We start from the raw sequence: 68,299 nt of genomic DNA on the forward strand, positions 1-68,299 counted from the left end.
TTACAGCACGTTGATTTCCAGCTGATTGGTGACCTGCCTCAGTGCGGCGCAGTCCAGACATCCTACCAGGACCTTCTTCCCAGGAGTCGTAGGGGTGATTATTTCAGTCATTTGCACTGAGCCACCAGGTACAATCTGCCTGCAAGTGGAAATGGATATGGTGTTAATGCATGCAAAAAAACACCCTCTCTCTCTCTCTCTCTCTCTCTCTCTCTCTCTCTCTCTCTCTCTCTCTCTCTCTCTCTCTCTCTCTCTCTCTCTCTCTCTCTCTCTCACTCACTCACTCACTCACTCACTCACTCACTCACTCACTCACTCACTCACTCACACACACACACACACACACACACACACACACACACACATTGGGTTTTCATGTTTTATAGGGAATTTTCATTGGCATAATATTGTTTTATATTGTCCAAACTGTATATTTTCCCCCTTTACACTAACCTTACCCATCACACTAATTTTTCTGCCTTTTTACTTTCTCAAAAAACATTACTTGGTATGAAGTATAAGCTGTTTTCCTCATGGGGACCAAAAAAAACCTTACGGGGACCTTTTGGATACTGACATCTTTGTAAGGACGATATTTTGTCCCCAAAATGTTGGGTTTACAAGGACACACAGACACACATACACACACTCATTGTTTGTACATCTCTCTATAGGTCTATAGACACCTGGAAAAAATAAATGTGCCATGTTATTCCATCTTACTCGTATGTTTTAATTCTGGTCGGGATCAGGCCAAGGGCATCAAGGCGGAGCTGGACGTTTTCCAGGACGAAATAATAGGGATTCTGGAAGGACACGATGACCATCAGTTCCTTGCCAACCCGAGGAATTCCATTCACCTGTAAATGAATTATAATGACAACTGTTAACCAGGACCGTAACCACCATAGACGATATTTGAGGAGTCTCTCAAATAATTAGAAATGGTCAGATACAATAAACACAAAATATTCGAAATTATGTGGCCCTCTGTATGTTGTTAGGATGAATGAATGTAGGCGGGGTTACACTGAAGCGAAATATAAATTCCAGTGCTAATTATTTTAACGTTTAAAGAGAGAGGTAAAAAGCAAAAAAAATTATTACTTTTTTCTCAAATATTTTTTTCAACTCCCCCTCAAATGTATAAGACATGGTTACGGCCTTGCTTTATAACTAACATAAAGGATGAAATGTTTCACATTTGTTCCTCTTCAACTGGTTATGGAGGATGCATACCCTTATTGTGAGTTCAGGAGGACGGAGAGTGATAACTCTCATTGCCGAAAGAGCCGTGCCCGTTTCCACAATGCCCCCGTTCACCACAAAGAGCAAATTGGCCTGCTCCACCAGGAAGGGCATGTAGTCCACAGATTGAACATCGATCATCAGTTTTGTGGCTGTGAAATTATTTTCAGATGTTACACGGAGAAATGTAATTTCTGTGCCCTAAATCTACACAAATCTTGAAAAGTCAGACTCACTGTTCTGAGGAGTCACAGTTGCAGATTTGTTTACAAGCATAAAGTTCATGCTGACGACGCCCGTGTAATACGACACGCTGCCAGCGATGGTGGCACTGAAGGTGCAGGTTTGGTTGCTCTGGTTGTTAATGTTAAGCGTCAACTTGAAGTTGTCGCCAATTTTGACGGTGTCGGCCTGGAGGCTGATGGTCACACCTGCTCCAGTGACTGGCACGTAATTCCTGGAAGGAATGCCACGATTCTCTGCATTCTGCATGGCCTGCTTATCCTTGTCACTGCCTGGAGTCAGTAAGAAGGTTAAACGATTTCATAGGGAATGTGTGACCAGTGTAACCCATATAAGGTGTTTTTGGATCAAATGAAACTTACCTTCTGGATATTTATAGTTAGAAGTGACATCCTCATAGGTGTTAGAATTCACCCTTTTAGTCACAAGGAGCTTTCCCACATACGCAGTGTCCACGCTGAGGACAGTCATGTTTCCATACCTGTCAGATTGACGGTAAATCACGTCACTGTTCAGCTGGAAACAGAAGAAAGAATTTTGTAAGCACAATGATTTTAAGACCTTGGAAACTAAAGAAGTGGTTGGAAAACATCTAAGAGAATTGACATGTTTCTCACCTCTGCAAAGACGAACTTTGCATCGAACGGATAGCTGAGCTCTCCCTCTTTGACGGCATGGACAGACGTTGGGCCACATCGATAAAGACCTCAATGAGAGAAGGGAAATAACATTTTATTTGGTCCATACAGGATACAGGAAGGAAATAACATATATCATTACCACAACACTATGAATGAATGTGTGTGAATGAGAGGGACCCAAGTGGAACAGTGAGGTTACTGGGAGAAGAGGTAAAGAAGGTGCAGGGTCAACAGTCCAGAGCAATGGGGAGTGTGGAAAAGAGGTGAAGAAGCGTGTGCAGGCAGGTTGGAATGGGTGGAGAAAAGTGTCAGATCTGTTGTGTGATAAAAGAGTACCAGCAAGAATGAAAGGAAAGGTGTACAGGACTGTAGTGAGACCAGTGATGTTGTATGGTTTGAGGAAAAGACAGGAGGAAGAGCTAGAGGGAGCAGAGCTGAAGATGTTGAGGTTCTCTTTGGGAATGACGAGGATGGATAGGATCAGGAATGAGTACATCAGAGGGACCGCACATGTGAGATGTTTTGGAGACAAAGTTAGAGAGGCCAGGTTGAGATGGTTTGGACACGTTCAGAGGAGGGAGAGTGAATATATCAGCAAAAGGATGCTGAGGTTAGAGCTGCCAGGCAGGAGGTCAAGAGGAAGACCAAAGAGGAGGTTTATGGATGTAGTGAAGGAGGACATGAAGGTAGTCGGTCTGAGAGAAGAGAATAGAAATAGATGGAGGCAGATGATTCACTGTGGCGACCCCTGAAAGGATCAGCCGAAAGAAGAAGAAGATTACCACAACACTACCATAGCTGCGTCTCAATTTGCATACTAACTGTGCTAAATAGTCTCTGAAATTAGAATTAGTGTGTCGCAAATTGTTTCATATTGAAATTATTATTCCAAACATACTATGATCTACCTTTTCCGAAGTGCAGATCCGTACACACTCTAAAATTATTGCCCAGAACCCACTGTGCATGAGAATTCAGTTAGAACTACAAACACTAAGGAAATTTGTTTAAAAAAAAAACTACAAACCTGGTGGATGTGCATGTCTGACAGTTACGTAGAGAGGTTTATATAAAGGGGTTTGAGTGATTAATAATCATTATCTACTGGATGCAAGTAACTAAGAAACATTGCTGTCTAGCGTTTTCTTCACAAAAACTTACTTTTAGCGCATATTATTACACGGCTCTGTGAAATACTTAATTCTGATTGGTCAATCGCGCATTCCAGCGGTACGTTATTTCCAGATAAGGTACTACGAGTTATTTTGACCGGCACTACTTCTAGGCTTAACGCTGGCGCCATCTTGTGGCTTAAACAGGCGTGGGTTACAATGGAAGACTTCAAGGGAGTTTTCCTTTATAATGTTTTTAATATAGATATATTTCTTACACAAACGCATCAATTCGAATCAGAAGGCTCTATTAACCCATCGGAGTCGTGTGGAGCGCGTTATTTGACAGACAGCTGCATTTTTTATGGACTTCAAACACAACTACAACTACTGCTGGGATTAACGTTAGCCTGGACTTTTTAAATATAACTCTGATTGCATTTGTCTGAAAGAAGAATGTCATATACACCTACGATAACTTGAGGGTGAGTAAATCATAGGCTTGGTTTCATTTTTGGGTGAACTAACCCTTTCAGCGTTCATTTTCAACATTTAGCAAATGTGGTTAAATCTTCAGCATTTAGTGGCAAATCTTCAGCAATAGATAAAGGCTTAAAGCAGGTTGGAACTGTTTTTCTTCGCGGAAAGCTTTGCATAAGAGCTAATAAAATATTTAATCTCAAGACAATATTTTGAGTCTAATAATTATTTATTTGAGACTAGTAGCCATGTAATAAGCAGGATAATGTACACCCAGCCGGTTGTTATCGCAGAATAAACCCCTTCAGAGTGATGCATGGACCTCCAGACCCTCCGCTTTGCGTCAGGGTCCTGATCACTCTGTCGGGGTTTATTCTGCGATAACAACCGGCTGGGTGTACATTATCCCTTGCGTATAAGTAGGCTAATTGGGATGCAGCACATGACATACCACCATGGTATTTTTAGTGGTATGGCATTACCATCTGATTACATCACTGCAATGGTACCACCAGAACACTTCCATAATGTTCCACGTAGAAAATTACAAAAGATACACATGTATAGGTTAAACTGTGTTTCAAAAGCATACGGTCAGAGCAGATACATATAGAACAGAGAACCTCAGGAATCCCTTAAATCTCCCAGCAGATGGAGGGGTCTATATGTAGTCCTTTAGAAGACTAGCGGGCTTTTTCAAGCTCTTGGCACTTTCAATGTAGCACTACAAAATAGGGCTTGAAAACACTTTTTAAAGAAGTATCAGTGAAAGGACAGTGCACTGTTGCTAGTTCAAGTCCCATCTGTGTCCTTTCTGTGTGGAGTTTGCATGTTCTCCCTGTGTCTGTATGGGTTTCCAAACATGCCATACTGGTAGGTCCGTGGGTGTGAATGTGTGTGTGTGTGTCTGTGTCCCAAGCCATGTAATAGGGGAGATTGGCAAAATCATGGACTATCTGGGCAAGAGATGGACATATAATTAATAGTTCTAGCAGTAAAAGGTAGTCTCACATAGCCAGATCTTTAGACTTCTGCCTTAATGGGACAATAAAATCCCTCTCTACACCTACCCCTAACTCAGCCCCATAAATACCTTTATTATTATTAAACATTATCTCAATTTTTGTTGAAAGTAATTGCCTTTCCGATGTGATATGAGAAGTAAAAAGGGAAAAGGAGAAGAGCGAACTCTGCAAAAGCGGATTCAAATCTGTTTCAATCGCGTCAAAACCTTGATCCTTATGCTTTACTGACTTCTCCCCTGAAGGCGTTGCACACACATGTTTATCTCGTTTGTCCCCAACAGGCATTGTTAGGCAGAGCTAGTGCAAATAGCACCTGCCAATAAAGCGTGCTATTTGTACTTGGTTTAAATAGACACTCAAATATGTTCCTTAACAGTTTGTTGGATCTCTTCACCACCGCGTCTCCTCACTTTTGCCTGGTTACTATACTAGTCAGGGATACAGAGGGAGTTCTCTAGGTTTGAGGCAAATTCTAATTTCTGAGCCCTTCCTTCCGACAGCACACCTAATATGCATACTCTTTACTCTCTCTGATTATTTGTATGTTATCTCGTGAGCAATAACTTCATTTCTGCCTTTATTGCCTAATGTAAGAAATAATGGGAACCCAATTTTCTAAACTATCTGTGGATAGTGTCTTCTAACTTTATCGGTTTAGTTCAGAGGAAAGCCTGTGTGTGGAGGACGATCATACCATCGCTGGTCTCCTGAGGGGTGGAGTCAATCACCTGCCAGCCAGAGAATCTTTCAGGCAGATCAGGCCTTTTCATGTACACCTCATTCCAGCAGTGATAGTTCCTGTGAAAAACAGTGAACTAATCCTTTAAGCATCCTTTTTAGCATCCCCGCCTTCCACCCTGGAGACTCCGATTTGAATCCCGCTCAGAGCGGGTTGAGTAGGATTACTTAATGTATCTTACCAGACTGAATCTCTGGTTCGGCTTCGGTCCACTCTCCCGTCTTCATCCAGCACAATGTCTGTCTTCAGGTTGCCCGTGTTGTCGTGAGCAGAGCAGTAATTGGTGATGATCCGAGTAGAAATCCCGAGACAGCGCATAACTAGGTGGGACCATCACAATGTCTTGGTTACACCTCAGTCTTTTTTGCAAGGCTCTAAATAACCGGCATTTCAGAACCAACAAAATACCCACAAAGAATACTCACAAGTGTTCAGCACGCCAGCAAACACCCAGCACTGAGCAAAGCACACAGGAACACCACCATCTTTGGCATATTTGAGCAGGATTTCAGCACTTCCTGTCCAGGCAGTGGGGGCTGTGCCAACGGAGTAATCGCCACTCCAGTTGCCGACCAGGACACCATCATCGTCCTGGGCATTCATCTGAAAATATACCAGCAAAAAGCCTTAATATACACACCATGGGCATTCATATTACATCAGAATGAATCATACCAGAGCTGATCCTCGCCGAACAACTTCAGTGGCATTTCCACGGTACGGTAGTGGTACTTTTCCAGAATCCATAACCAAAAGACAGGCATCCAGAACCCCCTCTTCAAACTACAGGAAACCACATAAACTGTTCAATAAAGGTGTCATTTTTAACAGTCCCCAGTAAGTGGAAGACAAACATCTCAAGAAAATTGGCAACCTGTCCAAAGTTCCATGAACGGGTTGTTATGTTGTTGAATTCTCCATTGTAGATGATCCCCACATCATTCAGCACATACTCCTGTCTGTCGGCTTCATTGGGCGTGTACACTTGATCCGCTGTGTTGCAACGCACACAAGTCATCATCAAAAACATTGCTGTTTGTTCTCATCTATAAAGTTGACATCAGAGCACAGTATAAAAGTGTTGTACTCACCGGGGGCCCAAGGATTGAAGAGCACATAGAAATCGGTATCGGGGTTTCTCGGAGTACGCTGTTTTCCAAAATCATTCACAACTACAACAAATGTTCGGAACCGGCCAATGATGCAGCTGGCGTCTGTCGTTACGCCCACGGACACATAATTTCCTTGTTTTTCCACCACACGACTGCTCCAGAGGCTATTAAGTTTCTCTTTTCCGATGGACAAAATGATGTAGGTGCCCTTGTTTTCATCAGGGGAACTGCCTGTAAGGACAGAAATATGCTAAAATCAAAGATGACCTTTAGTGTGTAATGTTGCTGTTCGAGCGAAGTCTGCAAATTTCCTCCAAACAGAGTTTCTGAATTCCCTGAAACACCTCGAATGTAGTTTTGAGTTTTCCTTTGTAAACGAACACGTGACAATATTCCTCATTTAAAGGTGCACTTTGTACATTTAAGCAGTATCTAGTGGTGAGGTTGCAAACTGCAACCGTCCAGCGTTCACCCCTCCCGTTCAAAGCACAAACAGAAGCTACAGTGGCCAACACAGGACAAAAATGCTGTCGTTGTAGAGAGCAGAGTGTAGCAAGCTCTCGGATGAGAGAAGTTTTTCCGTTTAGGGCTACTGTAGATACATGATGGCGCAAAATGGTGATTTCACTGTAAGGGAATGGCTCATTCTAAGTTAATAATAACATACTTGTTCATTATTTAAGGTCTTTATACACCACTTAAAAATAGTTATGTGTATTAAATTGCATTTCTGTCAATAGACCCTAATAACTATTATGGGGCAAGACGTTTTTTAAACTCAAACCACTTGACCAATCACAACACACTGCTCCAGCCAACCAATCAGAGCACATTGTGCTTTTCCGAAGGAGGGGCTTCATAGAGACAGGAACTAAACTGAGCGTTACTGAAAGACTGAGAAAAGAGGAGCTGCAGCAATGGAGAATTTTGAACATTCAAGCATTAAAACCTATTCAAGAGCAAACTATTAATTTATAAAATGACTTCTTTATAAGATAGTTCCCCAAACAGATGTTTAAAGCAGTTTATGAACTGTTTTGCTCATACTATAAAAAATCAGCAGGGTTTAAAACACTGCTTGTATGAACAAAAACAGATACCAGTTAAAATTTGGCTTGGGCCATTTTAAAATGAAAAAAAAAAACGAAACAATGGTGCTCTCAGGATCGCCTCCAGTATCAAGGACCCAAATCTCATGAGGGCGTCTTCCCACAGGACAGCAGCTGAGCCGGCAATAATGAACTCAAAGCTGACACTGAGACTGAATTAAATGGTGCGGCGACAGCCGAGGGAACATCACTTCAATTATTTAGCTGACCTAACTGCACTCGCTCTGGTTGATGTACGTGTACACGGTGTGCAAGTCTCTAATGAAGACAGGCAGATGTTTTCTCAGTTCTCATTATTTGTCTGAGAGTTATGTTTTGTCCATTAATGGCTATGTTCTTGTTCACGGTCCTCTCAAGCATTAAAAACAGCACAGATGTAATTCCATCTCAGTATGTCTATTTCTGATTCACGATTTCTAGCCAAGTCATTCAGACATATCCATTTCTTGTTGTCATTATTTTCCTCCTCCTCTGCTGTGTGGGCACATCCACAGCTTTTGTCAAGTTCAATACTATACAATGGGTCACCGCACTCTCTTAAAGGGATAGTCCACTCCAAAATAAAAATTGTCATAATTTACTCAGCCTTTGTATAGTTCCAAACCAGTGGCATAGGCACAAAGTGGATGATGGGTGGGCCGCTAATAGTTTGGGTGGGCCGCCAGCAGTGTTGGGTGTAACTAGTTACTAAGTAATTAGTTACTGTAATTGAATTACATTTCCCTTGAAAAAGTAAAGTAAGGGATTACTCTTATTTTTTCTGTAATTTAATTACAGTTACTTCTGATGTAATTGAATTAAATACTAAATAATACATAATTCAATAGTGGACTTAACATCAACATTTAAAGTCTAACTTTAAAATGCATGTTTTTATGTATCCTTCTTACATTTGTAATACTTTGGTCAGTTAATAAGACTAATTTTTTGTAGTTTTATATTATGTATTTGAATGAATTAAGAGCCGTTTCATGTCTAACCTAGCCTAGAAATCTAGACGCACCCAAATTTAATTTGCCAAATTTAATTTGCCCGCAAGTGTGGTCTAGCTACTCTCAATTCCTATCTGAGCTGTATTCCTCAGAATCTGGACGGCCCAATCACATCGTGTATAGAGTCGGCGTGCGGGGCCATAATGACGACGGCCGAGTTGCGTTTGCGTGCTTCTAGTAACACAGAAACTGGCGAACGGCGGCGGTCTTTCGAATCAGCTCTGCCCGCGCCTCCGGAAGACTTGGAGTTAAGCTTTCCTCTGAGAAAAGAACAAAGAGCGGCACTAAAGTCATTCTTAAAAAGGGAAGATGTGTTCGGAGTTTAGCCGACCGGATACGGCGAATGTTTAATCAGTCAGCGAGCTCCCCTTCACCGTCGTTGCTCCGGTTGGTGTACCGCTATCCTATCGCGTGCAGAGGGAGTTTGAAAGACAACCGTTTATCCCGCCCCTCAGATTGAGCCCTGCCTATGGTGAGTTTCCAGACCAAACATCTTGATGTGGGTCTGGCTTGTCAGGCTATGTCTAACCTTGAATTGCTTAACTCGAGGGTTGATTTAGAAAGTAATTAAAAGTAATTAGTAATAAGTAATTAAATACTTTTTGGAGAGAGTCATTTGTACAGTAATCTAATTACACTATTGAAGATGTAATTAGTAACTAGTAATTAATTACTTTTTAGAGTAACTTACCCAACACTGGCCGCCGGAATAATTCGCTTAATTTGGGGGGAAACAATCCCAAAATCCCATTGAAACGTACAGCAAAACGGCTAAAATGGGGCAATTCGTCATAAGTTTGATCTTTTATTGTCTAATTGACTTTTAATATAGTCTACTTCAATGTCTGAGTCCTGTATCAACAACCTGCCATTGCTAATACAGTACAGGTGGCTTATGTACATTTAAGGAAACCCCTTGCTCAGAAATATTACATGCAAGTTGGCTGAAGATGTTGATAATATTCTGTTGTTCACTTTCAAACGAAAAAAGTGTTATAGCGTCCTGTCATCTTTGTCAAGATGTTTCCTTCTTAAATGTGCCATAAATGGCAGTTTAGCCATGTTTTAATAACAATAAAAGGCGCTGCTAGTTGGAATTGAATCTGGATATTGCCGCAAAGAAAACCATAACATTACTACTGGCGTGACGTAATTGACGAATTAGCCTATTGTTATTATTATTATTAGAATAGACTTCTAATCCATGATAAAATAAATCACAGTTAAAGTAATTATTGAAGAATTGTTAAACGTAAGAAAATAGTTTTATTTAAAAAAAAAAAATTCCCTGGATCTGATGGGATGGACAAGCTGTAGCTACGTGGGTGTTCCAAACCTTTATGTGTTTCCGTGGAAAAAAATAAGTTGTTTTTAGTCAATCCAAAGGTCAGCAAAATTCAATCGTTTATAAAAAAAAAAATTCTTAAATATAATCTTTTGTGCTCCGCTGAAGAAATAAAGTCATTCAAGTTTGGTTAATAATCTGTCATTTTTGGGTAAACTATCCCTTTAAGAAGCACAGCTGCTCTCTGCCATCCTTTTATCCTACCATTGAACAACAGTGAAGAAAATAATATTTTTCCGTAAGAAGCACATTGTACAAATTCATACAAAATTGCCACCAACACAGTAGCTTTCACATAAGAGTTGAAATTATGGTTTAAAATATCAACTCACCAATCAGAAACTCAATCTGCACATTGTCCTGCTGTTGATTGAAGGGTTGGTCAAACATGATGGTGAATATGAATTCCTTATTCCTGCGCACAATCAGGTTGGAGTTCCTGTATTTGCTGGTGTTGTGGATTTTGTTGTTGTCTGCTGCGTACATATTAACACCCAAAACCGAGAGTCCTCGTGTTGCTGGAAAAAAAAGACAAAACATGTACATTGTCTTACAAACAATGTACAAACTTATATAAAATGTTTAGGTGTTTTTGTGGTATTATTGGTTAATAGATGAGCGTCTACCCAGCTAGCAAAAACATTTAAGGATTTTGGATACCGCTACGTTCCCATTAATTGAGTTATTTGTGCGTGTTCTCTGAATGTTCAAAACGTCCAGTTTATTTGGTTATGCAAATGTTTAAAATGGCGCCCTCACATATGTTTAAAATTTAAATCTAACTGATATTAAAAAAACATTCTATGAACAAATTATAAATAATGTTTTTATGCTAAAATTTACGGTAACACTTTACAATAAGATCTTATTTATTAACATTAGTAACTAATGTTAGCTAATGAAACCTTATTGTTAAGTGTTACCAACATAACTTTAAATGGATGCTCTATTAATGCTAATGGAAGAACGTCTGTTCATAACTTTGAGAGAACCTTGTCAAAACATTAGCAGAGTTTCTTGGAACGTTCCTTTTTAGCTTTGCACACTTTGACATCTGTCCCTGACGGTTTGTGTAAAAACATGAGCAAGGACAAATGACATGCTTCCAGAGTGTCACAACAGCAAATGCAAAGTCTTGCACACACTTCAGTTCACGTAAGGTTCACGCTTGTAAATATTGTAGACAATATTCTATAGTCTAGATCGTCTCGTCATTCAAATTTCCATTTTATCATCGAACCTAAAGGCATAGGGATACGTTCATAATCTGATTGGTGGGCTGTTATGACGTATTGCCTATTTTGAGATGGAACTGACCGAACATCCAAATCAAGGCTGTGTCCGGGGTTAAATGCGCTCACTGTATGTGTAACGGAGGCCAGCTAGTAGAAGTTGCTGAGCGAGTAAACCTCACTCCTCTGACCTCAAGAGACGGTCTAGCGACCGACGCTAGAAGTTGCAGCCTTTAGCCTCCTTGTTAGAGCGTCCGACTCTCATGCTGGGGGACCTGAGTTCGAGTCCCGGTCCGAACAGAAGGGGTTACATGTGCTAAGCCTACAAATAAAGATGTTTTGACCGGGATATCATTTAATATTGCTTGTTGTGTATTGTAGAGGAGCGATATAACAACACTCACTGTAGCATGTCATGATATTATTATATTCTAAAGCTTTCTTCTTTTACTTGCACCTCCAGTGTGCATTTTTGCGACAAAGAATTGTTAAAAGCTCACTTTGTTTTATAATTGTCCCATATAAAACTTTAACTTTAAAATTTGATAATTCACAACATGAAATACATCCTTTATTAAACTACTTTGTCAAATTTAACGCATCTTTACGGCTGGTGTCTAATGCTTAATGCAAGCAGTGTCGTACATTGGGCTTAGCCTCATGTTATTTAAAGCGGAAGTTTTTGCCTTATGAGTAACAATAAATCAATATTTATTCTTCCTACTTTCATGTGACTGATCAAGCTTTTATATGTAGTTTGAAGTAAATTTGGAAACATATCCAAATCGTATTTATATATATATAGAGATGTATTTATATATATATAGAGATGTATTTATATATATATAGAGATGTATTTATATATATATATATATATATATATATATATATATATATATATATATATATATATATATATATATATATATATATATATATATATATATATATATGTTAATAAGGATTAAAATTAATACCAGTTGCTTTTTTAAGATTTGGCTGGGGGTGCCAATAAGGATTTCACCTAGGGCGTCAAAATGGCTAGAAATGGCCTGGGGTTAGACACATCTATTACATGTTCACTGACAGCCCAAATTTGGCCTTGTTTTAGCCTAGATGTCAGCTATTAGACGTCTCTTTAACAAAAATTGCTTGCTGGGATTTTAAGGGTGTAGGGTGATTTAAGGAAAGAAATTACACCTTGACCCTTAAATGTGGTAGCATCCGAACTCTTGATTCACATAGCAAACATTTCAACTGAACATGAATGAATAAGAATACAAATGTAACTTTACTGGGTGCTCTTGGTGTCGCACTATCAAAAGCTTCATACGCCGGTGGATTATATTCATCGGTGTTTGATGTGGCAATGGAAATACGGCCGTGTCCCCAGGGCCGAACACTGTTGTCATTGATTGACATGATGTACACAAGATGTCTTGATGTTTGCCTAGAGGAAAGATTAATGTTATATTTTAAAACAGAGCATTTTTAAATATACAGAGATTGTGCACATCTGAGATAAACATCTGGTGATTCTTGCCAGTTGCAGAGGATGGGACAGATATGAGGTGTGAGCATGCGTCTATGTGTGTTGAATGAACAAGACTTTATCTATTTCTTTCTGTCTTCCCCTGAAGATAGTGATGCAATATGGTGTTAAGCTATTTTAGGAAAAGCAAACTCTCAGTGAAACTGTGAGAATCACTGATGAAATATCATTCTCAACTGAGCAATGCGGCAGCAGCAGCAGCAGCGAGGGCCTTCCTGTCACATACCCATCACCAAAACAATTACTCATGTCTAAAGCATTGCCTATCGTTCAAAAGTTTGGGGTCGGCTTTAAAAAGTGTTTTTGAAAGCTGAGGCATTTATTAACTAAAATATAGTTAAAAAAATGCACTGTGTAATATTATTAGAGTCTAAAATATATTAGTTTTCTATGTGAACATATAGTAAAGTGTCATCTATTCCTCAAAGCTGTATTTTCAGTATCATTACTCCAGTCTTCAGTGTCACGTGATCCTTTAGAAATCACTCTCATATGAGGATTTGATGCTCAGGAAACATTTATGATTATTATCAATGGAAACATTTGTGCTGCTACTTTGATAAAAGGATACTTTGATTAATTGAAAGTTTTGTAATGTTCCGTCATTAATGAATAACTTCACAGAAAGAAATGAATAATGCATTTTTAACACCCTTCAGTAACTACTATCAACTAAAAAAAGAAACTCTGATTAACAAATTAGTAACCCATAGTGTGTATAGGTGAAGGTGGTAGTTCACTATTAGCTGATCAAGAAATACTATTGTTCATACTGCCCAGAAGATCACTGAGAACTACTGTATGCTGGGTTATAATTACCATAAATAATGCATACTGTATAAATAAATCTAAAGTACAAATCAAAACCCTCAAACCGTCAAAAAAAAAGTATTTAATTTTTTATTTTACTTTATAACCCTCTTGTTAGTCAACTGAAGTCATTGTTAGTTTTTTGTAAGATTTTGGGTATAATAATGACTCAAGTGTTACTCATAGGTAAAGTTTTTTTTCTGGGGGGGGGGGGGGTAAAAAATAACTATATAATAGAAAAAAATAACTATATAATAAAAAATAACTATAAAATAAAAAATAACTATATATAGTAAAAAATAACTATATAATTTGTATATTCTCATTTTACTTGTCTTATAGTTTTAGTTTAATTGTAAAAGAAATCGGGTTGTTTGAATGGGTCCATTGACTAGGGATCATACAACCCAATTTCTGGGTTTGTCCATATCCAACCCAGCTTGGGTTGTTTTTAACCCAGTATTTTTTAGAGCGTATAGATATACACTCTTTTATATATATATATTTATTTATATGTTATGAATGCAAGCCACGTTTCCACTTCTAACAGTATTTAAATTGAGATTACCTGATAATTTTAAGTTAAATATTTCAAATTAAGAGCAATTAAAATGTACAAGTACAAAATAAAAACCTGACAGTTCTTCCTACTTAAACTTTGAATTTCTGACCTTAACATTTTTTATGTAAATGATTACCTTAAAAAAAAAAAACTGAGTTTTGCCAACTTGGATTTATTGTGGGCCTGAGGCTTATTCATTTCACTTCTGGTGTGAAAGGGCCTATTTAAGCCTGTATTTATCTCTTTTATTCAAAAACAAGCAAGCCAGCCCAGCTAACAAAACATAATACAAAAGTAATGTAGTGCATTACATTCCACTTACTAATATGCATTAATTAATGCACAGATAATCATGTGTTAATGTGTGACTTATGAAGAACTAAACCATTTATTAATGATTACAACAATCTCAGCTAATAAAGATTCTATTTGATTAATAGATTAAATAATATAGTAATTGCTATTAATTAAATATAACATAATGTATTAATTTCCTAATAACATATTATGTTCGCTAATCATGTAAATGAATGTGTTAATTACCAAAGCCATGCATTTCGCTTCCAGTTGTCCGCTTTAATTAATCATTAGCTAATGATTTATAGGGCTGGGCAAAAAATCGATTTTTCGATTAATCGTTTTTTTAAATCTGGTCAATTCAGAATCGATTCTCAAAGGCCACGAATCGATTTTTTTCAATATTTATTTCCACTAACATTGAACATAAGATTAACGTAAATCGAATTACTAGTCTTCTCCACTAGAAGTTGCCTTGCGTGATCTTACAAAGGAGCAAGAGGCGCACATCATTTATCCATTCAGTGTTTAAAAATCAGCTTCCGGTGCGTTGTCGCCTTTATAATACCGTAGTGAAATGCTGTAGTAATACTAAAAATCAGCGGAAACATTTGATGTGACAACACACACACACACACACACACACACACACACACACACACTCACACAGCCGAGCACACAACTGCTAAAAATAATCACATACACGCTAATGCTTGCCTTGCATTAAGATTAAACTTGAGCAGTCACTTAAGCACGTAGCTATTTTAGCCATTATAGACATATTCAAATTATAGTCCATATACAGCGCAGGATCAATAATTCAAACCCTAATAGCTTATATTATAAACAGATTTCCTCTAATAATAGTTAGTCCACAGTCAACTTAAGTCAGCAAGTTAAGGTATTGTTGTCTGTTACCACGACAGCTACTCAACCATAGACTAAAAAAATAATGAACGCATTTCTCATGTATGAAAAGTAAATGCACACGAGCGGCAAAATCGCAAGAAAAGCTTGTCGTGTACTGAAAATTGCTATTAAAAAAATCATCCAATATCCTAGCTTTTTATGTTTTAGAATAAATATATCAAAACATCCATAAAATACTTCTCAGATAAAAAAAATTAAAATAAAGTTGCATCAAAATTGTATTTAACAATTGTATGGATTTGAAATATAGAGATGCGTTCTGTTTTAATGTACTGAGGTGTACCTAAAATAAAAAGTTTAACATACATGATTGTGGCTCTTCATTTCTTTGTAATTACCCATTTATGTTCACTGTTCTATTATAAATACCTTTAGTATTTGTATTAAATCTATATTCATTTGAGTTGAATCGAGAATCGAAAATCGAATCGAAAATCAAAAATCGAATCGATAATCGAAATCGATTTGAGGATTTTGTGAATCGAAATCGAATCGAATTGGAACATCTGAATCGATACCCAGCCCTAATGATTTATAAAGGTATCATTAAGTTATGACTTTACTTGTTGAGGCACATGACTATTAACTAATTGTTAAGTAGTATGTCATTGTGGTTATGGGTTTTGAATTAATTTTTGAATTAGTTAATAGTCATGTGCCCCAACAAGTAAAGTCATAACATGATACCTTTATAGATCATTAGCTAATGATTAATTAAAGCAGACAACTGGAAGTTGAAATGCATGGCTTTGATCCATATAATTAACACATTAATTTACACTATTAGTTAACATAATATGTTATTAGGAAATTAATACATGGTTATATTTAATTAATAGCAATTAATATATTATTTAATCTATTAATCATATAGAATCTTTATTAGTTGCTGATGCAGTAATCATTAATAAATGGGTTAGTTCTTCATGAGTCACACATTAACACATGATTATCTGTGCATTAGTTTAGCATGAATGAATGCATATTAGTGCATCCGTATTGTAAAGTTTTACCAAAATAACTAACACAATTAGTTACTTTTTAGTAATGCAATATTGTAACACATTACTCAAAATAAAATAAATAACACTGGTAAAATAATTTGATTAATAGCAGTTACTTTTGCTCAGATCTCAAGTGTGTGTCTGTAAAGTGGGAACAATAAGAGGAGGAAAGTCTTAAAAGTCTCTGCTTGTGTTATTTCAACCCAAATTTGGGGCAAATATAGACAAACCCAGACATTGGGTCCAATTTTTTTAATACATTTTTTATTGTTTATTTGTTTACCCAATTTGAGTGGAAGCTGAATAACTGAAATAAATCGCAAATGAGTTTAATGAACATTACAAAATGTGTATTTTAAAATGGATGTGCTACATAAAACCCTGAAGCTTTAACGCTGTGCAAATCAAGCACAACTAAACATTTCTTTGTTTAACAGAATTTCGACAAAGAAATGTTTAGTTAATCATTTGTATTTTAAATATGCTCTTGTTTGGCATTTGGCGATGACAGAGAAAAATGCAGAAAGCAACAGAGTTCAAAAACTGAAAGCAAAGTTTGGAAAGAGTCACTGAAAGCGTTGAACTTACGGTGTAGACGAGTAGATGGGTCTTCTGAGGAGGCTCCAGACAGATGTGCTCATGAAGAGCTCCATGCTGATTAATAAAGGCTCAGGACTTCCTCTTCCACTGGAGAAACATACAGCGTCCAAAGTCAAGATGATCCCAAGATCAGGTCCGTCTGACATTCAGCTGACTCTGTGACCTTGCTTCTGATTCTTGATGACAACTGCATATTCCAGACTGTCCATAACATATGACAGACAATTCAAATGCTCAAAATAAAATAGTTATAGTCAGGGTGCGAACTACGGGGGAGCTAGGGGGAGCTCGGCTCCCCTAAATAAGACATGGGCTCCCCTGAAAATGTGATTTGAGAAATTTTGGGGGTTTCTCAAAAAAATATTGACACCGTGCTTTTTTGAGGTGCAATGTCAGTTTTGTGTAATGTGTCATCGTGGATTATTATGTGTAAAATTGCTCAAAAAATATAATTAATTCATGGATGATGGCGATTTAAATCTAATTCACTTCAATAACAATAACTATATGCTATTCTAGTCCTGACCATCAAGGTGGGGTGGCACTGCGGTGCAAAGTCCACTCGTTTAGTACATTTAGGGCGCGTTCACACTTGTAGTTCGGTTCGTTTGGTTCGTTTGGTCCGGACCAAAAAACAAAAACAAACATAATAGTCCTGGTCTGCTTAGCGTTCACACGGGCATTTTTAACAGTGAACCTAAAGTTACCGAACCAAAGGCACAGGGAGACGCTCACAACCTGATTGGTCGGTTTATATGACGTAGGAGCTCGTTTACCGAACATGCAAAACAATGCTGTGTGCGGATTACACGCGCGGGCATTTTATGCGTGTACATTTGGCATTATTTTTACCAGAGAACTCATGAAGAGCTCATGAAATGTTCACAACATTCAAAACAACGCTGTGTGCTGGATTAAACGCGATCATTTTATGCGTGTAACACATATGGCATTATTTTTTACCAGAGAACTCATGAAGAGCTCATGAAATGTTCAAAACAACGCCGTGTGCTGGATTAAACGCGATCACTTTATGCGTGTACATGTGGCATTATTTTTACCCGCTGAGAACTCATGAAGAGCTCATAAAATGTTCAAAACATCAGCAGCAGGATTTCCTCTGTTGTACAAAAGAGACGGCCGCTGTCGTCTGTACCTGCTAATAATGGGCAACACAGGAACTTTGATGAGAAGAGCCAGGTATGCTTTTTGTGTGTTTTTTCTAGCATTTTCGAAACATGCTCGTCTGACCAAATATTGATGAGGCTCTTCCTCGTTGCTCTACGTTTGCCCTCTAATGTTAAAGTTACTCATTTTGGATACACCGATCTTTCCGCGTCGTCAAATCAGCTGCATTATGCATGGTATCTTGTGACATTATACGTCCGGTTTTTGGTCCGTTTACATGTCTTTGGTCCGTGTTGCGTTCATATATGAATCGAACCGCACCAGAGTTCGTTTGGAAGCGGACCGAGACCCATCTTTTTAGCGGTCTCGGTCCGCTTGTTTGGTGCGCACCAGGGTTTGGATGGCAGCGTTCACATATGTTCAAATGAACCGCACTAACCGAGCAACCGCACCAGGGCTCGTTTTAATCGAACCAAACATGACAAGTGTGAACGCACCCTAAGTAACAGCAAAGGAAGAGTACCCAAGGCCTTTGTGGTCGATTAGTGTTAAGTTAAGGCATGATATTCCTAATTATGTGTTGTAGCCTAGTTGAATGGAGGAATTATGGTATTCTTTTGTAGCCTGACGAGTAACTTTAACCGTTGTTCATGTGAACTCAAAGACAGCCGGATGCTTGGTTTATAGGCTATTTGAGGGTGGCTTTTTGACTTATCAATTTGTGTTTTTTTTTTTTTTTTCGTCTTCATTAAAATCAAAGATGTTCATCAATGATTGTATATTAAGAGTCTCCGGAATGGCATTAAGCGATTGTCATGCTCATCTGTGTGACGACTGTGTGCACGAGCCAAAAGAGAACGCACGCAAACCCCGCCTACTTTGATTTGATTGGCCATCTTAATAATTTTTAAATTGACAAGCGCCGTTAGATCTGAGGCAAACCAGACTAAAATGTAACTTTTAAGCCTTTTTGGCATCCTAACATACAGATCTCTGTGTACTGAAGTGAATGCAAGAATATCAAAAATATAGATCAATGACTATGGTTTCAACCCAACTTGTTTTTTTTTTTTAACCTAGCATTTTTTTAGAGTGTATTTTTATTTTATATGTAAAAAGAATACGATAATTAATAAACAATTTACCAAATTCACTGGTTCATTTGACTGGTTGAGATATTATGCTATTTCTAGTTGGCTTACCTTTGAGGCCTGAGAGTAAAATAAAAGGTCCCATGAGCTAACATGGAGAAAATATTTGGACACACTTTATTTTAAGGTGTCATTCTTACAGTGTAAATGTATATTTAAATACTGAGCAATATTAATGAATAGCATGTACCACAAAAGGGCTTGGTTTAGGGTTAGTCGCATGTAAGTATGCATCATTTACTGTTATTACAATGGTAAGTACATGTAACATAAATAAGACTAAAATAAAGTGTGACAACATTTTTACAGCATTTATTAACCTAATTGTTACTTAATCAATGTGTGCATGCTCATGTTAGTTCACAGTGGTAATGTTACCAGATGCAACTTTTGATCTTAAATACACTATATTGGCAAAAGTATTGGGACACCCCTCCAAATCATTGAATTCAGGTGTTCCTATCACTTCCATGGCCACAGGTGTATAAATCAAGCACTAGGCCTGCAGACGCTTCTACACACATTAGTGAAAGAATGGGTCGCTCTCAGGAGCTCAGTGAACTCAAGCGTGATACCGTGATAGGTTGCCACCTGTGCAATAAGTCCATTCCTGACATTTCCTCACTACTAAATATTCCACGCTCAACTGTTAGTGGGATTATAACAAAGTGAAAGCGATTGGGAACAACAGCAACTCAGCCACGAAGTGATAGTAAAATCACAGAGTGGGGTCAGCGCATGCTGAGGGTCACAGTGCGCATAAGTCACTAACTTTCTCCAGAGTCAATCGCTACAGACCTCCAAACTTCTGTGGCCTTCAGATGAACTCAAGAACAGCATAGAGAGCTTCATGGAATGGGTTTCCATGACCGAGCATCTCATCCAAGCCTTACATCACCAAGAGCAATGCAAAGCGTGGGATGCAGTGGAGTAAAGCAGCCGCCACTGGACTCTAGAGCAGTGAGACGTGTTCTCTGGCGTGATCAATCACGCTTCAGTCTGACAATCTCATGGAAGAGTCTGGGGTTGTTTTTCAGGGGTTGGTCTTGGCCTCTTAGTTCCAGTGAAAGGAACTCTTAATGCTTCAGCATACCCAGATATTTTGGACAATTTCATGCTGCCAACTTTATGGCAACAGTTTGGGGATGGCCCCTTCCTGTCCCAACATGACTGCGCTCCAGTGCACAAAGCGTCGGTCCATAAAGACATGGATGAGGAGTTTGGTGTGGAGGAACTTGACTGGCCTGGACAGAGTCCTGAGCTCAACCCGATAGAACAGCTTTGGGATGAATTAGAGCGGAGACTGAGAGCCAGGCCTTCTCATCCAACATCAGTGCCTGACCTCACAAATGAGCTTCTAGAAGAATGGGCAAATATTCCCATAAACACACTCCTAAACCTTGAGGAAAGCCTTCCCAGAAGAGTTGAAGCTGTTAGAGCTGTAAAGGGTGGGCCGACTCCATATTAAACCCTACAGATTAAGAATGGGACGTCATTAAAGTTCATGTGCATATAAAGGCAGGTGTCCCATTTGTAATATAGTGTATGTATTAGTAAATGTTGAGATAAACATTATGAATTTCTAAATGCTGTATTGCAATGTTAGTTCATGTTATGTAGTTAAGTAATGTTAACAAATTCATTTATTGTGCAGTTCTCAAATACCATTTGTATAAAATTATATGACCAATAATTTAAAATGACAACATGTTTTTACATTGTTTTAACTCATCTATAAATAAGTTAAGCAATTAAAAAAAATCAAGTTATACAATATTCAGCTCATTACTTTAAGTTAGTTTAATGCAATTTAAGTTGCAATGACTCAAACATCCAAGTTGATTGTACTTACAAATGTAAGCCAGCATTTTTCACAGTTAATACAACTTTTAAGAGTTGTTTTGCTAGTAATTTGTCAAAAAAATATTCTACAATGTGATTAAGAATGGCCCTCGTGAATTTTGATAAATGCATGCTTTTTTCTGATCTTAGTGGGGAAGTTGTTAACAAGTTGATAAAGTACTTCAGATAAAAGATTGATGATGATGTTGTGATAATGGAAAAATAGCAAATAATATACTAAAGATGATACAAAACCTATCATATTATATTAGTTATGTCCATATCAATCCATCTATGTCAAATGTGGTCAGAAAGCCATCAAACTTGTCAGAGGCATGATAAGAGAATAAAACATGGAGCGGTTGAGATTACTTTGGGTGCAATGTGACTTGATTTTTAAAAAAGGTACTCAAAATAATAAAAAATTATAGCTCATTATTACCAGTTAATTGCATAAATAGACGATGTCCTTTTGGATATCAGGAAGTGTCTCTGAGGGCATGTCAAAAACACATTGTTTGAAAATACAGGGAAATGAAACTTGTGACATGATCTGAGGTGTCTGACCCGAATGGGAAGTTAAGTTGCCTTGTTCCATGTTTTGGATATTAATTGGTTCCAAAGAATCCAAAAGACATTTGTTCCTCTTCCACCTAATCAATGTTTTCACCAGAGATGAATCCATTAACTCTTCTCATCGTCCCAATGCTCGAGTCGTATTTAACATTTTAATGTAAAAAAAGATACCAAAAGGAATTTCTAAGATAGTAGCAAACTGCATCTTATGATCGACACCTCTTTTTTTTTTGCTGCAATAAACCAGCAAAAAGTAAATCTGTTTTCACCAAAGTTTGGACATCAGATTGAAAATTCACCATCTAGAGTAGAAGCTGCAGTCAGTTAGGTTTGTATATGTTAAATGGTTATGAAAACCATTAATGATAACTAGCACTTTTAGCACTTTGAGATTTTGTTTAATATAAAGTGCATTATAAATAAAATTTATTATTATTATTATTATTATTATTATTAATGATAATGGCCTTACAATAATTACTATGTGTTTTCTTGACTATGTGTGTTGCAAGCTTTAAAAAAAATCGCACATTATATTCATTGTACCTGAATGTATATCGAAATACTGTATTGTGTGTTTATTCATATATATATATATATGAATTATGTGTATATGAAGCCTATTTAAATGATGTTTGGACTCTTACAGTTACCTAAAAATATCCATTTTTACATTTTAGTATAATAGTCATCAAAACTATGAATCAACACAACTGGAAGTACATAAATGCTATTTTACAAATATATTATGTTGTTCTTAAAAATATACAACCCCAAATCAAGAAAAGGTGGGACATTTTCTAATAAAAATAAAAAAATAAAAATACAAGTTTTCCAAAATTGCTTAACTGACAAAAATACAAAGAAAATATTTCCAGTGTTTTCACTGATCACAGTATTTAGTAAATAAAACACATTTAGATTTTAATGGCTGCAACACACTCCAGAAACAGAAGCAAAATAAAAGTTAAAAGAAGAGGTTGAAAGGCTTGTAGAATATCCATTTGAAACTCTTTTGTCCACATGAGCAGGTGAATTTGAATTGAGTGTAAAAGAAGCATCTCAGTCACATTTTTGAATGCATGATTGCAAAGAAATCATCCAGCATTGTGAAAAAGATTTAGGGAATCCAGAAAAATCTCAGTACCACATGTAGGGTAAGGCAGGAAACCTCTGTTAAATGTGCATGACCTTAGAGCTCTCAGAATTTCGGGCTATCACCAGACCAAGCTCAATTTAAGATTGAACATTGGTCTGGCAACATGACATCATGACTTTGCGTAAACATACACGCCACTTTCTAAAGGCAAGTGGCGTGTTATCTATACGCATTTTGAGCTATCCGCGTGTATGTGTACGCCGTGTGATTCCGCGTCTATGTCTACGCCTAAACGAACCATCATCTCTGCGTGTATGTGTACGCCTAAACGAACCATCATCTCTGCGTGTATGTGTACGCCTAAACGAACCATCATCTCTGCGTGTATGTCTACGCCTAAACGAACCATCATCTCTGCGTGTATGTGTACGCCTAAACGAACCATCATCTCTGCGTGTATGTGTACGCCTAAACGAACCATCATCTCTGCGTGTATGTGTACGCCTAAACGAACCATCATCTCTGCGTGTATGTCTACGCCTAAACGAACCATCATCTCTGCGTGTATGTCTACGCCTAAACGAACCATCATCTCTGCGTGTATGTCTACGCCTAAACGAACCATCATCTCTGCGTGTATGTGTACGCCTAAACGAACCATCATCTCTGCGTGTATGTGTACGCCTAAACGAACCATCATCTCTGCGTGTATGTGTACGCCTAAACGAACCATCATCTCTGCGTGTATGTCTACGCCTAAACGAACCATCATCTCTGCGTGTATGTCTACGCCTAAACGAACCATCATCTCTGCGTGTATGTGTACGCCTAAACGAACCATCATCTCTGCGTGTATGTGTACGCCTAAACGAACCATCATCTCTGCGTGTATGTCTACGCCTAAACGAACCATCATCTCTGCGTGTATGTCTACGCCTAAACGAACCATCATCTCTGCGTGTATGTCTACGCCTAAACGAACCATCATCTCTGCGTGTATGTGTACGCCTAAACGAACCATCATCTCTGCGTGTATGTGTACGCCTAAACGAACCATCATCTCTGCGTGTATGTGTACGCCTAAACGAACCATCATCTCTGCGTGTATGTCTACGCCTAAACGAACCATCATCTCTGCGTGTATGTCTACGCCTAAACGAACCATCATCTCTGCGTGTATGTCTACGCCTAAACGAACCATCATCTCTGCGTGTATGTGTACGCCTAAACGAACCATCATCTCTGCGTGTATGTCTACGCCTAAACGAACCATCATCTCTGCGTGTATGTGTACGCCTAAACGAACCATCATCTCTGCGTGTATGTGTACGCCTAAACGAACCATCATCTCTGCGTGTATGTGTACGCCTAAACGAACCATCATCTCTGCGTGTATGTCTACGCCTAAACGAACCATCATCTCTGCGTGTATGTCTACGCCTAAACGAACCATCATCTCTGCGTGTATGTCTACGCCTAAACGAACCATCATCTCTGCGTGTATGTGTACGCCTAAACGAACCATCATCTCTGCGTGTATGTGTACGCCTAAACGAACCATCATCTCTGCGTGTATGTGTACGCCTAAACGAACCATCATCTCTGCGTGTATGTCTACGCCTAAACGAACCATCATCTCTGCGTGTATGTCTACGCCTAAACGAACCATCATCTCTGCGTGTATGTCTACGCCTAAACGAACCATCATCTCTGCGTGTATGTCTACGCCTAAACGAACCATCATCTCTGCGTGTATGTGTACGCCTAAACGAACCATCATCTCTGCGTGTATGTGTACGCCTAAACGAACCATCATCTCTGCGTGTATGTGTACGCCTAAACGAACCATCATCTCTGCATGTATGTCTACGCCTAAACGAACCATCATCTCTGCGTGTATGTCTACGCCTAAACGAACCATCATCTCTGCATGTATGTCTACGCCTAAACGAACCATCATCTCTGCGTGTATGTGTACGCCTAAACGAACCATCATCTCTGCGTGTATGTGTACGCCTAAACGAACCATCATCTCTGCGTGTATGTGTACGCCTAAACGAACCATCATCTCTGCATGTATGTCTACGCCTAAACGAACCATCATCTCTGCGTGTATGTGTACGCCTAAACGAACCATCATCTCTGCGTGTATGTCTACGCCTAAACGAACCATCATCTCTGCGTGTATGTCTACGCCTAAACGAACCATCATCTCTGCGTGTATGTGTACGCCTAAACGAACCATCATCTCTGCGTGTATGTCTACGCCTAAACGAACCATCATCTCTGCGTGTATGTCTACGCCTAAACGAACCATCATCTCTGAGTGTATGTCTACGCCTAAACGAACCATCATCTCTGCGTGTATGTGTACGCCTAAACGAACCATCATCTCTGCGTGTATGTGTACGCCTAAACGAACCATCATCTCTGCGTGTATGTCTACGCCTAAACGAACCATCATCTCTGCGTGTATGTGTACGCCTAAACGAACCATCATCTCTGCGTGTATGTCTACGCCTAAACGAACCATCATCTCTGCGTGTATGTCTACGCCTAAACGAACCATCATCTCTGCGTGTATGTGTACGCCTAAACGAACCATCATCTCTGCGTGTATGTCTACGCCTAAACGAACCATCATATCCGCGTGTATGTCTACGCCGTGTGATTCTGCCAACCTCATCTGACAGAATTAATATTTATAACCTAATTTTATATTTTGGAGCAACTAACTCTACTCCTACCCTAAACCTACCCACTCTCAACAATATAAAACGCATAACAGGCAAATAAATGTACAGTCACAGGTATTTATTGCAAAAACGGACCAAAAACAGTATAAAAGTATTAACTCATGTTGCATTCCAAGTCTTCTGAAGTCATACGATATCTCCATGTGAAGAACAGAGTTGATCTTAATGTTTTAGTCGTTGAAATGATGATCGCACCCCTTCTTGAACCGAACACACACACACACACACACACACGTTAATATTTCTGATTCAAATGATACACACGACGACAATGATGAGAATGATGCGATTGGTCACGAGACACACGAGAGCCAATGGCATTTTACCATCAAAGCTGACGTAATGACGCAATTGGTCACAAGACACACAACAGCCAATGCTGTCAAAGCTGACGTGACATTTCTTCCGGCGGCAATATTTGAAATGTATTAATCTTTGGCGGATGGACTCGACGTTACTGATCGCTATTGGGGATTTTCTTCACACAAATCAATTGTTTGGCCTCGGAACACTTGGGATATTTGTACTTTCTGAATAAATTGTGCCTGCAGTCATATCTGCCTGTTATCCTGTTTTTTATAAGACACAAATGGGTTTAGGTTTAGGGAAGCGTTTGAGTTACGCGTTCAAAATGTGTCTGAATATGTGTGTCCACAAGGTAAATGGATTTATAAACATACTAAATTATGTTTTTTTGAAAATGTAAAAATGCATAATGTTTCTTGTGATGGGTAGGTTTAGGGGCAGTGTGTGTGTGTGATGGGTAGGTTTAGGGGCTGTGTGTGTGTGTGTGATGGGTAGGTTTAGGGCCTGTGTGTGTGTGTGATGGGTAGGTTTAGGGGCTGTGTGTGTGTGTGATGGGTAGGTTTAGGGCCTGTGTGTGTGTGTGATGGGTAGGTTTAGGGCCTGTGTGTGTGTGTGATGGGTAGGTTTAGGGGCTGTGTGTGTGTGTGTGATGGGTAGGTTTAGGGGCTGTGTGTGTGTGATGGGTAGGTTTAGGGGTAGGGGCAGTGTAGGGGGGTAGAAAGAAACGGTGTCGTATAGTATATATATTTAATCTTGTGATTATGACTTGGTACAATTTTGAGATATATCAACATCTAAACTTTTATGTCAAATTAGAATTTTTGCCCTAATTTCAGAATGTGTCAAATTCTACAGGTCCAAAAAAAGCTTATGAGACACTGAGTGAGAGAGCAACCTGGGCTAACCTCAGATGCAGTAAAAAGAAAAAAACACAAGAGGGCATACATAGCTTGGGAAGTCAGATTTTAGTAGCTGTGAGCATAAACATTTGCCAATGCAAGACAAATGGCATGTTGTTATTTTTAAATTTAATAATTATTGTAATTCAGGGAGTTATTATTGCATATTTAAATTGATTACATTTCATACATCATTTTTGTAAAACATACGGGTTAATAATTTGAATACTTTTTTTTCACAGTGTTTCTATGACATATGTTCAATTATTATCAGTGACACCTTTAAAGAGATAAAAAAATAACCCCTTTTAAATTTTGAACTGTTTAGGCTTACGAGTTCTGAAAATAAGAAATGTATTGTTACATTTGCTGCTAATACTGTTGCGATGTATTTGTATTAGTGTTATTCTTGTTACACTCAGCTTCACAAGTAGAGGGCACCCTAAGCGTTACAGTTCCTTACAACTTACTTAAGATTCAGTGATCCATGAATAATGACATGCCGCCAGGAATAGTTTTTTCCTGATATTTTTTTAGGCTGACTTTGACATAAATATTTATAACTGTTAGTCATAACATTTTTCGAGTCGTATGTATATGCGGATGGGTCAGTGTATTGGAGCGTGTATGTGGCTGCTTGTCAAGAATGAAAAAAACAAAGTTTTATTCAAATTCTGAATATATATATTAGACCTATTAATAAAAAAGAAATAATAATTATATTGCCTAGACAGCACGCAAAGAGCGCTCCCTTTATAATCACTAAAAGCTGTCACTCATTCAACAAACGCAATTTCACAAAGTTCTGCAGTGAAGCTGGTATACAATGAATCTCTTATTTTCACAATGTCTGCATTTATAGAATGCAGACATTGCAGACACTTATAGAGTGCAGACTTATTCATTGTATGTTAACTGAACTCAGCGCCTGGACAAACACTTGAGCGGTGAGTGGGTTCCAAATTCAACACCTGTGATTGGCCAACTGCGTTGTAGAAATCTACAAACATGTCTATGTTTGGCTACATTACTCACTGAGGCGAAAACACGTTGGAAATGTAATCATTTGATGAGTGCAAATACAGATACACATTGGATCTTTTGCTAGCTCCTTTTCGCTAATAATATGCTATTATTTCGAATTCTTACAGAGGATTACAGATCCTAGACAAGCCGTTAAAAAAGTATATGAAGCCATGGGATGCTTCAGTGGGTGAGCAATTATATCATTTAAAGCAAAATTATATGTCTGTAAATGAGTATGCCTTGCAGTTCAGACCTTGGCAGCCGCCAGCAGATGGAACGAGCAATCCCTTCTGACTATCTATCGGCAAGGATTGGACCCCCCGCGTGCAGTTGCATCTCGCTGCATACGAGGATTCCATCGGGCTAGAACGCTTCATCCAGCTATCCATCCACTTCGCCACTCGTATGCAGGCGTGTCTCGAAGAACACCAGGACCAGTGTCTGAGCCTGCCATCCCTCCGTTGACCAGAATCCGTCAGCCCTCCAGAACCAGTATCCGAACCCATGCAACTAGAAAACACCAGACTAAGCTCAGCGGAACGGAGAAGACAGTTGGCCAACGGGGTAGGTTTGTATTGTGGAGCTTCGAATCACTACATCGCCAAGTGCCCTACACATCCGCCTCGTCCTTTGATGAGTGTGATCTATCCTGCTACTTACAAGAGTCGACCATTGAACCTCATTACCGCCGATATTTCCTTGCCAGTCTCCGCTCTCCTCGACTCCGCTGGGAACTTCATCTCAGGCGCCCTCTGCCGTCAGCTCCACCTCACAACGACTCGCACTCCGACCGTCTTCCAAGTTGAATCCATAACCAGCAAGCTGTTAAATTCTTCATGTGGAAAACATACACCTACTGGATCTGGAGGATTCCACCGCTGACGTGATCATAGGGCGCCCATGGTTAGAGCAGCACAACCCTGTCATTTCCTGGAAGTCCGGTGAGGTCCTCAAAAGGGGAGAGAATTGCTTCTCAAGTTGTTTGTCTGCACTGCCTGTTCCTTCCATGTTTCGTTCCAGGAGTATTCCCGTCTGTGCGTCTATTGAGAGTCCTCTCGAGCAGCGATCTGTCAATATTCCACCCTGCTACGCCCACTTCAGTGACGTGTTCTGTCCTCACCGGGCTTCCAAGCTGCCTCCCCATCGGCCATGGGACTGTGCCATCGATCTGCTTCCGGGTGAGCCAGTGCCCAGGGGAAAAATCTATCCCCTCTCCCTGCCGGAGGAGAAGGCCATGGAAGAATACACGCAGGAGGCACTCGATCAGGGCTATATTCGACCATCCACACCCCCTGCTGCATCCAGCTTCTTCTTCGTGGCCTAGAAGGACGGAGGCTTGCGTCCCTTCATCGACTACCGGCCCTCAATAAGATCACAGTCAAATTCTGATATCCCCTTCCTCTCGTCCCAACTGCGCTCGAACATCTCCGTGGTGCCACTGTCTTCACCAAGTTGGACCTCCGCAGCGCATATAACCTCATCCGGATAAGTGAGGGGGACGAGTGGAAGACCACCTTTGTGACCCCTACTGGCCACTATGAATATTTGGTGATGCCCTATGGCCTATCGAACGCCCCCCTCGACTTCATCCACGAGGTGCTCCGGGAGTTCCTCTACAAGTCAGTCCTGGTATACATCGATGACATCCTGATCTACTCTCGGAGCCTGGCCGACCATCGCCGTCACGTTGCAGGGGTCCTGCAATGCCTGAGGGAGTTCCAGTTGTATCTCAAGGCAGAGAAATGCTCCTCCCACCAGCCTTCAGTGCAGTTCCTTGGATATTACATTGACAGCAGTGGCATCCGGATGGACGAGAGGAAGGTGGACACCATCAGGATCAGGCCAACCCCTTCCACCATCAAAGAACACCAGCGCTTCCTAGGTTTCGCAGATTTCTACCGAAGATTCATCCAGAATTACAGTGTCATTTCCAGTCCCCTCACTCATCTCCTGCGCAGCAAGTCCAGGCCACGAAGGCCTTCGAAGACCTAAAGGAAGCCTTCACCACCGCTCCCCTCCTAGTCCATCCCGATCCCACCAAACCCTTCATCATGGAAGTTGACGCATACACCACCGGAGCAGGAGCGGTGTTGTCTCAACAGCAGGGGATGCCCAGCAAACTCCATCCCTGTGCCTTCTTCTCCCAGAAGTTCAGCCCGGCGGAGGTCAACTATGACATCGGGAACAGGGAGCTACTTGCCATCAAGCTTGCCCTGGAAGAGTGGAGGCATTGGCTGGAGGGATCCCAACATCCCTTCCTGGTACATACTGATCACAAGAAACTTGAGTATTTGAAAGATGCCAAGCGACTCAATCCCCGCCAAGCTTGTTGGGCCCTCTTCTTCACCATGTTCAACTTTTCCATCTCCTATTGACCCGGTTCAAAGAATGTGAAGGCGGATGCCCTCTCACGCCTTTTCACCTCCGAGGAACAGCCTGAGCAGTCCGAACCCATTCTGCCAGACAAGGTCTTCATGAGTTTCATTACCTGGTCCGAGGGAAACCCTGCCCTCCTCCAATGCCTCTGCCAATGCCCCGCCAGGCTGCCCACCAGGACTCCAGTACATCCCACGAACACGGCGCACCCCACTTATTCACTCCGCTCACACTTAATTGGGCACTGTCCACCCCTAGGGCCAATGAAACCCTCTTGTTGCTACAGGATCGCTTCTGGTGGCCCAACATGGCGGGGGAGGTCAGGAGGTACGTGAGAGGGTGTCGGGAGTGTGCCATCTCCAAGAGTCCCCGACACCTCCCTGCCGGTAAGCTCCTCCCGCTGCCTGTTCCGAATCGGCCATGGTCACACCTAGGAGTTGATTTCATCACTGACCTACCTGTGTCCGATGGCAATACCTGTATCCTTGTTGTTGGAGAATCTGTCTACAACAACAAGGATACAGGTATTGCCATCGGACACAGGTAGGCCTGCCTACGGCCTTAGAAACAGCCGTGTTAATGTTTAATGTGATCTTTCAGTATTACGGAATCCCTGAGCACATCGTGTCGGACAGAGGACCACAGTTTATCTCTCGAGTCTGGAAGGCATTCCTCTCGCTCCTACGTGTGACCGTAAGTCTATCGTCTGGTTACCATCCACAGACAAACGAGCAGACGGAGAGGAAGATCCAGGAGATCGGCAGATTCCTCCCTACCTTCTGTCATGGTCACCAGAAATTCTGGAACCAGTTCCTGGGTTGGGCCGAGTACACCCAGAACTCTCTCCGACGAACTCTCTCTCTCTCACAAACAGTGTGAGAAACACGGACTCGGGAGCGCTCTTGACCGATTGTAATGTAATGTAAAAACATATGTACTGTAAGCGGTGATGGTGTTAATGATTTACATCAGACATGTGAGAGTGAGCTTACAGTGTATCGCGTTCGGACTGCAGAGAATGTGCTCAGTGAAAAAAACACACTTTTCTTTATTATAGACCTGGAGTCTAATAAAAGTTAAAGGCAATAACTGCACTTTTAGTTTAAAATATTAATGTTAATGTCAACCCTTTTCTTTCCCTATTAATGTTTGCTGCTGCATCCTTTGCGTCTGACTGCTCTCACTTTTTGCAACTACGGGCTATGCCACGGATCAAACAGAAAATGCGCGCTGTGTTAACGCGCGTTAATAAATGTAGTGCCGTTAAAAAAAATAAGTATTTTAACACCCTCCCTGCTATTTTGCAAGTTCTCCCATTGGGAAATCATGGAGGGGTCTGAAATTGTCATCGTAGGTGCATATCCACTGTGAGAGACATAATCTAAAAAAAATCACAATAAATGATTTTTTAACTATTTATTTGTATGATACAGCTGCAAATAAGTATTTGAACACCTGTCTATCAGCTAGAATTCTGACCCTCAAATACCTGTTAGTCTGCCTTTAAAATTTCCACTTCCACTCCATTTATTATCCTAAATTAGATGCACCTATTTGAGGTTGTTAGCTCCATAAAGACACCTGTCCACCCCATACAATCAGTAAGAATCCAAATACTAACATAGCCAAGACCAAAGAGCTGTTCAAAGACACTAGAAACAAAATTGTACACCTCCACAAGGCTGGAAAGTGCTATGGGGAAATTGCCAAGCAGCTTGGTGAAAAAAGATCCACTGTTGGAGCAATCATTAGAAAATGGAAGAAGCTAAACCTGACTGTCAATCTCCCTCGGACTGGGGCTCCATGCAAGATCTCACCTCGTGGGGTCTCAATGATCCTTAGAAAGGAGAGAAATCAGCCCAGAACTACACGGGAGGAGCTGGTCAATGACCTGAAAAGAGCTGGGACCACCATTATCACACTCTAAAAAATGCTGGGTTAAAAACAACCCAAGTTGGGTTGAAACTGCACCGACCCAACAATTGGGTTATTTTAACCCAATGGTTGAGTTGTTTTAACCCAATGGTTGAGTTGTTTTAACCCAGTGGTTGGGTTAAATGTTGCTTAAGACAACCCAATTGCTGGGTAAGAATAACTCAACCATTGGGTTAAAACAACCCAATTGTTGGGTCGGTGCAGTTTCAACCCAACTTGGGTTGTTTTTAACCCAGCATTTTTTAGAGTGCAAGGTTACTGTTGTTACACTAAGATGTTGTTACACATGGTTTGAAATCAGGCATGGCACGGAAGTTTCCCCTGCTTAAACCAGCACATGTCCAGGCCCGTCTTAAGTTTGCCCGTGACTATTTGGGTGATCCAGAGGAGTCAAGGGGAGTCTTCCCATACCCTTAGCTCATTTTCTAATACTCAAAGTTGATAGGGATCTCTAGCAAAAACCCCATCTCATTAGTCACTGATGTAATCATAGTGATTGATTAAAATGGAACATGAATTTGCTGTGTTGAAGCTATGTTAAAAAGCACTTGTGAACAGGCTTTTGATCACCTCAATAATGTATTAAACTCTCTTAATCAACTTTTAATACTTGACATTTTGTACTATAACAACTAAATTAACAAATGTTTTTATTTATCTCTTAAAGGTGTAATGAACTGGATTTTTTTAATATACTGTTGTCTGAAGTCAACTAATGATGTTCGCATGGTTTTTACATTCAAAAACATCAGAACTAATAAGTAATAGGCTATTTTCTACACTGGTTTTGAGGCTCTCTCCTGAACGCTGGGTTTTGATGGGCGTGCCGCACTGGAGACTTAGAAGTAAACAACCTTGGTTATGATTGGATAAGATCTGCATATTTAATGAGCTTCAACTCCCTTGTCAGTTTACGGAAGGGATTGTTTTGAAAGGGGTAACCCGAAAAATATGAACAGCAGATCAAGAAATTAATGTCATTTCACTATTTAAGATTTACCGGCCTGCCGACCTGATTACGTTTTGGTAGCCCGCCTGGAAAACACAGCCCCGGGACGTCGGGCTTTGCGAGCCCTGCCCCATACATGTCCACGTCTGATCCCGGATCGCAATGAACCAGCAAATAAAGGATCCTTAAGCCTGTGACAGCGTGCTAAGGTATTAGACACCTACACATAATCAATACGATCTGTAACAATGCAATAGTTGCACATATAAAAACATGTTTTACTCGTATAAGTGTGTTGCACCGTGTGTTGCATATTGTCGGATCCAATATAGGTGTTTCAATCTCAGTATGTCTGCAAATCCAGTGTCGGCCTGTGTCTTGTTTACAAACTATATTATCTTGCTATCTCCGGCATGTTTATTGCTCGTTTAGCTGCACAAGTCTTTGGACGGGGCTACATAAGTAGGCGTACACATCTATCTGTAGAGGCGGTGTTTCCCCCTTCTAATATGTCAATGATTTGAGAGCTCTTGTTTTTCTTTGCGAAAAGGTTGGGACAGGTAGCAATAAGAGGCCGAAAAAGGTACATTTATGTATAAGGAACATCTGGAGGACCAATTTGCAATTTATTAAGGCAATTGTCAACATGAGTGGGTATAAAAAGAGTCTCTCAGAGTAGCAGTGTCTCTCAGAAGTCAAGATGGGCAGAGCATCACCAATTCCCCCAATGCTGCGGCAAATAAAATGTGGAGCAATATTAAAAGTTATCATCTACAATGCATAATATCATCCAAAGATTCAGAGAATCTGGAACAATATCTGTGCGTAAGGGTCAAAGCTGGAAAACCATTCTGGATGCCCATGATCTTCGGGCCCTTAGAGGGCTCTGCATCACATACAGGAATGCCAGTGTAATGGAAATCAATATGGGCTCAGGAATACTTTCAGAAAACATTGTCGTTAAACACAATTCACCGTTGCCAGCTAAAACAAAAAAAAATAAGCCATATCTAAACATGATCCAGAATTGCAGGCATTTTCTCTTAAAACGTTATACTAAAGTCCAGGCCTGGTCCTCTCTCATCCTTCACTGGTGTTGCTCGTCCATTAATGCCTTCAAACTCCCTCATGAGAGGTCTCACCCACTCCTCCCACGTCTCTCGCTTGTCCACCTCGCCACAGTGTATTTTAGATCTCTAAAAGGAAATGTGTACCTACTTAAAGATTGGATAGTTTGCCTGAAAATGACAATTCTGTCATCATTTACTCACCCTTATGTTGGTCCAAACCTATATGAGTTTCTTAGTTTTTTTTTGAACATAAAAGAAGATACTTTCAAGTAGCCATTGATTTCCATAGTAGGAAAAAAATCTCAATGGTTGCCGTCAACTGTCTGGTTACCAACATTCTTTAAAATATATTTTGTATTATAGAAGAAAGAAACTGAAAGGGGAACAACTTAAGGGTGTGTGTTTTGTTGTTGTTGTTGTTGTTTTGGATGAATGATGACTTAAACCATTTGCATAGTTGGTCTTCAGTGTTAAGAATGTTTTAAAAATAAAGGGAATCAAGTTTTTTTAATTCTAAAAATACAGAGATTTTTCTAAGGAATGTCCTCATTTAGCTAAGTAAACATGTTTGTGATTTAAAAAAAGCGTTAACTGGTTTTTCAACTGTAAAATTTCAAATTTGAGGTTGTGATGTCCAACAGAAAATTGGCAATATAGATAATTCCATAAATCAAAAAAAAGTTTATTGTTATTTTGCTTTAGTACAGCCTATAGTCCATAGCATTAAAGCAGAGAAAATTAACAATATATTGTGATTAATAGAGTTTGAGGAGGTCTGGAGTGGCAGAAAAGTATGTTAGAGTGGTACAGGATATGTATGAGAGCAGTAGGACAGTGGTAAGGTGTGCCGTAGGTGAGACCGAAGGACTTCACGGTGAAGGTGGGACTGAATCAAGGATTGGCTCTGAGCCCCTTCTTGTTTGCGGTGGTGATGGACAGGCTGACAGATGAGGTCAAACAGGAATCTCCATGGACTATGATGTTTGCGGATGACATTGTGATCTGTAGTGAGAGCAGGGAGCATGTGGAGGAAAGTCTAGAGAGGTGGAGGTTTGCTCAGGAGAGAAGAAGAATGAAGGTTAGTCGCAGCAAGACAGAATACATGTGTGTGAATGAGAGAGAACCAAGTGGAACAGTGAAGTTACAGGGAGAAGAGGTAAAGAAGGTGCAGGGTCAACAGTCCAGAGCAATGGGGAGTGTGGAAAAGAGGTGAAGAAGCGTGTGCAGGCAGGTTGGAATGGGTGGAGAAAAGTGTCAGCAAGGGTGGATAAAAGTGTTCTGGCAAGAATGAAAGGAAAGGTGTACAGGACAGTAGTGAGACCAGTGATGTTGTATGGTTTGAGGAAAAGACAGGAGGAAGAGCTAGAGGTAGCAGAGCTGAAGATGTTGAGGTTCTCTTTGGGAATGACGAGGATGGATAGGATCAGGAATGAGTACATCAGAGGGACAGCACATGTGAGATGTTTTGGAGACAAAGTTAGAGAGGCCAGGCTGAGATGGTTTGGACATGTTCAGAGGAGGGAGAGTGAATATATCAGCAAAAGGATGCTGAGGTTAGAGCTGCCAGACAGGAGGTCGAGAGGAAGACCAAAGAGGAGGTTTATGGATGTAGTGAAGGAGGACATGAAGGTAGTCAGTCTAAGAGAAGAGGATACAGAGGATAGGAATAGATGGAGGCAGATGATTTGCTGTGGCGACCCCTGAAGAAAAGAGCCGAAAGGAAAAGAAGATTGTGATTAATAGAGTTAGTTAAGATTTCCACAACCAGAGAACACCCCCCAAATAAAACACACTACCGATTTGGATGCTGATTTTTCACGCTTGCTGATTTAAAACGATAGTTCACCCAAAAAGGTCCTTCCAACCCTCTATGACTAAATGTATAAGCTTTAAGTTTCACAAAAGAAAGTCACATGGGCTTGAAACAACATAAGAGTTGACATATATTTTGCATGAACTATCCCATTGACAACTTCATGGTGGTCAGGAAGAATTTGTTCTAAAGTAAAGGTAACATTTGATCATTTGATTCTCTTTCAAAACAACATTGGTAAAGCAAAGCAATGGTACTGGTAACTCTGCAATTGCGTTTTCCCTCCTGTTCACTGTGCCACTGTTGGCTCTTCTGGCACTGCTGGCACTTTTGGCTCTGCTGGCACTGCTGGCACTTTTGGCTCTGCTGGCACTGCTGGCACTTTTGGCACTAATGGCACGGCTAGCTCTGTTTGTGATGCTATATCTGTTTTCTCTGCTGGCGCCAGCTTTTCTTCTTTCAATATTTCGATTTCCAGCTGATTGGTGACCTGTCTCAGTAAAGGGCAGTCTAGACACGCCATCAGAACCTTCTTCCCAGAAGATCGAGGGAACACCAACACTTTATATTTCACTGAGCCACCAGGCAATATCTCACTGCAAGTGGAACACATAAGAGACAAAATATTTGGAGAACTCATCTAAATGTGTATTTATTTTTTTATGTATGCTTATTCTTGGCTGCAAACCTAACAAGATATATTTTACACAAAAAGATCATTATAAATACCAAGTTAGGGACATAGGGTATATCTACAAGAATATTTGTCTTTGCATATCTCTGTGCATGTTTATGGTTATGTGGTGGAATAGTTATTTATTTATTTATTTATTTGCATTTGCTTTATTTCACCAGCCAGTGAGATATAAATATGAAGTTTACCTGTAATTTTTAATTTTAATCGGTATCAGACCAGGTCCATCAAGGCGGAGCTGAACCTGTTCCAGGGTGAAATTGAAGGGATTCTGGAAATTCACGATGACCCTGAGTTCTTTGCCAACTTGGGGGGTTCCAGACACCTGTTGATGAATTATAATGTAGCGCACCAACAAATGTTTAGTGCTTTTACATAGCTCTTTGTACATGTAAGTTTGAAAAAAACGTATCTAAAATAAGATCTAGTAACAAATATGTAACTAGAAGTACAGAAAATCTGCAGCAAGTGTTGCAACAGTAGGGAATGGTAAAATTACAGGTTGATCTTGATATTTCCTTAACTTCTTATAATGATTTGTTTTTATCTGTTTTTTTTTTTTTAGTTTTGTTTTTTTTTAGTTCATGCACTACAAATAATGCTTAGTTAAGTTATTGGTGAAGCAACTGACACCAGAGACAGCAAGTGACACTACAAAAGCCAATAGGACCATTTATAATCAGTGATTCTGTCCACGCTGGATGTGGTGCACTTTTCCAAATCCATGACCATAAACTCATGCCACATTCTATTTCTGATGTACTCCATGCTCTTGAGCTCTTTCAGACATGAAAGACATATACATTTGCAATGGTCGCTTTGATGTGTCCAAGTGCTGACTTAATGGAGTGCAAGGCAACAGCACTGATGTAGACGTGTTACACTCAACATTTCTACCAAATGGTTTTAAAACTAACATTAGTGGAATCTGCACCCCTGAAGTCATCAAAAGCCACATTTCCCCAAGGATTTTTGGGGTGGCACTCAGTGTGTTTCGACTACAGGGACTGGGGTCTAAATGAAGTTCCAGGTAAAAATTTCCCCCTTGGAAAGTCCCTGCTTGAGATAGTACTTTTTCAAAGTTTAGAAACTTTCAGGGTTGGGACTTGGGTGCTGAACATGCTGATTGATTGGCATTTTATTTCTTCTGGGTAATTTCTGTGGAAACGCAGCTATAGTTACTTCTACTTTCAAATATATATTTTTTTCCTTTCAATGAAAGTCAATCAATCAATATACATGAATATAGGTTTGGGACAACACTGAGGTTGATAAAGTTAAGACAGAATGCTAATTTTGAATTTTGAATCACATTAAAGATGCAGTGTGTGAACCCACCGCTCACCCCTCCCTTTCAAAGCACATAGAGAAGCTAAGGTGGTCAACAGTTACTAGTGCTCTGTAGAGAAGTTTGTCCATTTAGGGCTACTGTAGAAACATGACGGTGCAAAATGGTGTCTTCAATGTAAGGGTGTGTGTAGATAGAAATGGCTCATTCTAAGGTGGTAATAACATTTTCATTAAGGTCTTTTATACAACACTGAAAACATAGTTATGTATATTATATTGCATTTATGTCATTGGATCCTCATAAATGTTACACAGTGCACATTTTTAAGAGACATGCATGAAATATTGCTTAATAAATCAATATTAAATTTAGTAATATTTACAATGTCAATATTAAAAACTGTATCAGTGCTTGAGTATATTTACCGTTATTGTGAGTTCAGGAGGCTGGAGAGTGACCATTTTCATCGTGGAGATGGACGTGTCTGTTTCCTCAATGTACCCGTACACCACAAAGAGCAGTTTGGCCTGTTCCAACAGGTAGGGTCCATAGTCTGCAGCATTGACATCTACGGTCAGGGACTCGGCTGTAAATATATTATCATCAAAAGATAGGGTTAGGGGTCCTAATCCAGTAACAGTGGTACTTAGAGCTGTTATAACGCAATCTCAAAGTAATGTGCCTTTCAACTCACTCTTTGAGGCTTCAACAGTTGCAGCTTGGTTTTCAACCTTAAAGGTTGTGCTGGTGACGCCGGTGTAATACGCCACACACCCAGTGATGATGGCACTGATGTTGCAGGTTTGGTTGGTCTTGTTCTTAATGTTTAGTGTCAGCTTGAAGTTGTCGCCAATTTTGGGGTTGTCAACCTGGATCTCGATGTCCACACCTGTTTCAGTGGCTGACAAGTAATCCCTGGCAGCAATGCCAAAACTCTCTGCATTCAGCATGACCTTTCTCTCCTTGATGCTCCCTAGAGTCAGAAGGAAATTGTTGGAATTTTCCACTGTTTCCCATAATATCACTACATGTACATAGGATGTTTGGCATTCTTATGGAAGTCTGCTAAATTATTAAATAATTGAAGGACTCTGTTAAGTCTCCTATGTGACTAGAACATTTTTGAGTTATTGAAACCAGCTGTCATTGCAAGAATCCAGAAAGCTATTTATTAGGACTGCCCTTGAATATCCAATTAGCCAGGATAGATAAACATTCAAGGCTTCCGAGGTACTTCAGACCAAATGAGGTTACGAACAAAAGATCATTAAACTCTCCAAATTAGTAAACCAAGGCCCTTGATTTGAATTCTGCATGTCAACCATAGAAAGTCAAAATATTCTTTCTAATCACTTAATAGTCACTAATACAAAGGTAAACTATAGCTTTTTGGATGTGTTCAAATTTAGTTTCCAACACTTAAAGGATTAAATACCCCTGTAAACTACCGTCCCTTCCTACATTGAATGCAGCTTTCCTGATCTAATGTCACATTGCTTTTTGATCCTGTAGACTGATATGGAATGTAACTTACTTTCTGCATATTTATAGGTAGAAGTGATGTCCTCATATTCGCTACTGTCCGTTTTTTTTGTCACAATGATCTTTCCAATATACATGGTGTCCACATGGATAATCTTCATTTTCCCCTGCTTGTCAGACTGACGGTATACCACATCACTGTTCACCTGAAGACCAGAGAAGTTTTTTTTTGTTTTTTTATCTATGTCCATTTGCTTGTAGAGAAGCTAAGATTTGAATAACTTGACATTAGGGATGTGTCCAAACCTGAATACAATTTGTTCGGAAAACAAATTATGTATTCTAAATGTGAGATGGGAGGAAAAATATATAGTTCTCTTGGAATTATATTGCTGGGTAATAATTTAGATAATTTGCAGGTATTAAGAATATGTGGGTATTGAAAATGCTTTTTTTTTTTTTTTTTTGAAAATGCTTTTGAATGCACATGTTTTTTTTTACTTTTGTTTTCCAATTTGCGATTATGTGTACTCTGTATAGGGAGTGGCAGTGACCGCAAATTTGTTGTGCACCAAATCTTCCAGCAACAGTCAGTCGTCTCTTTAAATGATAAGTGAAATCCAATGTACTGTAATGTAAACAACTACTACAATAAGCAAGTCATTTTAGAGCTCCATATAATTTGTTATTCATTCTCCGTGCCTTTATTGAATTCTGATTTAGGCTTCGGGCACATCCTCATTGACATGTACCTCACCTCTGCAAAGACGAACTTTGCATCGAACGGATAGCTAAGCTCTCCTTCTTTGATGGCATTGACAGACATTGGGCCACATCGATAAAGACCTGAATGACAAAAGGGAAATAACTTGTATATACGTAGCTTAAGGTATATTTATGATGTGCCAGAAGTCATGGCAAGGATCATACCATCGCTGGTCTCCTGAGGGGTGGCGTCGATCACCTGCCAGCCTGAGAATTTTTCAGGCAGATCAGGCCTCACCATGTACACCTCATTCCAGCAGTGATAGTTCCTTTATGAAAAACAGAATTAAGACTAAACTGTATTACTAATCAACCTGTCAAATATATCATATTGGCTTTATAGTTGTCAGGGTTGGTTGTCATAGGAGGAAGACAAAACGGAACATAATTGTGACATTACGTCCCCCTCAAAAAGGCGTGCCCTGACGCCGTGAAAAAGTTCATACATAAAAAGGGGTGGAGGCTTCGGCGGAGGGTGTGAAGCTGGTGATGGGCAGAGTTCAGGAGTAGGCGGGCACCAATACCATAGTGGCGCTGATGGTGGGAGGATCCAGGGCGGAGTCCTGACTGCCAGGGTGGACGAAACCCTAGGACCGATTGGCGGAACCGGTGAAACAGAGTGGCCAACGGACCAGGACGACATCTTAGGCCTGGAAGCCTGGTGCTGAGCTGCTGACTCACATGACTGAGGCGGTGACATGGATCCGGATGGCCAGAACGATGATGAGGCGAGCGAGGCCGACGGGGAGGCTGGAGAAAGCTGGAGCCTGCTGACGCCGGAAGAGTGCAGGGTGAGGGCGCAGCCCGGTAGGCCGACCTGGAGTAACGAGGGAGCCCAGCTGAGTTTCTGGGCAGGCGGGCCGCGGAAGCGATGAAGGAGTTTGCCAAGGCGATGGTGACGGGCTGACAGGTTGAGATGGAGAGATAGACCTGGAGGCTTGAGGTGTAGCCGGGGCCCCAACCGCTAACTGGGCTGGTAGCAGGAAAGCCAGAGGCACGGATGAGCCACACGGAAATGAGTGGCGGTGGCAGAGCCAAGGAGCTAAATGACACCAGTGGTGCCGACAGATCCAGGGGGCTGGCCACACTCAGCGATGGAGACAGGATGAGGACAGACGAGGATACAGGCAGAGGATTACCAGACTGGACTGGCGAAGATGATGATGATGATAGGGTGGGGACTTGGGTGGGAAAAGGATCCGTGGACCACAGATCAATCAGATCTGCGTCCGCTGGATCATCCAGGCCAGGTAGTCCAGATTCGGGTGGAGAAGGAGTTAAAGCAGGGGTGAGTCTATCATCTTTACTCACTTGGAGGGTCGGTTATTCTGTCAGGGTTTGTTGTCGTAGGAGGAAGAGTGCAAACCAGGAGATGAGGTTTCAACACAGACTTTACTTCAAATGGACGAATTAAGATCAATACATACACACAATAAACCACAATAACCAATGAAGGAAAGAACAAAGAAGGGTGTATAAATACACAAGGTAATGGAGGGCACTAGTTAGACACAGGTGGGGAAGATAACCTAATCAGAATCAAACGAGCACAGATGAAGGCAGAACGGAACATAATTGTGACACTAGTACATACAGTGGGGCAAAAAAAGTATTTAGTCAGCCACCAATTGTGCAAGTTCTCCCACTTAAAAAGATGAGAGAGGCCTGTAATTTTCATCATAGGTATACTTCAACTATGAGATCCAGAATGAGAAAAAAATCCAGAAAATCCCATTGTCTGATTTTTAAAGAATTTATTTGCAAATTATGGTGGAAAACAAGTATTTTGTCAAGAGCAAAAGTTAATCTCTCTCATCTTTTTAAGTGGGAGAACTTGCACAATTGGTGGCTGACTAAATACTTTTGCCCGACTGTACTAAACATCTGAGATAAAACTAATATAAACCTGCTAATTGTATTAACTGATGCACCCATTTTTCACAGTATAGGAACACTTGAATGGAACACTATTAAAGGATCTTACCAGACTGAATCTCTGGTTCGGCTTCGGTCCACTTTCCCTTCTTCATCCAGCACAATGTCTGTCTTCAGGTTACCCGTGTTGTCGTGAGCAGAGCAGAAGTTTGTGATAACCCGTGCAGGGATCCCGAGACAGCGCATAACTAGGTGGGACCATCACAATGTCAAGGTTATGCCACAATCTTTTTTGCAAGGCTCTATATAATCTGAATATCAGAACCAACAAAATACACACAAAGAATGTGCAGTGGCCATACTCACAAGTGTTCAGCACACCAGCAAACACCCAGCACTGAGCAAAGCACACAGGAAGAGCACCATCTTTGGCATATTTGAGCAGGATTTCAGCACTTCCTGTCCAGGCAGTGGGGGCTGTTCCCTCGGAGTAATCGCCACTCCAGTTGCCGACCAGGACACCATCATCGTCCTGGGCATTCATCTGAAAATATACCAGCAAAAAGTCTAAATAAACAACATGTATTATACGTATGCATATTCATATAAAATGGGTTACTTTTGTTGTAGAATTGTCCATACTTTGATTACTATTATAAAATCATACCAGAGCTGATCCTTGCCGAACAAGTTCAGTGGCACTTCCACGGTAAATTAGTGGTACTTTCCCAGCATCCAGAACCAAAAGACAGGCATCCAGAACCCCCTCTTCAAACTACAGGAAACCACATAAGAGGTTAATTTATGGGTGTCCAATCCTTCCCTTTTAAACTAAAAAATAAGAAAGCATATTTTGTCTATTTTTATATACTTCTCACAAATTTACTTAAAATTGCACTTAAGTATATTTGACTTATACTGACAGAAATATCCAAAGATATTTGACCTATACTTGTACTCAATCTTTTGATCGAGGTATACTTAAAAGTATAATTAAGTATTCAAAGTATACTTGGCTTGTAGTTGTGTTTAATCTTTTGATTGAGTAGCAATACATAGTTTTACATAGTTTTAAATACTGTCTTATAAACTTACATTGTTTGAGAATATTGATATAAAACCGATATGTTCCTAATTCTGCATATCAGAATTTTTGTGTAGGCTAGTCCACTGGTAGGGTACATAGAAGTTTACTTAAAATCTGCTTTACTCTTTTCCTGCCACTGAATAATTTTTACAGCTTTCAATGTTTTCACTGTTGTACTCATCTTCTAGTACAGAATCTCCAATCAAAAAGCAGATGAAGAAGAAGCAGAAATAAGTGATAGAAGATTGCTTATACTAATGAAATATAACGCGATCATCAAGCATTAAACAGCATATAAATCAAAACTGCCCACGTTACTGAATGAAATGCCGACCCATAAAGACCAAATGACTGAAGCTTTGGGATGCTAATGGACTCTATCTACTCCATCAGTGTTTGATCATTGTTCTGAAAAAAATAGTTAAATGCTGGGTAAGAGACCAGAGGCTTCAAATTCAATGTGAACATTTTAATGGCTTATCATTTAATGCATCAACTAATCTTCAACATGTTTGCTCTTAAACATTTGTTTTGGATTGGTCTATTTGGATTAATCCAAGTGACGGATAATTGCGCGACAGGTAGGATTCAGCTTACATCACTCATTCATTTCTATGGCATCCGCTAACATTGATTAACTGTCATGCAATTCTTAACAAATTCAGTGACTGTAATGTGGTGATCCAAGTAAGCCGTTACGCTTTTTCCAATGGTAGAGCCACAGACCCTTATATCGCCCAATAATAAGACATTGGCTGCATCCAAGCTTGCATACTTCCCTACTATGTAGAAGACAGAAAATGGTATGTGTCTCAGTGGGAGGAAATTTGTTTATTTACTGAGAAAAATCGTTAGATTTCTACCAACCTGTCCAAAGTTCCATGAACGGGGGGTTATGTTGTCAAAATCTCCATTGTAGATGATCCCCACATCATTCATCACATACTCCTGTCTGTCTTCATCTTTTTCCATATACACGTGATCCGCTGGGTAGAAACACATACATGCGTCATCCTACTGTACTCAAACGATAAAAGGATGGCCTTAAAGGGTTAGTTCGGTTCGGTTCATTCTCGTGTTATGCAGCACGTTTGAGCTTCAGCAAGAACTAATGATGTTCATTTTTGAGTTACGCAGCATGTCTAAAGGGGTCATATAATGCCATTTAATGCAAGTTATTATGATTCTTTAGTGTCTAAATGAAAACTTTGTAATATACTTTAATTAAAAATTCTCATTAGTATTGTAAGAAAACACTAATTTTACCTGATCAATGTTTTCACCAAGCCATTTCAGTGCATACGGCTTTAAATGATAAATGACCCCACCCCTCTGTTCTGTGGGCCGTCACGAGGAGTGTTGCCTTTGACAACAGTAGAAGCGAAAGAATGGCAACAGGAGTCTCTGAGGATAGATCTGTTCAACTTTATCAATTTGAACCAGAGTCGGAGCGGGACGAGATGACAGCTCTGACGAAATTCAACAATTAAGGTTAAACAGGACATTTCTGAATGGTTGGTTAATGTACAGGCACTGCCAACAAACATTTCCATGCAATCAGCTTGTAAAAGTGCATGTACCATTATATGACCCCTTTAAGCTTCAGCAAGAACCAATGAGGTTCATTCTTGTGTTACACAGCACGTTTGAGCTTCTCAGAACCAATGAGGTTCATTCTCGTGTTACGCAGCACGTTTGAGCTTCTCAGAACCAATTAGGTTCATTCTCGTGTTACACAGTACGTTTGAGCTTCTCGAGAACCAATGAGGTTTATTCTCGTGTTACTCAGCACGTTTGAGCTTCCTCAAGAACCAATGAGGTTCATTCTCGTGTTACACAGCACGTTTAAGCTTCAACAAGAACCAATGAGGTTCATTCTCGTGTTACGCAGCACGTTTAAGCTTCCTCAAGAACCAATGAGGTTCATTCTCGTGTTACGCAGTACGTTTGAGCTTCTCAAGAACCAATGAGGTTCATTCTCGTGTTACACAGCACGTTTAAGCTTCAACAAGAACCAATGAGGTTCATTCTCGTGTTACGCAGCACGTTTGAGCTTCTCAGAACCAATGAGGTTCACTCTCGTGTTACTCAGCACGTTTTAGCTTCCTCAAGAACCAATGAGGTTCATTCTCGTGTTAGACAGCACGTTTGAGCTTCTCAGAACCAATGAGGTTCACTCTCGTGTTACTCAGCACGTTTTAGCTTCCTCAAGAACCAATGAGGTTCATTCTTGTGTTACACAGCACGATTGAGCTTCAACAAGAACCAATGAGGTTCATTCTCGTGTTACGCAGCACATTTGAGCTTCCTCAAGAACCAATGAGGTTAATTCTCGTGTTACGCAGCACATTTGAGCTTCCTCAAGAACCAATGAGGTTAATTCTTGTGTTACGCAGCACATTTGAGCTTCCTCAAGAACCAATGAGGTTCATTCTCGTGTTACGCAGCACATTTGAGTTTCAACAGGAACCAATGAGGTTCATTCTCGTGTTACGCAGCACATTTGAGCTTCCTCAAGAACCAATGAGGTTAATTCTTGTGTTACGCAGCACATTTGAGCTTCCTCAAGAACCAATGAGGTTCATTCTCGTGTTACGCAGCACATTTGAGTTTCAACAGGAACCAATGAGGTTCATTCTCGTTTTACGCAGCACGTTTGAGCTTGAGTTTTTTTTTTTTTTTTCAGTTGTATAGCTATCAATGGAGGCATAGAAAATTCTCTCAAAAAGTGTTTGAATTTGTGTGACAGATATGAACTTTCTTCATGTCAGGGCTAAAAATATTTAAGCTTGCTGTCACTTTATAAAATGGATAGTTCCGGTCCTTGATAACTATTGGTTGAGCCACGTTCAAAGGCATTGTAAATTACTTTACAAACATAGACCTGTTACTTCAGTACATCAATATTTCAATTATATTTTTATGGACTTACCATTTTATATAGGCAGTAAGCCCTGTGAAGCCATGGTTTACAGTGAACTTAGAACATCTAAGGTTTTCTAAATTATTTAGCTGTTCTGAATTCACTGCAAAATTCACAGCTTCACATGGCTTACCGCTTTAGCATAACTGTTGTACTCACCACGATCCCAAGGGTTGAACAGCACATAGAAATCGGTTTCGGGGTTCCTCGGACTGCGCTGTTTTACCAAATCTCCCACAACTACAACAAAGAATCGGAACCGGCCAATGATGCAGCTGGCGTTTGGCGTTACGCCCACAGTTATATAATCGCCTTGTTTTTCCACCACACGACTCTTCCAGTACACATTAGGTGTCTCTTTACCAATGGGCATAATGATGTAGGTGCCTCTGGTTTCACTAGGTGCATTGCCTGTGAAATGATAAGAACTGCAGATTTTACCTGTGCTAGACTATGGTGATATTTCATGTACTAATGTACTGCTTCTTTGTTACAGGTGTACTTTATCATGTATTGATATTTATTACTGGATGCAGTGCTCACCAATCATGAACTCAAACTGCACATAGTCCTGCTCTTCATTGTATTCCCGGTCAAATTTGATGATGAAGGTGAACTCTTTATTCCTGCGCACAATGAGGTTGGAGCCCATGTACTTGTCAGTTTTGTGGTCTATTTTGTTCTCCGTCACACGCATGTCAATGTTCAATACTGAGAGACTTGCAGCTTTTGTTTCTAGGGGAAAAAATACTTACTTACTGGCTACTTTTTGGTTAAGGCATGTTTAAATGCAAACATGGGTAAGACTTTACCTTCATCCGGGGGTCCCCTTGGCTTCAAACCATAAGCTTCAAACTCAGGAGGATTAACTTCAACTAAGTTTGATTTAGCAAAGATAGAGCGTCCTTGTCCCGTGGACCAAGAGTTGTTGTGTAACATGTTTAACACAAGATAACTTGATGTTTGCCTGGAGGACAGATCATGTTAATGTTAGAAAACTACTGACATAATATACAGACTGCCCATTTGGTAAACATGTTATATCAGGTGAGAACATAAATCTGTGTATTAGCACAACTAAAACTCCAACCAATCTTTTCATTAATGCTAAAGAGTTCAGAAAAACTCTTAAGTGTCATAAGCATTGAACTCACGGTCTGTGTGGAAGAGTAGATAGGTCTTCTGAGGAGGCTCCAGACAGATGTGCTCATGAAGAGCTCCATGCTGATTAATAAAGGCTCAGGACTTCCTCTTCCACTGGAGAAACATACAGCATCCAAAGTCAAGATGATCCCAAGATCAGGTCAGTCTGACATACAGCTGACTCTGTGACCTTGCTTCTGATTCTTGATGACAACTGCATATTCCAGACTGTCCATAACATTAATGTATGATAGTCATTCCTAAAGTATTTAATTTTGAAAGTTATGAAGTGAGCCCTTGAGAGGGCTGTTGAATTATTAGAAAAATAACCTCAGGTGTGCATTATTTTTCTAATAATTCAACGGCCTGAAGTCAATTATTCCGCTTCTAATGCAGTTACCACACCTCAAGACATCGATCCAATTATATATTTAAAGGGATTTGTCCGGTTTTTGTACTTAAATCGTTATTGTGAGTAGGACTATTTCTTCTGCGTCTCATCCAATGGTTCTTTTGCTAAAGCTCACTTTAAGTTCTTTTTGCTTAAAGCTGGTAATGGAGGCTTGAGCCGTTGATAGCATTCTACTGCAGTTATTAATGAAGTTATGAGAGAGCGAGAGCGACAGATATACATACAGAGAGAGAGAGAGAGAGAGAGAGAGAGAGAGAGAGAGAGAGAGAGAGAGAGCTTGTGTGATTTAGGCTACCTCTGTGCATCTCTAAACAGCGCCGTTATTACCTCGCTAGTGAAAAAATGCCACGTGTTGCCTTTAAGTTGCTTTATGTTGTTTGTTTTAGTCCTGTAATTTTCGTTATTACAAATGCGAAGTGATATGGAACTGTAATGCGGTCAAGAGAGCTGCCTGTAATTACGTTCGCTGTGCGTTTCCCAGAAAATAATTGCACACCTCAGAACGTTCATCGGCCATTTAGATTCAAGCATTCATTGGCCCCGTAGTTTAAAGAAAAATTATTTACAGTGATTTGCATTAACAATCATCAACAGTTCAAATAAAACATTGACATCTTAATTAAACAGTGACATTTCACAGCAAAAATGCATTGAGATGGAAATCATTAGAGTGTAAATAAAAATGTATACATTTTTAAACTAAATAATGCTTCACATACAGTACTTCAAGAATTATACGTTTTATCACACCAGTTTAAAAGCTAAAAGATCTTAAAAAACTATTTAGGCTGAATCCAAAATCCCTCTATAAACCTTCAATCTCTGTTTCCTATGTTAGTCCACTAATACACGTGGACTTGAAGGAGTGAATGAATACCAGTGAATTTGGACAGCTGTTGAGTCTACATTGGCTATACATTCATTGTTGTGGTGCATTGTGGGATTGAATGAATGCACTCAATAATGTCCACTATGGTTTGGGACAGCACTACAAATGGCTGTCCTCTCAAATAATGCCCTATCTGAGGTTATAGGGGGTGATTTCAGACTGTATATTTCTGGATATTTTACATGATTCTGGATTTAATGGATGGGCCTACAGAATTAGTCAAAAGTGATGTCCAAAGGGGATATTTGTATGCTATTTGACATTTCAGGGTCTATTAAACAATCAACATATGAGTATGTTATATTGGGTTAAGGTATTAAATTAACAAAATTATTTGGAAGGCCAACTTCTGCTTATTTTTTATTGGAAAACAAAAAGCTCACTGGAAATTAAGCATACATTGACAACAATGTGATAAGTTATAAATAGTTTGTTGGTTCTCGTTTTGTTAGTTCTCCTGGGTATTGACTCACTAAACTTTGTGCATGCTTTTTTTAAATCCTCCTTAAGTTCTTCCCAAAGTTGAGCTTCATTGGAAGATCTACATGACTTAAAGCAATTCAGGTTTATAATTTTCCAAAGGTTTTCAATGGATTTACGGTCAGGTGACTAAGGAAACCCTTTTAAGACATTAAAATGTTAAATTTCAACACTTAAATTGTGTGCAACTTTATGTTTTGGATCATTATCATCTCAAAACAGATCCTCCATAATCGGAAACATTGTGTACAGCAGGATTCCCATGTATTGGTCCATTTTCAAAGTGGCAGCAAGTTTTTAGATCCTTCCAACACCAGCTACAAACATGCATCCCCAATACCAAAGTTTTCCCAGGCCATGCTTAATGGTGCCATGCATGCATATAATATTAAAAATACATTCCAGTCATCTCCTATGAACATACCTGACACCATCCAATTATGTCAGACTGCAGAACATGGCACCAATCTTCCACACTCAAGTCCTTATGTTATTGCAAGGTGTTTTTCTGCAGTGCTAAAACTAATAAATGGTTTCTTTACTAGTACACAACCTCACATCCAGCCTTTTATATCTGTTGGCTTATAGTTTAAGGTGAAAATGGAGGTTGGGGGCCTCATCCAAGTGTTTAGAAGCTGTTTTAAGGTGGTCCCGCATTCATCCTTGACCTGCCACAGCACTGTCCATTCTGCATGGTGCCGGTCTTGCTGTGCTTCAAGACCACGCCCACACTCGACTCACGCACCAATTCCAGCACACAATGCGAAGGCGAGTCAGTGAACTCATAAACTGTGACAGTACCCTCTCTCCTACAATCGCTTCCTGGCGTTCCCAGGAGAACCTACCCGTTGATTGTAATCATCAATAATACCGTACCCCTCCCAGTCCACCACTTACTGGAATCTGTGTCCCCTCCGTCTTGAGTCCAAAATGTGACGAACCGAATAAACAGGTTCCCCATCTTCAAGATGCAGTGGGGGAGGAACTGGACCAGGCGGATTAATGTGGGAATTTAAAAAAAAGGTTTTATTTTGGAAACATGAAAGATGGGATGGATTCTACTGTATGCAGGAGGAAGTTTGAGGCTACTATCACTGGACTAAGGATTTTAGAGACAGGTAACGGGCCAAGGAATTTAGGTGCAAGCTTTTTACAAATGGATCGGAAAGGAATGTTCTTAGAAGAAAGTCTCACTTTTTGATCGAGGAGGTTTTAGCGGGTGGCGATTGGTCTGAGCCTTGGTGTGCGTAACCACCTGTGAACCACATGGCTCTTCTCCATGTGTGTCGACACCTCTGGATGAAAGGATGGGCCGAGGGGACCACAACTTCAGATTCCAGGCTGGGAAAAATAAGTGGCTGGTATCCTAAGCTACACTCTGCAAAAGGCCCGTGGATGACACAGGTAACGAGCTGTGAGTGTACTCTACCCATGAGAGCTACTGGCTCCAGGAGGAAGGATTCTGAGTAACCCGACATTGCAACACCCTCTCCAAGTCCTGGTTGACTTTCTTAACTTGACCATTACTCTGGGGATGAGTAACTTACAAAACTCTTTCCAAAATTTGGAAGTAAACTGGGACCCCCTGACGGAAACCACAGCCAGTGGGGAGGCCATGAATCCAAAGGATGTTGGACATGTTCCTGGAGAGAAGAAAAAATATATAAAAATGTTGTCCAGGTAGACATAAATGAACTGATTGACCCTATCTCTCTAAACACGACATTGACGAGGGCTTGGAAAACAGCAGGCAAGTTGGACAGGCCGAAAGGCATGACCAAGTATTCAAAGTTCCCTCTAGGGGTATTAATAATCCCCCTCCATTATGTGAACCAAATGATAAGCATTGTGCAGATCTAATTTGCTCCCTGCAACCGTTCAAAGGTCAAAGACATCAATGGTAAAGGATAAGTATTCTTCATTGTGATGTTGTTCATTCCTCGATAATCAATGCACGTTCACAGAGAGCCATCCTTCTTACTCATGAAAAAAAAGTGCGAGAGAGGGCGGATGATCCCAGCTGTCAAAGAATCAGAAATATATTTCTAGTCCTCTTTCTAGTCCTCGGGCACATTTGACAGGTTCACCAACTTCACCTGAAACACAGAACGAGATACAGATGAACAAGCAAACACTAAACTAGATGCGTGGCACTGGTTACTCCACTCTGACACCGAATCCTGGCCCCAATCGATGTCCACGGGTGACCCAGTACAATGGGCATGAGGGGAGATCTGGAGATAAAACAGAAGTGATGAGTGTAAGAGAGCCAGTGGTGTGCATAATGGCCGGTAATTTCTGTCTGTTCAGTGCGTGCGCAGAGATGGGATGACAGCGTGGAAATATGGCAATGTGCAGATGACTGACCAGTGCAAAGTGCAGAAGGTTTCCCTCCGCCCCCGAATTCACTAGGGCCTGACAGCTGTGGAAGCCTGATGCAGTCTCACTCGCTGATGAGGATTTCTACATGGTGACCCTAACCAACAGTAACCTCTTACCTACTGCCGGGCTTGGTCTTTTACGGGGCACTATGTCAGGAAATGTCGCTGATGAGGATTTCTCCAACCTCCAGACACTCAAACCTCGAAAATTATGCAGACGTGCATCCACACGTAACACCAGTTCAATAAGTCTGTGTAGGATCTTCAGTAATTCTAAACTGTAAATCCACTTACACTCCACCACCAACGTGCAAAACTCGTTCACATAATCCGAGATGGGTCCACTCCCTTTACGAGTTTGTTATACGCCTCGTGCCTCGTGACCTGCAACAGTCCCGTCAAAGACCCTCTTCATTTCTTGGGAGATTGTAAGGAACGAGGAGCAGCAGGGATGGTTGTTCTCCCACACCGCCGTTCCCCACAGTGCTGCACGTCCAGACAACAGTGTCATAACCAATGCCAACTTGGATTCTTCAGTAGAAAATGTTAGGGGTTGGAGAGAGAAAAATATAGAACACTTCATCAAAAATGCTCCACAAATTTGACACTCCAGTATACCTCTCAGGTGTTGTAATGCATGGATTTGGTTGGTTTGTGATATTAGGTATTGGGTGAGGTAAAGGTTGCGCAGTGGGTGCAGAGAGCACCTGGGTAGTCAACTTGGTCACCTGCGCCACCAAAGCCTGTACAGCCTGAGCCATGGCCAGTATCTCGTCCTACTTGGTATTCTTACTTAGATACTCCTGTAGATTGGTTGATCTCGTTGGATTGCTGAATCAGGAAACACAGAATATCCAACAGTGAGTTCACAGAACAGGTTTATTGAACCCAGAAAACAGAGCATCAACTCGAAGCAAACGAAGATCAGAGTCCAGGAACAGAGAGAGAGCAAGAAACCCAACCACACACAGGACACATAAACACATACATTAAATAGGCAGCCGAAACAAAGACACAGCTGGCGCTGATCGCAATCAACCACCAACAAGACAGAAGTACCACACTCAACTCACGCACCCAATTCAGCACACAACACGAGGGAGTCAGTGAACACATAAACCGTGACATATGGCTTGCCACATAGTTATTTATTGAATTATTGGCTGGAAATATTGAGTGGTATGACCACTTGGCCAAAAATGGCAAAGTTTCATTGCATCATGACAAATGATGAAACGTGAAATGCTCAACTGGGAAACGCTCCAGGCACAACTTCACAACATGCATACAAAATATTTAATGTATTTATTAAAAAGCCACAGCCCCTTATAAAGACCCAGTCAATTTTTATGTACTTCTCAGAAATATTCTTAAAATTGCACTTTAGTATACTTGCCTTATCTATACTTGTATTCATTCTTTTGATCAATATCTACTTAAAAGTATAAATTATTCTAAGTGTACTTGACTTGAGTTGTGTTTGTTATATGCTTAAAATGTGTTATATACATATATAAAAATACACTTGAACTTTACTTAAGTATACTGAATAAAATGAAGTTGAAGTATACTTATTTTTTGTAAGGGGCAGAACCACTGAATCTGTGTTTTTGAACCATTTGGTTAAGATAATTATTTAATGATCCATTTATAAGTACTCATTAGCTTCTCTTCATTATGAATCAGCCATTTATAATGAACTGGTTGAATGATTGATTCAGCGATTATTTCATTACCGCCACCTACTATAACACTGGTTTTACATTCATTTTTAAATGTAACATTTTCGTTTTTTCCATCATTTATTATCAGAGGCGGATAGTACTGTATATTTTTAATTTCCAAGTAATTTAGTTTTTCAAGCATATGTACTTTATCAGTGTCATCAGACGCATGAATCAAACCACGTACAAGGTTGTCCTGGAAGAAAACTTGCTTACTTCTGCTCTGACAATGTTCCCCAACCCTGAGGAGTGTTTTTTCCAGCAGGACAATGCTCTATGCCACACAGCCAGGTCAATCAAGGTGTGGATGGAGGACCACCAGATCAAGACCCTGTCATGGCCAGCCCAATCTCCAGACCTGAACCCCATTGAACACCTCTGGAATGTGATCAAGAGGAAGATGGATGATCACAAGCCATCAAACAAATCCGAGCTGCGTGACTTTTTGCACCAGGAGTGGCATAAAGTCACCCAACATCAATGTGAGAGACTGGTGGAGAGCATGCCAAGACGCATGAAAGCTGTGATTCAAAATCAGGGTTATTCCACCAAATATTGATTTCTGAACTCTTCCTAAGTTAAAACATTAGTATTGTGGTGTTTATAAATGAATATGAACTTATTTTCTTTCCATTATTCAAGGTCTGACAACACTGCATCTTTTTTTGTGATTTTGAGCTGTTGTTGCTTTCGGCAAATGAATGCTCTAAATTACAATCTTTTTATTTGGAATTTGGGAAAAATGTTGTCAGTAGTAGTAGAATAAAACAAAAATGTTAATTTTACCCAAACACAATAGTAAAACCAGAGAAACTGATAATTTTGCAGTGGTCTCTTATTTTTTCCCAAATCTATATATATATATATATATATATATATATATATATATATATATATATATATATATATAATGTGTGTGTGAGTGTGTGTGTCTGTCTGTGTGTGTGTGTGTGTGCTTGATTTTGTTAAATATCAGGACACAGAGGTGTATAATGAGATGGGTATGACATAGGTATTATAAGGAGACTTGTTTATTCTTTATACCCCGGCTGACTGCACACACTCCTCCCCAAACGACAGAGGGCGACACTGAGTAATTGTTTTATAAACCATCAGGAAACTGGTGAGAAGCAGTAATGTACACAGGTGATGGTATTTATTTTACTACACTTCACCAAAACCACACCACAAAAACATTACTTGGCTACACATGTATACATATAAGATGAACAATCTCTTAAATATTTTGTAATTTCACAAAACAATTTAATTTAGTTTTGTGATGATTTTGTTGTTGTTGTTTTTTTGTCTCAATAGCATACAGTATATTCTGCCTTTTAAATGAGTTGTTACACTTTAAAAAAATGTGATTAATAAGTTATGACAATACATCTTTTTACATTGCTTTAATTAATCAAAATAAGTTAAGCGATTTTCAACTTTTTATACAAGATAGTTATACAAGATTCAGCTCATTATTCTAAGTCAGTTTAATGTCATTTAAAGGTCCCGTTCTTCGCGATTCCATCTTTCAAACTTTAGTTAGTGTGTAATGTTGCTGTTGGAGCATAAATAATACCTATAAAATTATAAAGCGCAAAGTTCAATGCCAAGCGAGATATTTTATTTAACAGAAGTTCCCTTTCGAAGCCTACAGCGAGCGGCCGGTTTGGACTACACCGCTGCACTTCCTGCTGTAATGACGTCACTAGAACCATTTGTTGTTGACTAACCCACAAGAACACGCAAAATAGGGGGCGTGGTCTCGTTGCTCTCCCACGTGGAGAAGAGCGCGCATTCAGCGCTTGCATCTCCCCGTTATGGTAAGAGGCGGGACCTTTCCGGGCAAAGTGCGCTAAGCTGCTGTCCAATCACAACACGGGAAGCGCTGGCCCAATCAGAACTCATTATGTGTTTCTGAAGGAGGGACTTCATAGAACAAGGAAATCATCAGGCCGTTTTTAGGACAGAGAAAACAGCGCTGTACAGATAAGTCAATTGTCTGAAAAATACTGTGTTTTTTTACACGCGAAACATGAACTCATGTTATATTGCACACTGTAAACACAATCAAAGCTTCGAAAACACGCGAAGAACGGGACCTTTAAGTTTAAATGACTCAAACGTCCAAGTTGATTGTAGGCTATACTGTGATTCATCAAACATGAAATGCTGTTCTGTTACAAATGTAAGTGATATAAAAAGTATTATTTTGTTGGATTTCAGGAAGTGTTGTGAGGTCATGTCAATAAAACATTGTTGGTAAATACGGGGAAGTGAAACGTGTGACATGCTTATATTACCATTTGACCCAAAATGAGAAGTTAAGTTGCCTCGTTCGTTCCGCGTATTCACCTAAAGTTCATGAGAAGTCAGTCAGACTCTGGGTCTAAAGCAACCAAAGGCCTGAAGTTACGTCTGAGTGATAATATGTTGTTGGTTCTGATTCTGAGTATCGTTCAGATGGGTTGGGCTTACTCTCAGGATCAGCAATGGCCTCTTCACACAGTGTGCAACTCAGACAAACTTACGGTGACCTACAGAAGCTGCGGTGAGATCTGTGTCACATATACTACTGTTCAAAAGTATGGATGTTTTTTAACAGAAACTGATTCAGTGTGGGCGCTTTAAATTGATCAAAAGTTACACTAAAGTGGTTACAAATTATTTATATTTCAAATAAATGCTGTTCTTTTGAATTTTATATTGATCAAATAATCGTAAAAATCAGGTATCAATCATGGTTTTCAATGTTTTTAACACTGATAATAATCATAACTGTGTGTTGATCATCAGATCCTCATGTGAGGATGATTAGTGAAGGATCATGTGACACTGAAGACTGGAGTAATGATGATAAATTCAGCTTTGATCACAGGAATAAATCACACTTTAGCTGCTTTACATTGTAAATTATATATCACGATATTACTGTATTTTTGATTGACAATATTGACAGATGTTCATTTTCATTGGTTGCGTCCGAAATCGCGTACTTCCATACTATATAGTATGCGAAAAACAGTACGCGAGCAGAGTAGTATGTCCGAATTCATAGAATTCGAAAAACAGTATGCGAAAAGTACCCGGATGGCATACTACTTCCGGCGAGATTATGAAGTGCGCATACGATGGACACTTTACTATCCCATGATGCCACGGGAGAGAGGAGCTGGCGTTATATTTGAAAATGGCGGAAAACGGAGATGCAGCTGTTTTCAAGTGTAAGTACTTTATAAACAATTTTTTGTTTATTTGTGGTTAAATTGTATTTGTTTAACATCATATAAGTAAACGGCTGTCTTGTTAGAAGTTTATATGATGTAAAGTAAGGGTGTCCTTTTCCAGCCAATTCAGAAAAATTATAGTTTTATCATTATTAGTAGACTAAGTTAATGTAAATCAGCTACCGATAGCACTGTTTTCACAAAACAAAGACGTTCGTTGTTTAGCAGTTTAATGAGATAATTACACAACTTCAGTAAATTAAAACGATGTATTTCTCCTTTACCAGTGTTGATATTATCAAAATGTTGTTGGTTACACAGCAAACTGCCTACCTCAGCTTGTCCATGTACGTTACCGTTAGCATTAATAAACTGACCATGGTTCATCACATGTTAATCTCTGTGTTGATTTTGCAGGGGCTGATGAACACCCACCCGTGTTTTAACCAAGAAGTGAGAGAAAGAAAAGATTCCTTCGGCTACTAGAAATAATTGCTAAACAATGATGATAATAAAGAAATCAAATGATACAGTGTCTCCTTTCATTTGTTTGTAAATTCACCGTCATGCTGTTTAGCAAGTTATATTACAAAACACTTAATTCCTAGGGCTTTATAGTAGCTATATTGTCAGTGGTAAATTGCTAATATATGGCCTTGAGTATTTTTTTTAAAGCGTTCTGTATGTGTTGCTGGTTTTTGAAACGAGCTAATTGCACGTGTATCTGAAAAATATGCTGTCTAACTCTGAATACGAGCGCTGCACTGTAGAGAAAAACACACACTCCAGACACCATTAAAATGTATTTGCTTTATTTTTGTGTATTTAACTTTCAAATGGATTCGTAGGATACAAAGCTTAAAATAAAATCACATAATTTTGCCGTACATAGCGTTAAACACCACCAAAAGGAAAGGTATTGTAATATATATATACAAGTATAATGTTTTTATTATAGTGTCATCACGAGGAAAGAAGTTTAACTTAAGCAGCTTCGGTAAGTAACTTTCACAGGTTTCAAAAAGATCTAAAAGGACTTTGATAACTAGTAATCTCATTTATAGGGCATCACTTTAAAATAGTTCAATAACGGTAAAGTTATATGTTTCTTTTAAAGTGTGTACAAGATGAAGACTACGATCTCGGTAATTTTTGGATTTACTCTTGAAGTAAATAATTTGTAAAACATGAAGCTCAAATATGTGATATGTAACTATAATTTCAAATGTTTGGCACACAAATTCACACTCAGCCTAAGCCAGTGGTTGGTGGGTGTCGCCTCTAGGGACCACTGTAGCTCCATTAATAGAGACACGCACACATTTGTTTCTGAGGTAATATTTAAAAGCTAAATACATTAATACTTGCATTATTTGAGAAATTCCGCACAAGCTCTCGACGTAGGCGTGACCTGCGAGGAGCTGACCGACGCCTCCTCTGGATTGTGAGCTCGAACGATGTAAAAACGCAGATAAAAGCGAAGCAGATCTAAAAACATCGCTGGCGAATGTGTGCAGTCGGTGGAATGGGCTCTTTAAATCTCCGCGCTGTCATGACGGCGTCTATCACGTGACAATTCCATCATGGCGCATGTAGTACGTCCGACTCCATTCATACTACCCGTATTCATACTATATAGAACATACTTTTTTAACGGTCGCGAAGTACGTTCTAATTCAAATGTAGTACCTACTCACATAGTACGCGATTTCGGACGCAGCCATTGTTTGGAATTCAGCAATTAAAAGTAAACATTCTACTTATGAATTATTTTTGAATTCCCATTTTTTATAGAACACAAAAGGAGATATTTCGTAGAATGTTGGTGCTGTTCTTTTCTATACGAAATATAACAAACAATGCCCTAAAATTTACAAAAAAGTAGTATGCTTGTGCACTTTATTTCAATGCCGTCTAAAGTCACATATTATTGAGTCACGTTTCCACAAAAATATGAAGCAGCACAACTTTTTCCAACATTGATAATAATCAGAAATGTTTCTTGGCCATCAGATCCTCATGTGAGAATGATTAGTGAAGGATCATGTGACACTGAAGACTGGAGTAATGATGATAAATTCAGCTTTGATCACTGGAATAAATTACACTTATACTTTATATTCACATACAAAACAGCATATTTTAAACTGGAATATTTACATTTTTAATGTATTTTTAATGAATGTAATGCAGCCTATGTGATAAAAAATCTTACAAAACACAAACCTTTGAATATAAAACATGCACATATCTGAATGTTTTTTATTGTTGTGTTGTTTCAATGAGAGATGTCCATCATTTGCATCAACTCATGATTTATTTTCCCCTTTATTTTCAAACCCTTCTGTTCATCTTAAAATGTTTTCTCAGACCCTTTACAGGATGTAGGGTTCACTTTCCTGCCTTGCCCTGAACGACTGACCGGTCTTATGAAAATCAGATTGGCCTTTATTCTGAGTGAGTTTTCATCTTGAAATAATATATTAACACCTTAAATAAAGCCTTGAAGCACCAACGGTGTGTTCTCTATACAGGACAGTCCATCGATGAGTTTTATTCATCCCTTGAGCTGCTGCTAAATAACGTCAATGTATTCAATCGGAACGAACCTCTCTGTCTTCCTCATTTCCCACGGTTCACTTTTTGTGGGAGCAGGAGAGGAGGTGAGAACAGGAAGTGTTTGCTTGTGTTTGTCTTTGTTATATGGAATTCATGTATGTAATATGACATTATTAGTAAAAATGTATTCACTTTTAATTTCTCCAGAACTCATCACCCTAGACTCGTCATTTCAGTCAAAATTAAACCTTCCTCTAAAGGTTTGGCTTTCACCTTTCTGATTTAACATCTATGCTTTGATTCTGAAATGTCTTTATTGTCTTTAAGTCTCACTTGAGTTTCATCCACAGGGTCATTTTTATCTTAACCTACATGCAATAAATCAAGATGGCTTCCAGATTGCCTGCGTGAATGCAACTCTTTTCTTCCAGTGATCCTTTAGGCCTTCAGGAGCTGTTCTTCTGCTGAGTATGTCTGTAAAATATATTCTCCTGTTGAACTCTGATGTTATTTTTACATTACTGCACTGAAGAAGAAAGAACAGGAAAACATTGTCCAATTTACTTACAAACTATTTGCGATTTACACAACAAAATTGTATTTCTCTCCTGAATGTGATTTCTTTGCTTTGGATTAATGTAGGGTGACCATCATTTCATTACCGAAAACCAGGACACTCGACCCGGCAATGAGATACTTGTAGATTGCACTAGTGCTGGTAAATGTATTGGCCCAATAAAAAATAATGAAAACAAGGACATTTTCTTCACTTTATAAAAAACAGCCAGGACATCCAGGACAGGACTTGAAAACAGGACATTTGATCACAATGTAATTCTCTAAAATGTGCAATCTACTAGATTCAATTATTTGGGTCAATGTGAACCAATGAAGTACTCGAACATGATTTTTGCTGAAACTGCGGTTTCCCTTGCCTCACGTCATCATAGTCAGATTATAGTCAGAATATGAGTCTGATTCTGCTCCATTGCTGTGATTATGGGGCGTTTCAACCAAAGCTGCGTTTAGCCTTGATAAAATGTTGCAAAACGTTTTTTAAATGGAAACGTTGAACATCCTGTTCTGATGCAACTACGTCAGCTGAGAAGGCCATTCTTTGTGTTATTTTTTTAATAATTTTCGGAGCCTGATGTTTAAAATTGCAAAACACGCTTGATGTTTCAGTCCCTGCCCTTGCCATCCAGAATAAAAGAGAACATCCCAATCCCATTTAATGTCCTGGTAATCAATTCTAATTTAAATAATTTTCTTTCTATTTTTTTACTTTTTTAATACCTTGTATTTTCATTCTCATCTTTTTGTAAAGCACTTAATTACCATTGTGTATGAAATGTGGTATATAAATAAACTTGGCAATGAAGCTAAAAATATAAAAAAAACTATCATGTTGATATGCTATATTTTACAGTTAAACTCTTATGACAATCATGTCTTCTGATATCTTCAATTGTTGCGTATACCGAGCTGTTGCGGATACATTTGTAAACGACTTTACTTGTGCATGCCATTGTGCAAGCTGTCTCTTTAACACTGAATGGTTTACAAACCTGATTCCAAAAAAGTTGGGACACTGTACAAAATGTAAAAAAAAAATAAAAAAAAAAACAGAATGCAATGATGTGGAAGTTTCAAATTTCAAAATTTTATAATTTCAAGGAAAAAAATAAGTGGATTTCTAATTTCATGGCATCAACACATCTCATAAAAGGCCATGTTTACCAGTGTGTGCCATCCTCTCTTCTTTTTATAACAGACTGCAAACGTCTGGGGACTGAGGAGACAAGTTGCTAATGTTTAGGAATAGGAATGTTGTCCCATTCTAGTCTAATACAGGCTTCTAGTTGCTCAACTGTCTTAAGTCTTCTTTGTCGCATCTTCCTCTTTATGATGCGCCAAATGTTTTCTATGGGTGAAAGATCGGGACTGCAGGCTGGCCATTTCATTACCCGGATCCTTCTTCCACGCAGCCATGATGTTGTAATTGATGCAGTATGTGGTCTGGCATTGTCGTGTTGGAAAATGCAAGGTCTTCCCTGAAAGAGGCGACGTCTGGATGGGATGGTCATATGTTGTCCATTGATTGTGCGTTTCCAAAAGTGTAAGCTGCCCATGCCCAGGCTATTCTCACAAAAATGCGTATAAATAGTATGAGTGTGCAATGTCGTGGAATGTATACGCCTACGTGGAATGTATATATCTAAGTGCCTTTAATATATTTGACACATTCCAGTCCGGTTTTAGAGAGCTACATAGTACTGAGTCGGCTTTGTTGAAGGTTTTTAGTGACATCTTACCCTGGATGCAGGATCTGGCTGTATTTTAGTTTTGCTGGACTTAAGTACAGCATTTGACACCATTGATCATGATATCCTTTTACACAGACTTGAGCATGTAGTTGGGTTTCAGGGGGCCCGTACTGAACTGGTTTGCCTCTTATCCCAAAGAAAGAACTTTTTCAGTGAAAGTAATAAATAGTTTTACATTTCGGGCTCCAATTTCTCACGGTGTACCCCAGGGTTCCTTTTTGGGACCTCTTCTGTTTGCTTTATATGTGCTTCCACTGGGACATAATTTCCAGAGATACAATTTATCTTACCACTGTTATGCAGACGATACTCAGCTATATCTTCAGTTTAAAAACAACAAAGGATCTGTGTCTAGTTTGACTGTCTGTGTGACGTAAAATGTTGGATGGATATGAATTTCTTACAGCTAAACAATGACAAAACTGAAATCATTATCTTTGCCCCATCAGATCTGACTTCTAACATAGTCCATCAGCTTGGTTCTCTATCTTAAAATGTACATGACTGTGTCAAGAATCTTGGTGTAATTTTTGATTCCAGCGTGAGTTTTAATAAGCAGATTAGCACTGTGGTAAAAAGCAGTTTCTTCCAGCTGAGATCTATTGCTAAAATTAAGATGATGCCATCAAAGAAAGACCTTGAAACTGTCATTCATGGATTTCTCACCTCGAAGCTGGACTATTTTAATTCATTGTACCTGGGTTTGCCTAATTCAGCTGTAAATCATTTGCAAATGGTTCAGAACGCAGCAGCCAGACTACTAACTGGCACTAAAAAGCATCACCACATCACTCCTGTGCTAGCCTCTCTTCATTTTATCATTTTATCTTAATCTACAGGTTAGGTCACAGGTTGATTTTAAAATGTAGCTTTTTGTTTTTAAAGCCCTGCATGGGCTTGCACCTCAGTACATTAGTGATCTTCTTGTTATGCACAATGCCTCAAGATCCCTACGCTCTTCGAATAAACTTCTTCTTTCTATCCCTCGCTCTAGTTATAAGACTAAAGGTGACCGGGCTTTCTCTGTAGCGGCTCCTCGACTCTAGAACTGTCTTCCTCTTAGTATCAGATCTTCCCCCTCTGTTTCTACTTTTAAAGCATCCTTAAAAACTCATTTATATATTTTTTATGTTTTAACTGATGGTGTAAATGCTTTCCCATGTGCCCTCAATGTTTATATCTAATGTGTAATTCTGTTTGGATTTAGTTTTAATGCTCTTGTACAGCACTTTGGTTACAACCTTGGTTGTTTTAAATGTGCTATATTAATTTAATAAACTAAACTAAACTAAGCCATGTTTTGATTTCCATTACAGTAGCATTCCTGTATGTGATGCAGTGCCGTCTAAGGGCCCGAAGATCACAGGCACCCAGTATAGTTTCCATTCTTGACCCTTACCCACAGATATTGTTCCAGGTTCTCTGAATATTTGGATGATATTATGCACTGTAGATGATGGTAACTTCAAACTCGTTGCAATTTTTCTCATTAATGTAAAGTTGCTTTGTTGACATGTTTGGTTGAGTAAAGGCAAAACGCACTTAGATGCCCTTATGATGGTGATATTGCTTCTTTATAGCAGAAAAAAAACTGCTGCAAATACATTGTCTAGCAACTCTCAATATACGTCTGAGCTGTAAAAACCAAACTCTGGCCAGTCCAATCTCATTATGTATAGAGTCGGTGGGCGGGGCTTAACATAATGATGGCCGAGTTGCGCTTGCGTCCTAGTAAACACAGAAGCTGGCGAACGGCGGTCTTTCGAATCAGCTTTGACCGCGACTCTGGAAGATTTGGAGTTAAGCTTTTCTCTGAGAAAAGAACAAAGAACGGCACTGAAGTCATTTTTCAAAAGGGAAGATTTGTTCAGAGTTTTGCAGACCAGATACGGTGAAAGTTTAATCTGTCAACTAGCTCCGCTTCACCTTCGTTGCTCTGGTTGGTTGTAGGGATATCCAATCACGTGCAGAGGGAGTTTGAAAGACAACCGTTTATCCGCCCCTCAGATTGAGCTGTCAATGGTGAGTTTCCAGACCAAACATCTTGATGTGGGTCTGGCTTGTCAGGCTACTGTTGAACCCATTTCTGATTAAATTGAAAATTTCTTAGTAAAACAACATTAACGATAATTGTGTTGTCTAGAGCTAACGCAAGATGCTAGTACAGTAACAATTGGAAATTCCAAGTAGCACACGTAACAGTTTGTCAAATGACAAAGGTTAATATTATTTCCTGCCAGTGTTGTAATAAAATAAAACAGTAGATACGTATGTTGATCCGTTTTGACGGATTGAAATCTAAATTAGCCTATATTTCATCATTAACACATAACTCAGAAGCTAACTACGTTTACTACTACTGTTTGTGTACTGTGCGTCCAAATCGCTCACTCGATTCTTGTAGCTAACGTCAACTTCTCCACCATTTAAGTTGAAATGATAGTCATTTGACAAGGCTTCTAGTCAATTTGTTAAATAAATATAGGCCTACTAAATTTTTGAGAACTGAAGTGTGATTATTTTGCAGCAGGTGAGTAGTAAATGACACTGCCTATTTTAAGTGGCTTCTACATTACTTGTTTGGCTAAATAAATTGACTTTTAAATCAGTACTCTACTGTCAAACTGTAACGTTACTGTACAAAAAACATATTTACGCTCTACCCAGTTCAGTTCGTAATTCGTTAAGTTAAGAAGCTAACATTGTAAAATCATTGCCATGACGGATGGTATAGATGTGTTAGCTGTGCAGTGAAACAGCCAATCAGAGCAGAGCTCAACATTAATATTCATGACTCTTCCCAATAAGGTAAAAACAGAGCATTACATCCTAGGGACAATTTATAGGCCTGTAAAACTGTATCTGGACCTTTTACCTTAAATAAGCCACATGCCCTCTATTTAGGTATCAGAGAACAATTTAAATTATTCTAGGGCACCTTTAAGGACACAAAACTGAATACAGGCAATTGAGACAGAGCGTGACACGCTTATATTACACTGAGAACTAAGCCCGCTGGAGAGGAACGTGATCAGCAACAGGAAATATCATATATAAAACTGACATTTGGATATTTGACTTAACAGTGACTAAATGTTTACTGCACACGTAGGCATACTGAGTGTCACCTTTTCTTCCTGCTGAAGCTTCACATCTTATTGCCTGTATCCACTTTGGTCTCCTTAAACGCTTGTTTTTTGGGGTTGACATCTTAGAAAAACTTAGTTCTGTGTTTTTTTAGCTTGTTTGCTGTACACATTGTCACATATAAGTTTTGAGACATTGTTCTGTTTTTTCTTATAAGTCAGAAATGACAAGGAGGCGCTCCACGCAATTCAAAGTCAATGGAGAGCACTGGATTGCTATTCAATTCAATTCAAGTCAATTAAACATGAAGCAATCACAAGTAGGCCTAAATAGAGGAAATAAAATAATGTATTAATTTATTAAATATTTTTGTTTTGTTTTGTTTTTTGAGTGGCTCTATAAGCAGTTTCACTCAGATATAGCTACATCAGACAGAGTACTTAAAAAAACGTTTATTTTACCCCAAACCTACCTGTAAAATTGCCTATATTACATATTTTTGTTTAATTGCATCAAAACTATGCCAGTTTTGCATTTATTTATTTATTTTGTGAAGTTAGTCAGACCTTAATGTGTGAAGAAAAGAAGAAAGCATCAAGTTAAATATCACAAAAATAACCCATTTGTGTAGCGAATATCTTCATTGTTTAATTTTCAGTCGAGCTCTAATTTCCTCAAATTATGGAAAAATTGTGAATTCTGTCTTTTTAAAATGCTTAAAATCTAGCTATGAAGGTTTGGCATAACATTTTCTATAGTGTTGATATGGCGAAATGGCAGTAAATAGGCCTACACTAAGTTTCGTCATCCTGGCATGTGTGTGGAAAGTTTTAAACCGTGTGTGACAACCAGCCCCGCGCTCCCCTAAATATAGTTAATACGTTAATTAATGTTAGCTTCTTAACTTAACGAATCACGAACTGAACTAGGTAGAGCGTAAATGTTACAGTTTGACAGTAGAGTACTGATTTAAAAGTCGATTTATTTAGCCAAACAAGTAATGTAGAAGCCACTTAAAATAGGCAGTGTCATTTACTACTCACCTGCTGCAAAATAATCACACTTCAGTTCTCAAAAATGTAGTAGGCCTATATTTATTTAACAAATTGACTAGAAGCCTTGTCAAATGAATATCGTTTCAACTTAAATGGTGGAGAAGGTGACGTTAGCTACAAGAATCTTGATTAACAGGTTGAAAAATCAACAACAGTTTAACTTTGTAAAGCTTCAAACTGTTAGACGTGGGCTTTTCATGCATTCACAATCGCCTGCAGAGGGAGTTTGAAAGACAACCGTTTATCCGCCCCTCAGATTGAGCTGTCAATGGTGAGTTTCCAGACCAAACATCTTGATGTGGGTCTGGCTTGTCAGGCTACTGTTGAACCCATTTCTGATTAAATTGAAAGTTTCTTAGTAAGACAACATTAACGATAATTGTGTTGTCTAGATCTAACGCAAGATGCTAGTACAGTAACAATTGGAAATTCCAGCACACATAACAGTTTGTCAAATGACAAAGGTTAATATTATTTCCTGCCAGTGTTGTCATAAAATAAAACAGTAGATAGCCTACGTATGTTGATCCCTTTTGACGGATTGAAATCTAAATTTGCCTATATTTTATCATTAACACATAACTCATCTGTAGCACGTTACCCTATTTTGCTATAATGCGTAATGACTACAAATATCAACAGTTTAAGATTTTGTTTTGGTTTTTTTAAATAATAAATATATTTCACACAGAAGTTCAGCGCAACTCTGAGTGTCACCAAGAGATGGCGCCATTAACTCTTCTGTTCACTCCTGTCTTCAGTCACATCTTCCTCACACACACTCTAACGTCTACCCTGAGCTCATCCGGAGGCAAGAAGAAAGACACGGGTCAAATAAGCTGCTAGTCCCGCGAGCCTTTATAAGGGGTTCGGACAAAAGTGTACACTCTTTCCATGCATGTAAAAGAGTGAGAAGGGGAAAGAAAACACTCTGAAAAACGTTACTCCATTCTTTCGTCTTATCGCGATTGGATTTCTACATCTACCTGTATTTTGGTATAAATTCCGCATCCTTGGCCCGTTTGCAGGCTGTACAAAATGCTGCAGCGCGTCTTTAAAAACGGTAAAGAAACATGATAATGTTTCCCCAATACTAGCCTCGTTCCAATGGCTACCAGTTCACCTTAGAAGGTATATACTTTTACTATTCGTTTTTAAATCCTTACACAACCAGGTCCCACCATATCTCACAAATCTGCTCCCATATAATCCCAAAAGATCACTCCGTTCAGAAAATCTAAACCTACTTGTCACTCCTGCCGGTTTTTAAGAAGTTGCTAACTTGTTTTTTATTTTATTTGTTTTTAAATTTTTTATTATTATGTTTGTTTATGAATTGACTATGTAAAGCACTTTGGTCAACTCCGGTTGTTGTTAATGTGTGCTATAAATAAAAAATATATATATATTTTTTTAAACACTCAAAATGCGTGCGACATAGAAGAGGCTATCTTAAACATGATCGTAAAGGCATATCAAGCATTAAAGGGATAGTTCACCCCCCAAAAATTAAAATTTAATTTTTATCTGCTTACCCCCAGGGCATTCAAGATCTATGTGTGTTTGTTTCTTTAGCAGAACACAGATTAAGATATTTAACTTCAGCCGTTGCTCATAGCTAATGCATGTCAATGGGTCTAATTAGATCATTTTTGGGTGAACTATCCCTTTAGCATCATGAACAGTAGGCTATTCAACATACTTTAGGTGGCCTTTACAACATCACTGCTGAGGAATAGTGATGGATTTACCTTTAAAAAGAACAAACAAATTCAATATTATTTGTTGTATTGTTTAGAGTTTTGTCAGAGAATGCATGGAAATTAAGTTGCAATCAGCTGATGCAATGAACTCAAGTGAAAAGTGGAACTTTTTTTCATTTCACAAAATATTACACACCATATTTAACTGCAAAAAATGCAAAATGCAAAGCATCTGCAAATTCCTGACATACCTCCTATTCACGAGGAGTGATGTGACCTAATAATCTGGAGACATAGGCCTACAGACCTAATGTACACATGAAAGATTAAACAGGCAGATCTGGTTGTGTGAAGTGTCCCTATGGCAGTGTCTTCTCATGTCCTCGGAGATTAGATCTGCCTCCTTCCTCCTTCCTCATTTCACATACGTTTACATGTCATATACAGACCAGAACTTCCATCATGAAAGTACCAGAAAAACTACAGCGTAATCATTCTGAATGAAGCATCACGTGCATGCACATTTTTTCAGTTTTTTTTTAATTAGAAAATGTAAACCTATCTTGGAAAATTACATTTACTTCAGCCAGTGCTTGAAAATACTAGCTAATTTTCATCACATGGCTGTTTTGATTCATAATACAGGTGAGGCCATTATTGTATGTGTGGTCAAATCAACATTTTAGAAGATTTGAGCCGTTTAAAGAGACTAGTCCTGGGAACAAATTATAACAATACACTTTATTCAAGAGTGCTTTTAGAAGTGTTGGAGAAAGGTAATTTGAAAAGTAATGCAAAATGACTACTTATATCAAATTAATTTACCTACTGTTGTTTAAAGACGTACACAAAAGAAATGTGTATGCTGTGAAATGCACAGCTTTAAGTGTAATAGTTAGAGAAGTTTAAAAATGATTAGTTGTATGCGCTCGTCATTCTTTAGCTCCGCCCACACGATACGCCTCAAGGCGCTCGTTTTTTTTCGGAAAGACTCGGTACAGCCCATATTTATTTTATAAATATAATAAAACTAAAGACTTATCGGAGATATGAAGGATGCAATACTACTCTATAGGTACTCAAGACTGACATGAGATTGACGTTTCACCCCGGAGTGTCTCACCCCCCCCCCCCCTAAATACATGTAACAAATGTTTTTTTGTGTGTTAATTTCTAGTAAAATTATTCCAAAAATATTGCATATATATATATATATATATATATATATATATATAT

General features: G+C 39.3%; 3 protein-coding genes across 4 annotated transcripts in view; 1 reads left to right on the forward strand and 2 right to left on the reverse strand.

The window, feature by feature from the left end:
* The window catches only part of LOC137063801 (coagulation factor XIII A chain-like), a 13,377-nt gene extending 677 nt beyond the window's left edge, over positions 1–12,700 (reverse strand). The window contains exons 1-14 of the mRNA XM_067435069.1: positions 12,574–12,700; positions 10,379–10,564; positions 6,580–6,831; positions 6,363–6,481; positions 6,164–6,271; positions 5,914–6,091; positions 5,670–5,808; positions 5,444–5,547; positions 2,109–2,197; positions 1,854–2,007; positions 1,485–1,763; positions 1,240–1,400; positions 724–860; positions 1–139 (exon numbers count right to left, since the gene is read on the reverse strand). The exon at positions 1–139 is cut by the window's left edge and continues 677 nt beyond it. Coding sequence (XP_067291170.1) covers positions 1–139; positions 724–860; positions 1,240–1,400; positions 1,485–1,763; positions 1,854–2,007; positions 2,109–2,197; positions 5,444–5,547; positions 5,670–5,808; positions 5,914–6,091; positions 6,164–6,271; positions 6,363–6,481; positions 6,580–6,831; positions 10,379–10,564; positions 12,574–12,700 — 2,172 coding nt within the window. The remainder of the gene's footprint in view (positions 140–723; positions 861–1,239; positions 1,401–1,484; positions 1,764–1,853; positions 2,008–2,108; positions 2,198–5,443; positions 5,548–5,669; positions 5,809–5,913; positions 6,092–6,163; positions 6,272–6,362; positions 6,482–6,579; positions 6,832–10,378; positions 10,565–12,573) is intronic.
* Positions 12,701–34,858: 22,158 nt separating this feature from the next.
* On the reverse strand, positions 34,859–47,015 carry LOC137063802 (coagulation factor XIII A chain-like). The gene is made up of 14 exons (XM_067435070.1): positions 46,889–47,015; positions 46,620–46,811; positions 46,236–46,487; positions 44,021–44,139; positions 42,734–42,841; positions 42,433–42,610; positions 42,176–42,314; positions 40,357–40,460; positions 40,184–40,272; positions 39,479–39,632; positions 38,639–38,917; positions 38,370–38,530; positions 36,842–36,978; positions 34,859–36,555 (listed from the first exon to the last, which is right to left on the reverse strand). Exons 1-14 carry the CDS (start codon positions 47,013–47,015, stop codon positions 36,249–36,251), a joined length of 2,346 nt encoding a protein of 781 aa, XP_067291171.1. The 3' UTR covers positions 34,859–36,248.
* An 8,471-nt stretch (positions 47,016–55,486) lies between these two features.
* Positions 55,487–60,260, forward strand: ly86 (lymphocyte antigen 86). Of its 2 annotated transcripts, XM_067435118.1 has the most exons (6): positions 55,487–55,656; positions 58,703–58,789; positions 58,867–58,995; positions 59,099–59,151; positions 59,242–59,359; positions 59,534–60,260. In XM_067435118.1, exons 1-5 carry the CDS (start codon positions 55,536–55,538, stop codon positions 59,323–59,325), a joined length of 474 nt encoding a protein of 157 aa, XP_067291219.1. In that variant the 5' UTR covers positions 55,487–55,535; the 3' UTR covers positions 59,326–59,359; positions 59,534–60,260. The 2 variants fall into 2 exon arrangements, with proteins under 2 accessions (XP_067291219.1, XP_067291218.1); XM_067435117.1 differs by having other exon boundaries at positions 59,242–60,260.
* The last annotated feature ends 8,039 nt before the right edge of the window (positions 60,261–68,299 follow it).

Source organism: Pseudorasbora parva, chromosome 24 (genome assembly GCF_024679245.1).
Source record: "Pseudorasbora parva isolate DD20220531a chromosome 24, ASM2467924v1, whole genome shotgun sequence".
Lineage (NCBI taxonomy): Eukaryota > Metazoa > Chordata > Actinopteri > Cypriniformes > Gobionidae > Pseudorasbora > Pseudorasbora parva.

Excerpts from the sequence above, each read along its gene's own strand:
- LOC137063802 (XM_067435070.1), bottom strand. The coding sequence starts at position 47,015 with ATGTTACACAACAACTCTTGGTCCACGGGACAAGGACGCTCTATCTTT. Across the intron at positions 44,140-46,235 it reads GTTCAACCCTTGGGATCGTG|CGGATCACGTGTATATGGAA; the intron begins GTGAGTACAACA and ends GTTTCTACCCAG. Across the intron at positions 42,842-44,020 it reads GTTCATGGAACTTTGGACAG|TTTGAAGAGGGGGTTCTGGA; the intron begins GTTGGTAGAAAT and ends GGTTTCCTGTAG.
- ly86 (XM_067435117.1), top strand. The coding sequence starts at position 55,536 with ATGTTGTTGGTTCTGATTCTGAGTATCGTTCAGATGGGTTGGGCTTAC. Across the intron at positions 55,657-58,702 it reads GGTGACCTACAGAAGCTGCG|ACCCTTTACAGGATGTAGGG; the intron begins GTGAGATCTGTG and ends ATGTTTTCTCAG. Across the intron at positions 58,996-59,098 it reads TTGTGGGAGCAGGAGAGGAG|AACTCATCACCCTAGACTCG; the intron begins GTGAGAACAGGA and ends TAATTTCTCCAG.